The sequence below is a fragment of the Chenopodium album genome, chromosome 2, assembly GCF_948465745.1.
Source record: "Chenopodium album chromosome 2, dcCheAlbu1.1, whole genome shotgun sequence".
NCBI lineage: Eukaryota > Viridiplantae > Streptophyta > Magnoliopsida > Caryophyllales > Amaranthaceae > Chenopodium > Chenopodium album.
In genome coordinates this window covers 11023779-11095867 of record NC_137835.1, presented here as the reverse complement: position 1 = coordinate 11095867, position 72089 = coordinate 11023779, and the positions used below count along the sequence as shown (strand labels likewise).

The window sequence follows — 72089 nt, the reverse complement described above, 5'->3', positions numbered from 1 at the left end:
GACCGAAGGAGACGCCAAAAAATGCGTTACAATCGGGCTGGATCTTGATCCGAAAGTCCGCGTTGAACTCATCCAACTCCTTCGGGACAACCGAGATGTGTTTGCTTTCTCGGCAGCTGACATGCCCGGGATAAGTCCAGACCTCATCTCCCATAAGCTTAATGTCGACCTAACGTGTCGGCCAGTTAAGCAAAAGAAGCGGAATTACTCCGCAAATAAGAACCGAGACATCGCAGCCGAGGTCAAAAAGTTGCTGGATGCAGTCTTCATCGAACCCTGTCAGTATCCAGAATGGCTGGCTAATGTTGTGATGGTTCAGAAGACAAACGACACCTGGAGAATGTGCGTTGACTTCACGTACCTAAATAGGGCGTGTCCGAAGGATTTCTATCCCTTGCCGAGGATCGATCAACTAGTCGACTCGAAAAGTGGCCATGCCTTGCTTAGTTTCATGGACGCATTTTCTGGGTATCATCAGATCTTCATGCATCCCGACGACCGAACAAAGACGGCATTCGTCACGAACGCCGGGGTGTACAACTACAAGATGATTCCCTTCGGATTGAAAAATGCGGGGGCAACATACCAAAGATTGGTGGACCAAGTTTTTGCCGAGCAAAAGGGCCGAAACATGAAAGTCTACGTTAACGATTCAATCGTCAAGAGTAAAATAGATGAAGACCATGTTAAGGACCTGGCAGAAACTTTCGCCACCCTAAGAAAGCACCAAATGAAGCTGAATCCGAAGAAGTGTGTCTTCGGCGTGAAGTCAGGGAAATTCCTTGGCTTCATGGTCAACAAAAGAGGGATTGATGCCAATCCCGCCAAGGTGCAGGCAGCACTCGATCTTCCCGAGCCGAAGACAAAGAGGGACGTTCAACGGCTCACCGGAAGAATGGCGGCGCTCTCGAGGTTCATCTCCAGAGCCTCGGATAAGGGGTTACCTTTCTTCAAAGCCCTGAAACTCCCAAAAACAAAAGAACTCGTTTGGGAAGACGAGCAAAGAGAAGCCTTCAAGCAGCTTCGGGAGCACCTTGCTCAACTTACAACACTGGCTAGCCCAGTAGAGGGAGAGTCTCTATACTTATATGTGGCTGTTAGCCCGGCCACCATCAGTGCAGTGATGCTGAGGGAAGAAAATAAAATTCAGCAACCGATCTACTTCGTCAGTCACACTCTGACGGATGCCGAGACCCGCTACCCCTTACTCGAAAAAGTTGCTTATGCAGTGGTGGTAGCTGCTAGGAAGTTAAGACCCTATTTTGATTGTCATCAGATAGTGGTTCTGACTGATCAGCCGCTGGAAAAGGTTCTCGGCAAAGTCGAAAAATCTAGTAGGCTGGCCAAGTGGGCTTTCGAGCTCACAGAGTTCAGCATCAGCTACCAGCCGAGAGCAGCCATAAAGGCTCAAGCTCTGGCGGACTTCCTGGCCGAATGCTCGTACCAGGAGACGCTAGATGATGAAAAGAAAACCTGGACGGTGTTCACGGATAGTTCTTCCACTGTGAACGGTTCGGGGCAGGGGTGGTCATAACCTCTCCTGAAGGCAAGTCCTTCGAGTACGCACTAAAATTTTCATTCAAAGCTTCGAATAACGAAGCAGAATATGAGGCGGCCATTGCCGGCCTAGTATTATGCATCTCGCTGGAAGCCGAGCACGTTTGTCTGAAGACAGACTCTCAGCTAGTTGCATATCAGATTGGTGGCAGTTTTGAGGCCAAAGAGCCCTCAATGATATCTTACCTTGCCAAGATCAAATCAGTTATTGCGAAGCTGAGAACTTTTGAAGTTCAGCTGATCCCAAGGGGTCAGAATGCTCAAGCCGATGCACTCTCCAAACTTGCTAGTTCAACTCTCACTGAGCTGAACCGATCTGTTTATGTGGAGGTGCGCCGAGAAAGAAGTGTCGACGAAGCACCTGAAGTGTGCTGCGTTAACCAAGAACCAAGCTGGATGGACCCCATCCTAGCTTTCAAGCTTCGGGGAGAAATTCCCGAAGACAGAATTTTGGCCTCCAAGTTGAAGCGAACCGGTTCAAGGTTCATTATCTTCAACGGGGAGCTGCTAAAAAAATCCTTCTCAGCCCCATTACTGAAATGCGTGGGGCCAACAGATGCAGATTATATCCTTCAGGAGATCCACCTCGGCATCTGTGGGAACCACATCGGGGGAAGGACTCTGGCCCACAAAGCATTAAGGGCAGGGTACTATTGGCCCACCATGATCTCAGACGCTAAGGAATTGGTCAGAAAATGCGAAAAATGCCAAAAATTCGCACCAGTCATCCATCGGCCAGCCCAAGAGCTTCAGCCTGTGCTGAGTCCGCTCCCATTTGCTCAATGGGGGTTGGATATCCTTGGCCCACTTTCGGATGCCGCATACCAGAAAAAATGGCTGATAGTCGGGGTTGACTATTTCAGTAAATGGATTGAGGCCGAAGCAGCCTCGAACATAACAGAGCAAACTGTCAGGAAGTTTATCTGGCAGAATATCATCACTCGTTTTAGCATCCCGAAAGTATTTGTCTTCGATCATGGAAGGCAATTCAATAATCTGCCGCTGAAGCGGTATACAGATCAGTTCGGCATCAAATTGGCATATTCAGCGGTATGCCACCCGCAAAGTAATGGACAAGCCGAAGCTGCAAATAAGCAGATTCTGAATGCCCTCAAAAAGAGGGTGGAGGATCAAAAGTCCAAGTGGCTGGAGGAGCTCCCAGGAACTCTCTGGTCCCTTCGGACAACCGAAAAAAAGGCAACGGGCCATTCACCCTTTGAGTTGGTGTACGGTGTCGAAGTCGTTCTCCTAGTAGATATTGGCACTGAAAGCCTGCGAGTGCACCACTTCTCGGCCGAGAATGAGCAACTTATGAAGGAATCTCTCGATTTCCTTGACGAAGTAAGAGACTCGGCCCGGGTCAGAATGGCCGCATATAAGCAGAGAGTCAGTAAATTTTACAACCGAAGGGTCCAGACGAGGCCTCTCAAAGTTGGAGACCTCGTCCTTCGGAATGCTGCTGCAGTGCAGAAGGGCTGAATTCATGGGAAACTCTCAGCCACTTGGGAGGGACCCTATGAAGTTTATGATGAACTCCAGCCGGGAACATACCGACTTCGGCAGTTGGATGGAACTGAGCTGAAAAATCACTGGAACACCGATGTACTTAAAAAATATCATGTGTAAACCCTTCGGGGCAGAACAATCTTTGTAAGTACATTTCGAATTATTAATGAAAGGCCTTAGAGCCGCTATTTTCTACAAACATTTGCAACCTTTACTCTTCCACTTTTTCTTTATGTTATCTACTCTTTAAGGGTTTCCTTCGGCCCTGTTCGAAACCTTCGCCCTCAGAGCACCAGGTTTCGGATTGCCGATAAACTCGCCTTTTTAAAGGACTCTGGTCTTTTAGCTGGGGTGAAAACCTCGGTAAGACTTGTTCTACAAGGTAATGAGTCCATGGACAAATCTAGGATATTGCCTTAACTGAGCCTTGTATCCCAGATAGCCATTATCTGAAACACTGCCTTCAGTTGGCCCTGTGTTTGAGATATCCATTTTCAAGATAGGCAGAAAATCAAGAGCAAAAGCATAAACTGGCAGAAAATAGACAAGGAAAATAATAATGATCTCAAAAATCTGAAGAGCAAGTCTTCAAATCTCTGGGGAGGCAAGAAGCACAGCAAGTGCAGGCCGCCTCAGTTGAGACCTCTAAGCTGAAGCTTTGTACTTGGCAAAAAAAAAAATGCAAGTTCAAAGCAAAGCAGTATGAGGGAAATATCAAATTCATAAATACGAAATCATGCTCGGATTACGAGCTACAAAGCATAAATATTCAAGCAAACTAAAAGATAATATCGGCAGCCGCCCACAAGCGGAAAATAACAGCTGCCGAAATGCGTACAAGGCAAAAAAAATTAAACAGTTTGTACAGTGAGGCAAGCTGAAGCAAAAACAGAGGCAAAAACAGTCAGAAGCGGCGTCTTCCATTTTAAGAGCACGTTGATCCGCAAGATTCTAAAGACGACTGCCCGAGTCCCTAGGCTTCAGCTGGAGGGTCAGGCATCCCAACGAGGGTGGAGCCCAGCACGGCATCGGCCCCAGCTGCAGAAGAGGCGGGTTGAACTGAAGCCTGGACTTCAGCTTCTTTCATCTCAGCTTCTTTCAGCTCAGCCTCCTTCATCTCAGCTTCTTTCAGCTCAGCCTCCTTCATCTCAGCATCCTCGGCTTGGAGGCGAGCCAGCAAATCAACCTCAGCCTGACTGGCTTGTTGCATATGAGGATCCTTGGGGTCCTCAGCCCAGATTTCGCACTGGTACCAGTCCATATCGGGCGCAGCGTGAAGAGCCAGTCTCCGAGCAACCCCATAGCCGCTGAGGTAGGCAGTCGAGTACTCCTCCTGGGTGTAAACCCTGTGGGCTAGCTGAGTCTCAGCATCGGCCAGCTTCTTCTGCACCTCCTCCAAGGCTTTCTGGGAGGACTCTCGCTGCTCCTTCAACTGAGCCTCGGTATCAGCAAGCCTCTCCTCAGTCTGCTCGGCCTTGTCACGAGCCTGGGAAAGATCTTCCTCCTGGTTCTTCAGCTGAACCTCCAGGCTGGTGATACTCTGCCGCTGAGACTCCAGCTGAATCTCGGCCTCGGCCAACTCCTTCTCCCTCACTTCACAGGCTTCGCGGTGTTGTTTGACGTTAGCCTCCAAGATCTTGAGCTTCTGCCGAGATATCTCATCTCGGGCCAGCACTTGAGATTTAACCTCAGCGTCAATTTTTTGCTGGATCTTGGCTTTGAGGCTGGGAACGTCAACCGCGCCGAAGGCTTTGAGCAGGGCCTCACCCTCATCTATGTGAGGCAAGACATCCTTCTCCATTTCATCGCAGAAGGTGTTGAAGGAGTCGATCACGACCTTAGCCCTGTGCTCGGCCTTCTCCTGCTTCAGCTGGGCGAGCTTCGCCTCTGTTTCAGCAATGTCCACCCTTCCCTGGAGCGTGTCAATCATCTCACAGGTCAGGGTGTGGTTATAGATAACCTGCGGAGCCAGAATGGAATTTAAGTTAATAAAAAATTACAAGTGGAATGAACTGGAAATGCTGAAGGTGCAGGATCTTATTACAAACCTGCATCAGCAGCCTCTGGTTGTCTCTAGCTGGATCTGGTACTGAAGGACCGGGTTCGACAATTCCAGCGGTTGCCCGAACAGACCACTCTCGGACTTGCTCCATTTCAGATAATTCGGAGCAACCACCGAAGTAAGCTTCAGCACTTTCCTCGTGTCTCCCCCAGATCTCGGCCCTAACGCCATCTGGGATAGAGCACTTCTTGGCTGAGAACCCCATGTCCCCAGACTAGAAAGACTTGAAGGATGGGAACGAAGTCGATGGAACTTCGTCCGCTTTCTTGGGTTCAGTCGTTGCCCCTTCAGCCTCGCTGAGAGGTTGACTTGTCAAGGCGTCAACCTCTCGCTGAATCTCAGCAGTGAAGCCCCTAGGGGCCTCGTCTTCAGCAGTAGCCGCCTCTTCGGCTACTTCAATAACTTCAACCTCAGGGAGCTCAGCAGCACTCCCCTTGTTGGAAACCACTTCAGGAACCCCCTCCTTCAGATCAGGAGTTCGCTGGTCCACCTCCATGTCAGCAGTAGGAGATGGTGGAGGGGTCTTCGGTGGCGACGGAATCGGCGGTGGAGGCTGAGTCGGGGGCGGAGGACCCCCCTGTCCTTCTTGGTACCCTGCCTCGGCCAGCAGCAGGTTCCCTTATTACAACACCGGGCATTTTCCTCAACGTGAACTCTCCCGGACCCATAACAGTTGGGCTCGTCCTTCTCCTCTTCCTCTGCTCCAGAGGCTGATTGTCTATATCGTCAGAGTCTGAAGATTCAAGCTCTGAAAGGTCGTCTGACGATGCCGAACCCTTCCCTTCTCTCCTTCTGCCCTCTTCCTCAGACTGTAGAAGTGGGGGAGCAAGAAGGGATCAGTAAAAAAAAGTAAAAAAAAAAAAAAAAAGAAAAGAAGAAGAAAAAAGAAAAGCAAGCGCTGAAAGACTTACCAAAGTCTTCGGCCGAACCTCAGCAGCTCTAGAAGTCCCTTCACCCCTTTCTAGGGAGTTGATGGCCCTAGTCACCTCTTCAGCAGCCTGAGCGGCGAGTACTTCCTCGGCTAGCAAAGGCCTCAGAGGATCCCGCTTCTCCCACCAAGGCTTCTGCTTCAGATAATCTGCAGCAGCCTCGATCTAAAGGCCCGTCGAGTGTAGGTGCAGAGGACGATCCTTCGGAGCAGTGATAGCTGGAGCTCGGTCTAAGATGACCCTTTCAGCATTCACTCCCAGCCGATCGTAGTCAATGTCGGAGGTAGCCTCGCTCAACTCTGAAAGGAGAAGTTGAAGGTTAGCTCTAAGATATGGACAAAGCAAACAAAGCAATAACAAAGTAAAGACCTCGGCCCCAGCCGAAGGAACTTACCGCCTCTGTGCTTTCTGCTGAGGCCGACAACTGCTAACATCTTCTCTTGGAAGACGTAGTGGTTATCCGGAAGCCATCGGGTGGGGATGAACTTCATTCGGCCAGTCCCTGTAGACACCCATTTGTGTCTCCCCAAAACCAAACCCAGTGATGAGTACCTTTCACGTCGAATCATAATCGAATGAAGTGAAAGTGTGGAAAGTCTAGTGTTGCGATGAATATTGAGGAAAGTTTTAATTTCTTTTCTCTTCTCTCTGTTTTTGAAAACTTATTTTGAGAAAACAGCCAATCCAGTTTGGTTGGTCCATGATATGGGTCCAATAGTAGTGTAGTTGGATGGGGCTTGCAAAGACCTTTTCAACGATATATTATAAGCCCAATTCCGATGAATATTGAGGAAGTTATGGCCAATTTACTAAACTGGGCCCGGTTTGAGCTTTATATACGGCCCAATGATCTAGGGGAGGGCCTAATATGATTTATCATTCCTAATGCAATTAGGAATGGTTTTAGTCTTCTAGATTCTTCTAGAAGGTTCTTTTCATTCCTAATTCAATTAGCATTGATAAATTGACTTTTGTTGACTTTTCAGAGTTTTAATCAAAATCAAATAGCATTTTCGGGGAAATTATATGATTTTATACTCCAGTACGGCAAACTTATCTGATTTTCGAAAACGCGTTAAAATTAGGCTTGGCGCCTGACCCCAGGCCTTGGCGCCTGGAACCAGGCCTGGCGCCTGACGCTAGCCATTGGCGCCTGGCGCTAGTGTTGGTGCCTGGCGCCAGCTAGCCAGGGTTGGCGCCAGCTCTGTTTTTTGTGCGTCAGACTCTGTTTTGTTTAATTTATCTTTTTGGATGATTTTCTCTATAAATATCGTATTAAAACTCCGTTTTCATTCACCTACAATCAGTTTTCATTCGCAATCATTAATTCTCTAATTCTCTCTTTAATTATTCATCATCAATTCTCATCTACATTCATCTACAATCAGTTTTAATTAGCATTCATCAATTCTTTCTTTCTTTCTTTTAATTCTAACTTAGCTTTTCACATACAAAATTCCGCATTCGCAAGATCTAGAAACACCTAGCCATATTCGAAGTTGCCTTCGCCCTAGACGTGAAAGGTTTTAATTTCTGAGGGTTTGGTCCCAAATCTCTCTTTCAATTATTTAATTTAATTGTTTGTTTATTATTTTCCTTGAAGTTACTAACGTGTGTATTTTGTTATTAGAAAGAGGTACGAGGCATCAAAGTAAGTACTTTAATGGTTTTTATTGATGTTATGATGTAGAAATCATGCTTATATTGTTATTATGATATTCCTAGTATCATGTCTAGGGTATTTTTAATATTAAATATGATTGTTACGATGCTTCCTATGTTCTTCCTAATATTTATGATTGTTAGTATCATGTTAGGGCTAAAGATTTGATTTTTATTGCTTAGTGACATGCTAGGGTTTGTTATTAATCTTGTTAGTATCATGCCTAGGATCTTGCTATTATTATTATGCCTTAATATTAACATGAACATGATTATGATTATAATTGTTATAATTTATGATGATTATTATTATGATTATAACTTTATCATGATATTGATTATTATGTTGCTTGATGATATTTATTGTTATTGTTTGATCACACTTTTATGCATGTTTAAAGGGAATCTATACTTATAATCACGCTTAATAAGATGATTAATAATATTGTTAGGTTTAATTTGATTATAATTTCAAGTGATCGCCAATAATAGTTTATTTGTGCATTAAATTCAACCAACATAGATAAACAGGTTTAGGGTTAACCTATTGATTGCATGTTAATTAAAAAGCGCACATGAATACGATCAGAATAAAGTAGAGGCCTATTATTAGGGCAGGTTCAATCTCTTTTAGGTTGGATTTGTACCTTCATCCCCGAACCCTTATTTGGTTCTAGACCTTATGGAATTGACGATCTCTTGGATCGTTAAGGGGTGTAACCTTCATCCTATGAACGGTTTACAAGTTCCTAAAAAACTTGTTGGCGACTCTTTTGCTCTATCTTCTTCTCTTTTGGACGCCACCGTACTTTAGTGTATGATCACAGTGGGGTTCAAGCTAGTGGGATTAAAAGCTTGAATTTATTCCCTACACTCCCCCCAGGATTTTTCTACTTCCCGAAGAAGCTCATCTGCTCATAACTTGGGTGGCTGGCGGCATCAGGGTCTTCAGGACCCAAATCTTGCATGTTCGGATCGGGCCTGGAGAGATAGCGAGGGCCCCGAAAAAGTAGGGATGCTCCGGATCAGCAGGGGCCCTCACCCAGATCCACTGGCCTCTCCAGTCCTTATCCGAAGAGTCGTTCGGCAACATGGTCAAATATTGTGGATGACTCTCAATTCGCCACCAGCCAGCCCCATGGTGACCATATATACTTTGGGTGTTCTGCACCAGCTGATGCATCCTTCGGAAGCAGTGCAGATTCGGTTCAACAGCAAAGAACCTGCATACCTAGAGATAAGTCATTACCCGCCGAATACTGACGGGTGTCAACTGGCACAGGGAGATCCTGTATTTTATCAAAATGTCCCTGACAAAGGGATCCAAGGGGAACCGAAGCCCGTACTGCAATTGCCGAGTGTATACTCCCACATACCCAGGGGGAGGGCGATAAATTCTGTCAGTAGGCGAGGGCATTCGGCACCAATACCCATCTTCTTCAAGGATGCCGTAGTGTAACTCGATCTGTTCGGCAAACCGATAAGATTTGGCGTGCCTAACCCACCAATAATAAGGGGTATTGTCCCTCTTAGCTCTTTGGGCTTCGGCATTCTGCCATTCAACATGCCCAGGTAGCAAATCCCAGAGCACAGGAGGCAGATCTTCCTCCTGTTCAACAACCCCAGCCTCGGCACCCTGCTGAGGGGCAGCCCCAGCCTCGACCCCTTGCTGAGGGGCAGCTGCGTTCAAGGGTACCGCCGGAATCCCCCTTTCCGGGTCTTCCTCGACGCGTTCCCCATTCCATACGTCGGCGCGGTCCCTGGGGTCCCGGGCCTGACCTCATCTCCCAGTTCGGCGACCTCTTAAGCGAGCCATTGATGAATTCGCGAGAAAGGAAGTCGAGAAAAGAGGAATTCTTTGAAAAAACTAAGAAAATCAAGGGAAATTCGAAGAAAATTACCTTTATGAGAATCGAGACTCGCCGATTCAGTGGATTGGAGCAACGGGTTGAGCGTCAAGCTTTGATTTCGGGTGTGGAACGAAGTTTCGAAGCGGAAGCACTGGGTTTTAGAGAGTTCGAAAGTGAGTTGGCGAAGAAATGAGGAGAGAAATGGCGAATTTGGTTTATATTTCCAGAAAATGGGAATTTAGAAAGCCAAAATGCTTAATTCCTCTTAAAACCTCCTTAAGTAACCGTTAAACACTCTCTCTCTTAACTAACCGCCCATTATCCATTCAACTTCCCCACTAATTATCTTAATTACAGTTATTTAGTTAATGACTGTTTAAAATTTAAATCTTTTGATTTAATTAAATCATTTACTTCCCTCCATTTTTATTGGATTCAAACCCGTCATCCTTCCAAATCGGGTCTGGGGGGGGCAAGTTGTTTGGGTCCAATTAAGCCAATTGGGCCTAGTCATTAAATGATCCAATAATCCAAGGTCAAGGCCCAAGCCTCCATTTAAGCCAAGTCAGCATAAAGTCAAGTGGTCCAAATTGTCATGGTCAGCCCATGATCATTTCCGGCCCAAGCATCCTCTTTCCTTGTATGCTAAGGTATAAAAGCCTTCAATTACATCATTTGTCATGAATTCACAAAAAAAACCTCAAGCATTAAATCTCTTGCATAGTTTTCTCTCTCAAAACACTGTTTGACTTCGGCATCAGAGGGGTCTTTCTCGAATCCACCCCCGAGGCCAGTTTACGTGTATTTGCTGTGCAGGAAACCTTCGGCCCAGCATCACTTGGACCGGACCAGTCTTCATCCACTTCATTGGACCTTCGGCAAGGTCCCATTGTTTTCACCCGAAACACTTAGTAAATGGGATGTGTCGTTGGTTACAAATTATAATCAAGTATCGCACTATGTAGGAATGCAATGCACTAGCCCGTTATTCTGGCCAGGTTGACTTGTAAAAGATAGTTTTGGCTCAATAGGGTTCTCCTTTTTACCAAAACAAAACAAAAAAAAATATTTAAAAAAAAATGCATTGACAAGCTTGAACTGTGAAGCGTTACGATTTATAATAGAGATATAAGAAAATGAAACTATGGATTGGCAAACACAATATGAGACACGTTACAATAAATAAATAAATAAATAAATAACGTGTTAGTTTTGATTTATTTGCCTTTGTTATAAATAATTCCCTAATTGATCTGATGTCAAAACATTATTATTCTTTATAAAACCACTAGTTGGGTTCGTTTGGCATTGTTGCAACTTTCTGTTTTTTTTTTTTTTTTTTTTTTCAAAATCATATGATATATATCATAATATGAATAAAAAATTAGTCAAACTTATTAAGATCTTGATAATTTTAAAAACTGACAATAAAAAAAGTATAAACACCTTTTTTTTGTTTCCTATTTTTGGTTTTTTGTTTTCAAAAAAACTGAAAACCGAGAAAATAAAAAACGATGTCAAACAAAGCCTCAATTAGTGGTTATGTGGAACCAATTAAAAATATATTGATTGACAAAAAAATGATGACATGGACAATTTGGAAGAATTTTATTTTTAAATGGAATAGTAATTAACGAATTTTGGTATACAAAGTCTTGAAAGTCTTATATGTGGCTGGCAACATAAAGGGGTTACTTCATTAGTGTTATAGGGGTTATTTAGTCAGTGTTACATGGGTTAGCCAAGCAACGTTAAATGGGTTACTTGGTCATTATTACAAGGGTTATCCGGTCAGTATTAAAAGGGTTGTTCATCAATATTAAAATGGCTACTCAGTCAGTGTTATAAAGGCTACTTTGTTCTCTTACAAGAGACCACACGTTGTGGCCAGTTGCATACAAATGGACTAATATTAGTATCTTCAAACAATTTCTACGAAAATTATGTCGAAAATATAATTGGAAAAAAAAAAAAAGAAAAAAAAAAAGAAAGCATAGTTCGCCCAATTGCAAAAGATTATTTTCCCTATAGACTAAACCAAAAACTGTCAGGAACTTTACTAAGGCAAAAATACTGTAAACAAGAACAAAGAATACACAAAAAGGTCCCGCATTCATTATTAAAAGGCTGTTGCTGGCTTGCTGCAAATTGTATTGGACATTCCTGGCTCATTAGACCATTCATGTGTTGTTGGCCCATTTTGTAACTTTACATTCATGGCCCAACGCTTTTTCCATATTATCATTTTATGATGTTCACTATCTTCACATTATCACAATGTACATCAAATATACTTTCTAAGTTTTTTACTACAATTAACTTCAGATACAATGTACATATATAATTTGCTTAAGTTACATCTTATAATTTACTCGTTTTGGCCCCGTGCGATGCCCAAGTAGTTTATTTAATTTTTAGATATTTTTATACGTAGTAGTTATAATTAATTTATAGATATAAAACCTTAGAATTCCCGTTAAAAGTTTAACTCTAAAATATATTTTATTCTAAACAAATCTACTGGATTCAAGTATCTACAATCATATGTGGCAAAATAATCCTTATACTGCCTACGTGACGTTACATTTAGTGAAAAGTTGAAACGCCAAGTGTTGTAATCTCGTGCTTTGGCTAAAATATTAGTTTTATTGAATCTTATTTATGAGGTAAATAACACAATAATAAGATTTTTTAAAGTTATAATTTATTTTATACATATGAAGTATGAAATATTAGAAGTCTTATAAAAATAAAACTCAAAACAAATTTTTTTATCTTAAACAAATCTATCCAATTCGATTACATACCATCATACGTGTCAATATAATCTTTATACATCGCAAACATGGCGCTACACTGGACGAAAAGTTGAAACACTAAGGGCATGTTCTAATTGACTGAGCTGAACTGAACTAAACTAAACTGAATTGAACAGAACTGAACTGAATTGAACAGAACTGAACTGAATTGATCTAAACTAAACTGATTAGAGCTGAGCTGAAATGAACTGAACTAAACTGAATATTTTATAAGCGAAGGAAATTAGGAGCTGAACTGAAATGAACTTATTAGAGTTGAACTGAACTGAACTGAACTAAAAATAAACGTATCAGAACAGGGCCTAAGGGCTTGTTCTCATTTACTGAACTCAGCTGAACTGAACTGAACTGAACTTATTAATTAGTGATTTTTAACAACGGATTAGTGATCTTTGATTATTTATTGATTATTTATTATTATACATATGTGTATATACAAATATACATATTAAAATATTTAAGAAAAATATACTATTATTATTATTATTATTATTATTATTATTATTATTATTATTATTATTATTATTATTTTTATTATTATTATTATTATTATTATTATTATTATTTAATTATCATTATTATTATTATTATTATTATTATTATTATCGTCGTTGTAATAAGAGCTTAAAAGAATGAAATTTGGCTTTATATCATTAGCAATATCATTACACATGAACTGAGCTGAGCTGAACTGAGCTGAACTGAACTGAAATGAACTGAACTGAACTGAATTTCAACGTATGAGAACAGGCCCTAAGTGTCGTTGTCTCATACTCTGGCTAAAAGTTTAGCTTTATATATAAGTTATATGATAATTGTAAAATTCTCAATCGTAACATTTAATTTTTGCTATATTATAATGGTGATCCTCTTTTTTTTTTTTTAAGCAAAATGACCCCAATAAAGATTTCATTCTCACTTCTTTTTTTTTTCACTAAAGCGAACTATGCCTACGCTCGAGATTTATCTAATTTTTAATTAAGATAATCTTGACATATGTCTAAGAAAATAAAAATATAAGCTATAGGAATAATTTCTTTTATTTAAAGAGTTGTCATTATAATTTTCTCTAAACAAAATGACAGAAGAACTATTATTATAGACGTTGTAGATTTTTTTATTTGGAGCTCCGCTTAATGAGAAAATGATTAAAAAGCATTCTTGATTGTACTTTAATTTGCATCCATAACAATTATTTTAATTTGCCAAAAATAAATATATATACATATTAAAAAATAATAATAATAATTAAAAAAAATAATAAAAAAATAAAATAAAAAAAAAAAAAAAAAAAACTTGACTACTGTATGAATGGATTTGAAAAATGTATTAGCAATGAAATGTTTCTAAATATATTGTGTTCTTAACTTAACTACAGACAGCAGAGTTGCATGCAGGAGCACTGGAGCAGGACTTTGGTCCGCGCCGTTTGGTTCCCCCTTTAGCTTGTGCGCTAAACTAAAACTCTCGACAGTCTATCTTAAATTCTCGATCATCCTTATTTTTGTCATACTTTTATTTACATCATCATCATTACTTTATGTATGCGTATTTAACTTCTTCCATTTATTAATTAACTAGCCTTTTGGCCCGTTCGATGCACGGGTTCTTATCTAGGTTATTTCATATGTAGGTATATTTTTTAATAGTTGAAACTTTTGATATGAAATACGAAGTAATTGTTTCATTGCTAAAACCTAAAAGGAAAAAAAGAATGAGGGTGGAACTGTAGAAAAAGATAAAGGAATTTAGATACGCGTATATATACATGAAGATTGTAGGATATGAAATGACATATTGGTTTAAGTTATATTTTAAGTTTATTAGTTGAAAAGACAATTTTTAAATAATTAAATTCATATGTTTTTTTGATGTATATTAATTGGTTCAACTTTATTTTATTACGATGGAAATGAAACACTTCATTTTCTTAATTGAATTTGCAAGTTATAGAATGTATAAAGACTTAAACAAAAAGATCAAAAGGGGTGACATGTGTCATATGTGGTTGTGAGTGACTTGTGATGACATGTGTCATATGAAAAATTATGGTTTGTGTTTTTAAATACTAAGTATAGATTTATAAGCTTACCAATAACACACAAATTACTACCTTATTACCTTCACATAAATTAAGCTAAATATGATCTTAATTATTTGATTTGGTCGCATGCATTCTAAATACAATCAAAATTAAAGTTGATCTAATTGGACATTAGCTTAATTAATTAATTTGAATCTAGCAATCTAATATACAACATGAGTAATATATTAAAGAATTGATGCAAGCTCGAACCAAAGCTAAACTCATTCTCAGAAGAAATTTACTTGCTTTACTACCGCTTTCATCCCAAAATCCAACACAATCTGCTTGAAATTGCCTACACCACGCCGAAACCACCCTCCAACCCGTAAAGCACCACCTCTAACCCCAAAATCACCATTAACCCGAAGCACAAACTTATCCTCACCAACTCAGAATATCCTTCAACCACCCTGAATATAACCTTAACACCTTAAAAACCAACCCTTGCAGTGGTAGTGGTTTTGGGGGTGTTTTGAGATGGGTTAATGTCGTAAAATTAGATCAACGGTGGAAATTCGGCTAAAATTAGTATCTTATTTTACCTTTTATTAGGTAATTTCTTACAACAATTTTTTTTACTAAGTAGTTTCTCGTAAAATTTAGGTTTTATTAAGTAGTTTATGGTAAAAAATCATTTTTTTATTTTATATTTTTTAGTTAATAGAAGTTTTACTAGCTAATTAATCAGTTATTTATATCTTAATATCTTATACAAAGCCTTTGCTAAACAATTTGAATTTGACCCAATAACTATTTGTCTCTTATCCATCCAAACAATGAGACAATGCCCCACTCTCTCATTGATTGCACATGTAGTATATTGAAAACATACTATCACAAATGCAAAATTATCAAATTTAGATAATCCAAAATCGTGTGAATATCAACTAACTTAGTTTAAATAATTAATGCATTATTGAGGAATGAAAAGTGATATGTTAGAGATATCGGAAAATATATGTGTGATATATTTTCCGTATATATCATTTAAGAGAATAATATATTTAGGATATTTATGTTAAGATATTATTTTGAGAATATATCATTAGGATATATGGTATATCTTTTAGGAATATTGTTTCCTATCTTATGAGCGTATGTTTTGTATAAATACTCAACCTATTGATGAATAATAATCAAGCAATACAAAAGCTATTCTATTCTCTTCTCCCTAATTTGTCATGGTATCAAGAGCAGGTTAAATCTTGGGACCGCTCACAAAAATTTCCCCCCTGCCGGTGGGTTTAAAAGTTAAACCCACCGGTGGGATTCAAAATTTTGCTTCCGCTATGCAATATTAATACTCTTTAAATTTTTTTTTTTTTGGGTTGGTACACGTTAATCATATGTGTATGTGAATTTTTTTTTTGGGAGAATTTTTTTTGTGGGAGTATGTGAGTGGACTTCCTCCACTATAACACATATTTGGAGATGAGACATTAAATAGCGTTATGCTTGACGCAATATTTAAAAATAATAAAAAAAAAAAAAATCGGCTCTCTTGTGTCGTGAGACAAGATATATTTGGTTCTCCTTGTGCCGTGAGACTAGGTTTGTGAGTTGATTCGAGCATAATTTTGCTTCTTTGGATTTGAGTGTGGTTTACTCTGAAAGACCAATAAGAAATTTGAGTGTGGTTTACACTGAAAGACCAATAAGAAATTTGAGTGTGGTTTACTCTGAAAGACCAATAAGAAATTTGAGTGTGGTTTACTCTGACAAACTAATATTTGATTGGAGCTCGGTTTTGCTCTGGAAAAACCAAAAATGGTTATATTTGCAGGTTCGAAAAGAATGACGTTCTTGTTTGATTGATGACTAATGAATTCGAAAAGATGAACGTTCTCATCGTTGAAAAAGAAGAGACAAAAATTGAAGGCGACATCACAAGAGTGTGCATCTCGGCTTCAACAAAGTGAAGAATTTCCAATCGCAACGTTCGTGTTACTGTCGTTACGATTGCGGGAGGGTGTTAGAGATATCGGAAAATATATGTGTGATATATTTTCCGTATATATCATTTAAGAGAATAATATATTTAGGATATTTATGTTAAGATATTATTTATGAGCGTAGGTTTTGTATAGATACTCAACCTATTGATGAATAATAATCATGCAATACAAAAGCTATTCTATTCTCTTCTCCCTAATTTGTCATGATATGACCTGAAATAAAATCGTGTGTGGATATCAACTAATTTAGTGCAACATACATCCAAAATTAATGACATAAGAAATTGGAGGTGTATATACCCCAAATTGTTAGTGGCAAAGGGGTGGAAACCTTTTATCGTAAAACTACAACGGTACTACCCCGGCGTTTAGTGATACTAACCCCAATTTCATCGACATTCATCAAAATCCACGCTCCATTTCGCAACATTCTTCCCTTAATTCTGCAAAATTGCATTTTAGTAACTAAACATAAAATTTGCATAAGATATAAAGTGGAGAATTAACCCGTTGAGTTGTAACAAATATACTATATACATCGTAATTTGTTTGTATTGTTGGAACAAACATACTATTATTATTTTATCATAAAACAAAAATTAAAGCACAATCTTATATTCTTTTGAATGTTTTTCTTTTGAATTCTTGCACTTTTAAATAATTTATCGTAGTAGTTGTTGATTTCCAATATGAATTTTGGATGGGACATTTTTTTTATTGTTACTTTATGTTGGTGTTGACTTTAGCATTTTCAAATTGTTTCACAAATTCCTACCTCAACCTTTTGCCCCAATATAATATGGTTTGAATAATAACGAAAATCAATGCACGAAAGTGCATAAACGCATTTGCATATGATAAACTTTGTACTAGTAATTTGTTTTAGGTTTTGTTTGGGAAAGAGATGTTTAGAAAATTTTTAGCTTATTGAGTTCTATTAGATATATAACCATTCTAAAACAAGTACACAACTAACTTTAGACTTTAAAACTAAGGACTTTGATATAGCAATGTGGACATTTTTTTTTTTTTTTTTTTTTTTTTTTTTATTATTATTACATACATTGAAATAGCTAATAATTAAGGGTCTGTTCTCATTGACTGAACTGAAATGAATATTTTATAAGAGAAGAAAATTAGGAGCTGAACTGAACTAAACTGAGCTGAACTGAATTGAACTAAACTGAATTGAACTAAACTGGATTTCAATGTAAGAGAACAGGCCCTAACAATAACTTATCAAATAATTTTACACAATCAGTTATTTATATAATTATTTAGTCAAATCATTTAATACAACCAACAAGTAGTTAAACCTGTTAACATGAACATCTATCGGCTAACTCCCAAACAAGACTTAGTATCTTCTCTTTAAACTTGATCATCCTTTGATGTTGATGAATACGGTGATGATAACACTAGTATTAGCGGTTATAGATGATGTCAAGTCATAAATATATATATATATATATATATATATATATATATATATATATATATATATATATATATATAGAGAGAGAGAGAGAGAGAGAGAGAGAGAGAGAGAGAGAGAGAGAGAGAGAGAGAGAGAGAGAGAGAGAGAGAGAGAGAGAGTATTTGGGACGGTGATTTTTGCTTTGATTTGCTTATTGGGAATAAGAATGATTCAAAGCCAAAGAGGTAAAGTAAATTGTCATTAATATGAAAATTTTGTTAATTAAAAATAGGAAAATGCTATACATAGCCCTTAGGGCTACATATAAGCATTAAATTTACACTTGAAAATCGTAAAAAGTTAAGAAATCATGAAAATATAAACACTTATTACACTGATTTACGTGTGTTTTTGTCATGAATTCATAATTTTATACCATTTTCAAGAGTATATTTAATGCTTATATATACCCCTTAGGGCTACATATAGCATTACCCTTAAAGGAAGGAATTTTTTTTGGGCTACAAAATTTTCATATTTTCTTTGGACCATAAAACACTTAGCATTTTGATTATGATATTCTAAGCATTTTTTTTATGTACCTTTTTATTTTACCTAAGTGTTGAACTAATTTGCTCTATGACTTTATGAGTATATATTCTTTTGTTATGTTTATAATTCCTAATCATTGCAAATAATATGTAACGGGAGTAGAATTAGTATTTGTCATCACAAACGTCATTTTCCTGATTTAAATGGTAACAAACTAAAAAATTGAATATTTTTGTAAAATGTCAATCAAAGTATCCCCAAGTCCCCAACTATACCCTAGAAAAATTAGTTTAACTTCAAAATATTTTTTTAAAAAATTATATAGGGATTGACGATGTGACGCTAGGCACCTATTCCACTCACATTTGAGCCCATAAAAAAAACAACTCCCCACCTCTTACGTCCCACCCACATCTCACTTCTCAACCCAAAAATACTACGCAAAAAATAAAAGCCCAACCTTAATTTCCAATTTTACCCTTGGACCCACCATTACCTATTTCCTCAGTTTCTCTCCTCCAATTAAAAAACTCCTTCCTCCCCCAAAAAAATATTCAATCTTTTTTTTTTTCCTGTCTCATTTATTTGGTCTATCACTCAAAACTCCCTCTCCTTCAATATTTTCACCCACTCCTCTGCTCAAATTTATTAGCCCATTGTCCCGTACCAGGTAATAATACTCCTACTCTTTACTGTACCCTCATCCCCCGTCCAAATTTAGTTACCACATTGTTCGTTTTTAATTTACGTTATTACTCATTTTTGTCGGAATATTATTATTTATCTATCTGCTCAGATGGAATGAATAATAAATTCAATTGATTCTTGTGTGTTATGTTATGTTAGTGGGATTTATCTTCACATTTTGCTCGTGAATGGCATCGATGGTTCATACTTTCTTCCACTCCCTTCTTTCGTTTTCCAATTGAAATTTTCTCTCTCCTACCCTTCGGAATTACTATTTCATTACTCATCTCTGATTCAGGTGTGTTTTCATTCCTTCTTCTTCAATTTTTTTTTTTTTCTAATTTCTGAATTTTCTTTTTATGTAATGGGGTCCAATTTTTTTTTTTTTTTATTTTGGTACAAATGAAATGATCTTTTTGGAATATTTCAATGATTTTTGTTTAAAGTTATTTCTCTTTATTATGAATTTATGATTTCATTTTTAAAAGGTAATCAGGTGAAAGCAAAAGTAAGTTGAGTACTATATGAAATGAGTCGCGCATTTATTCGCAAATATGGAATTTCTAAGTCGGATTTTAAGTCCTAATTACCAATTTGATATAGTTTGAAATAGTTATGATTTTGACTATATGAGTGATTATAATGGAATATGATTTATTACTTCTAATTATTTGTTGTTATGAGGTACTTAATTGGTAGGTAATACTAGTATTACATGGACTAATGTGAATATGTGAGTGTGCACGGGCCGCACGGCATCATTATCGTTTATTACTACATATGATTACGGAGTGTTAATTAGACTAGTAACTAATAAAGTAATAGTTGCAATTTTCTCCTCAAAAAAAAAAAAAAAGTAATAGTTGCAATTTCACATATTTTTTGGAAGATCGTTTATGATTACTTTTATAATGTACTACCTCCGTCTCTTAATTAGATGTCTATTTTTTTTATTATTATTATTATGTGAGTAATAAATGCTAAAAGAAAACATCTAATAAAGGAACGGATGGAGTATTATTAATGAAATTATATGATAAAAGAAAATTTAAGTGATTACTATAAAAAGGTTCAGTAATTTCTTGTAATTGTGTCATATTTCTTACTTTGTATTTATTACCATGATTAATGATCTCTTACCAAAAAAATAAATATCTTAAATACTCCGTATCTAATATAATTAGAATAATTAACACATGTAATTTGTGTATATAAGATTAATTAATGGGTGAATATTTATTTATGTATAGTGGTGGACTGGTGGGCACACAACCAAAATTAAACATGAGGATGGGGATGAAGAAGAGTTTGGCTTGCTGTACGAGAGACAGTAGAGAAATTAGCATTGATTTTGATGAGAATGAACATAACAACAGTAAGCTTCTTCTTTCTCTCTCTTCTTCCTATACATTTCATTTTCTTCCGTTACATTTCACCATCATATTTTTATTATGTTTGATATTATATAGCCATCATGTTATTATTGCTGAAATAGTATCTGGTTGCCCCCTCTTAAATGCTTAATGAGTTTACTTTGATTACACGGATTTACACGGGGTGTACGGTACAACTGGTTGTATGATGAAAATTACGAGTACACAATTAAAATGACAAGTTTATTTATATCTACGATAAGTTACTTGTGAATGAATTGGAAAAGGCTACACATACAATGGTTGTATGTGGGCTATCCACATATAACCATTGTTGGCAGCATTTAATTGGTTTGTATTTTGGGGCCCACCTTTTTCCCTCTATTTTTCCCTTTTATTTTTTTACTTCCTTTTGACGTGGCATACATACAATGGTATTGTATGTGGTTGCCCACATACAACCATTGTATGTGTAGCATCACTCAAATTTGGTAGAGTATTTTTATCTAATTTGGGAATGGCAAAGTAAGTGTGACATAAACTAAGGTTGTATTACTTCAATAAGGTACTGAGGCACATGGCTATCAACGTGCGTCATTGGCTTTAGATGCTGCGGAGTAGACATATTTTATGGTCCAAAGAAACAAACCATGAATAAAACAAAACGTTACCCAAACATTAACAAAAAAAACCTACATTATTCTTTATACTCATTAATCGAGATCTGGTTAGAGGCTAATCTATTACTCCGTACTATGTAATATGTATGTAGATCTTGACATCTTGTGTGCCTCTTCTTGTATTTCGTATTAAAAAGAAGGGAGTAGTCCACATGTTCGGAAATACGAGTTCTACTACTCCGTACTACGTCACATTTGTTTTTGTTTGTTCTACTCATATAGGAAGTATATACATGTGAGACATTATATATTTTTAAAAAATGCAATAGTTGAATCAAAAAGTTATTACGGAGTATAATGTTACTATAGCTCAATTCGGTAATTTGGCACTTTCAATGGGCGTAAATCAGGGAGCATAATAAAATCTGCTAATGAAATTGTCAATTCGGAATCTCGGGATAAAGCAAGATAGATGCAATTGTAAACAACTAAACATATATAATTGGACTTTTTTGTTGAAATGAATGTACTGATGTACAAGCTGGATTTAGTTGTATACTAATCTGTCATATAATTGTTTCTAAAAACGTGTAAGAAAGACCTACTAGTAATCCAACAATGTCACAAAGATATAAAACATGTTAGTAATTTAGATTGCATGGAAACGGATATAAATATAAATACAAGTGTAATTGGATAAAACAACACGTTAAATGAAAAAAAAAAAAGAGAACTAGATCGTACATGACCATGAACGAAGATTTTGATGTACAAGCACTCTCCTAGAATATCATACATATAATTTCTGGTGTAAACAATAAGCCAGGTCATAGGATACAGTAAATATGCATAAAAGATTTTTGGGTCGTCAATTTTCAAAAAAAGCACCAACATTATTTGGCTCAAGGTAGGGGAGTCTTTTTGCTACTCTAGTTTGACTTTGGCATAACATACACACATTTTTAAATGTTATAAAATGAGTTGTTGGATATTGTCTAATGCTACTTTTCATGAGTTTTAAAACTAATTAATTGCACTATTTCCCATGAAATGTATGGATTAATTAGACTTTTTTGGAGTAAAAGGTCCTTTTCAATTTTCCATTGGTTCCTTTGCTTGTGTGCAACTGTGCAGTACTAAATTATAGTTCGAATTTTTAAATTTGTGAGTTCATTCTTTTTATCTATGTAGTACTGTTATTCCATGCTTTAAGAACCATATTACGAAGTATAATAAATTGATCTTTAGATAAAATAATTATTTGATGTTTAAACTCTAAATATTACAAAGTACTCCGTATTATTTATTTATCGAAGGGGATTATTCTATTGATAAAGTTTAAATTGTTATAAATGTTGGATTGATTCATCTTCACAACTAAGGGGGCGTTTGGTATAAATTCCGTAAACGGAATGGAAAGGATTTATACAAGTAAGGAAAAGGGTAATGATACACGTTACCTTTGATATATGTTTGGTATCTTTATAAAATGGAAACAAATTGAGGAGTTTATGATTGAGGAGGGAAACACATTTTTGTTTCCACTAGTTGGATAAGGCCAGGGTAACAATTTGGGGGATTTTGTTACCGTTTGGAAACGGTATTTGTTACTTATAGCTCATACCAAACTAATAGAAATGGAAACACTTATTTGTTTACGTTTCCTATGTTACAAATTTTCATACCAAACACCCCCTAAGTGTATCTCCGATAATTTTGAGAATTAAAATTGAAAAGACTTGCTCATAATTTTAAAATTAAAATGTGAGATTGACAAAAGAATACGACAAAAGTTGAATATATTCTTGTAATTTTCCCCCCTAAAAAGAAGGTGAGGTAGAATATGTAACACTTATTGCATAGTCCAAGCACATGAAATTGTGTCATAAGAAGTATATGGAAACAGAAAAGGATGGAGGTAATGTTGTGTCGAAAAAAAATGTTGTAATAGGGGAAGGAGAGTTTGTTGTATTCTGAAGTCTTATTCTCTTATGAAAAAGAGGTATGAGGAAAATACATTGTAGAAGAGTAAAGTGTTTTTATTAAAAAAAAGAGGTCCACGGAAATTTCCTATGGTTGAATGCTTCCCTAATCCCTCTTGTTTACGTGTTATCAATGTATGAGTTGCGCACTTATCACATTTTTTGTATTTTTCTTAATGGTTTTGAAAATAACATTCCCAAGTTATTTTAAAACAAATTAATTCTTCCAATATTAAACAATTGGACCCATATAACTTTTCTTATACAACTAAAGTAGGTTCTAAGTAATTAATTTTGTTCGAATTTGTATTTTCTTCGTCTTTTATCTTTAAGAGCAACTCCAATAGTTGAAAAAAGGGACTAGCTTGTAAATATTAAAACTTATAAACCAATAGTTATACCATTGTTGCACATCTTGCTGATTAGCTTTGGCAAGCAAATTAGCTTTGTAGAGCTAATTAGCTTGGTAAATTTTTATTAGATAAAAAAATTTTAAATTTAAAAATAAATTAAATTATAACTAGCTTAACCATTGGAGCAACAAATAGCTAATATTGTTGTAGCTTAAAAAGATGATGTGGCACAACAAGCTATTATATGAATTTTAGCCAACCATTGTAGTTGCTCTAAGAAATTAGAACATTTTTTCTGAAGTAAATCAAAATACATGCCACAATTTTTTGCATAAGAAAGTAAATCCGTATTGTCTAAGATATTTGTAGGCATTATATTATAGCAACACAATTTTTGACATATTAATTGAATCTCTGTTATAGTTTAAGTAGATTATAATTTTTCCTAAAAAAAAAAAAAAAAAGAAAAAAGTAGATTATAATTTCTATAATTTCCTCACCAAATAAAAAAGACTACGAAAATTTGTTGATTCTTGGTGGTAATAAACTCATAATTGCACACCCACTGGATCATCCATTTTTAAGGCCTGACAAGTGACAACCTTGCTGGGTCATAGGCCCAATTGAGGGAATCTTTGACTAATGATGTTTTAGGCAGTAGTTATTCTGTTGGGCCCATTCTTTTTCTTCCCTTTTTGAGGTATGTACTCTGTGAATAATTACTTTGCCAAATACGTAGTATAATACTTATTTCCTCTGTTTTTTATTAGTTGCAAGATATGTCACACACTATGTATGATACAAACCAGGACTATTAGTCTATTATTGATTCTTATAGACTTATACTATTCCTTTTGAGTAAGATATGCATATCTTAAGGATATGTTAATATTGCCTAGAAAAGGAAAATATCCTAGTAATTATTATTGTTGTTATGATTCCATTTTATTTATTTTTTTACTCTAGTATTAAAATGTTGAGACTTAGGGTATAAACTAGACTCTTTTTCTTTTCTTTCTTCCCCATCTTTGCACTTCTATGATGTAAATGTATCTTATATTCTTATATATGCAATAGAATTGTGTTCCTTATGTCCCTGTGCTAAGGGTTAACGAGAAATAGCTGTATATCAAAATGCAAGCACAGGCAGACTTGTAATCGCCCAGTCAGGTGTATTTGGGTTTGGTTACTTTGGTATAGGTTGGTTTGGGTGACTTAGGGCAGTAATAAACTAATTTTTTCTTATTTTATTATTTCGGGTTTTGGACCTTAAATTTTCGAAAAAAATTAGATCAGTTTTTACATCAGGTAAATGTTGTCAAATATTTCAACTATCTGCTTTACAATGTGATTCCTGATATTTTCATTACAAAGTGAACTACCATATGCTGATAACACTTTAATTCGTTTGTTATTGTTTATTTACTTGAAGACCGTCTATGATCAAACTAGATTTGACTATAAAGGATCACTTTCTGTAGTGTAAGGTCAAGTTAACCAGTTGATATGTGCATGTTTCATGCTTAATCTCTTGCTGAATTAGCAAAATCACTCTAAAATTTGAATGTGTCACTTTTGAAACTGAAGATGAAAATTATATCTTTTACTTTCAATGGGAGTATGCCTTCTGAATTTGTCATCATTTTTTGTATGTTAGATATAGTAGCAATAATTTATACAAACATCTTTCAGGAATCATGACATATGATGGTCTTGAGAGTTGCATTTTCAACAGTCGATTGTACACAAATGAGAATTCAATCTGTGGGGAGAATGATTGTCCAGCAGATTCTTTTAATGGAGGAGAAACCAGCTGCTCATCAAGCAAAGATGCTTTCGGATCTTTCTTTTCTGATAGGACTATGAAGAGGAACCATGAAGAAACAGATGAGTGGAGTGTCCCAGAAAGCCCAGAACATATTTATGTCAAAGACAGAGCTGCTTATACTACTCAGTTCTCTGATGTGGAGGCTATGAAAGAGAAATTCGCGAAACTTTTGTTAGGTGAGGATGTGACTGGAGGACGCAAAGGCATATGCAGTGCACTAGCAATATCAAACTCAATAACAAACCTTGCAGGTATCGATTTTGTTTAACTGTTAGTTCACTATTCTTTTCATTCTTACCAGTTGTTAACTTTGTTAATTAACAACTACAGCATCTGTTTTCGGGGAGTTGTGGAAGTTGGAACCTTTATCTGAAGAAAATAGCGCTAAGTGGCAAAAGGAGATGGATTGGTTACTTTCGCCTGCCAATTATATGGTTGAATTGGTTCCTGCTAAGCAAAGTGATACTAATGGTCAGAACTTTGAGGTGCCTCCTATTCCTCTACAATCTTTGAACTACTTTTATTAAGATAATCTTGTTCTAACTTCAGTTTTTTTGGATGTTGGACCAGATAATGACACCCAAAGCTCGTGCAGATGTGCATATCAACCTTCCAGCACTTCAGAAGATTGACTCTATGCTAATTGTAGGTGATCTCTTCATTCCATTGAATGTATAAATTGTTATATTATGAACGGAGGAGCCTTTTTATTGTAAGAGAGAAAATAAAAGCCATTTTTTCCCAATCTAACATAACCTATGGAATTTAAATTCATCAGGAATTTCTGAACTCGATGGTGGAGACAGAATTTTGGTATGCAGAAGGCAATAGCCGAAAAGATGGAAGAGGGGGGAGTGAAAGGCAGAGCAGAAGGTGGTGGCTTCCGTCTCCACGAGTCCCAGCTGGTGGTCTCTCAGAAACTGCCCGAAAGAAGTTGCTTTCTCAGGGTAATATGGTCCATCAGGTTTTCAAGGCTGCCAAATCCATCAACGAAAATATCTTGCTTGAAATGCCAGTTCCTAAAGGCATTCAAGATGCACTCCCCAAGGCAAGCCCATTTTTATTTCTTTCTAAGCATTAGACATTGCTGTTTATTGTAACTCATTGCAGTTATTGAGTAAAATTACCTCGTGTTTCAATTCATGAAAATATCTTACTTAATGCAGTCTGGAAGGGCTTGTCTGGGAGAGGAATTGTATAAAGTCATAGCCTCGGGATCAAGCTCAGCATCTGAAATCATTGATTTCCTGAAACTGAGATCTGAACATGATGCTCTTGACATTATCAATAAGCTGGAGGCTGCAGCACTAGCGTGGAGAGAAAAAATCAAAGAGCAAGTCAGTGGTATCAAGACTCCTGTCAGAAAATCCTGGTGCTTTATGAAGGAGCCCATACCTGAGGTGGAAAAGTCTGAGTCACTATTGCTCTCTGTAGATGCAATTCTGTGTCGGTTGAAGATGAGGTATCCATGCCTTCCTCACACATTCCTCGATGTCACGAAAATACAGTATGGCAAGGTTAGTATAACTGGATACAGTATGACCTCTATTGAGGGTTCTCCAAGGATGTTCTTTTTTCAAGCTCTAGTCCAAGAATAACCTTTTAAGTAGCAAATCTTTTTTGTTTCTGGCTAATTGCTACATAGTCATTAAAATAAAGTCATTCAGAACATGTATACGTTGTATTTGATTTTTTTTGCTGGACTTCTAATATGTTTTTCTTTTTCAATAGGATATTGGACATTCCATTATTGAAGCATATTCCAGAGTTCTTGGAAACCTGGCTTACAGCATAATAACAAGGATCGGAGATATCCTACAAGAAGATCACTCGAGCAATCCCAATTCCCCAATGCCAACGCCCTATATTTCATCAGTATCTTTCATCAACGGAATACTGGATAGCCCCATAGGCAACCCACATATAAGGCACTCCCTAGTTGAACGAATGAACAAGGTGGATGGGTATTTTAGTGACTCAAACCCTAGCAGATGTTCTGATTCAGAGATTTCTTCTAGTACCGATGCAAAATCTAGCTCAGTCACTGCAACACCTAGTTCCAGCCGCGTCTGGTGCATTGGCAAAGATGGCTGCAGCAATGCTTCGCCAGATAGTTCATTCACATAAGTTATCTACTTTGCTAGCTTCCCTGTATATAAGTATGACTTTCTAATCAAGAACTTTTCCTTATATTTCTTTCATCAGAAAGTGGACATATTCATGATTGGTATCTCATATTTATACAGATATATGTGAAGTATATATAGAGTACTATTTGGACACATCCAAAACAAGAGTTTTAGATCGATCACTCTATTTAGGACACAGTATTGATAATAGCAAAGCTTCTTTACCATGAAGTAGTGCCAAAAGCTGTTGCAGTTGCTTCAATAAGGATTCCTTTGGCCGGTCTGATGACTGAAGTTAACAAAAGTTGAACATCACACTATCAGTAGTTTATCTACTAACTACCTACTAACTACATGTCTATTGTTAGAATCAATGAGGTCTTGGTTTAGTGGCAAAACTGAGTGTGTTAGGTCTTGATTTATTAAGACAATAAAATTGCTTGATCCATTGATTTGTTAACTATGAATATAATTGGAGATCATTTTTTGTTACACTCCTGTGATCAAAGTGGGAGGTTTTCATATGCTTAGACTTTCACAAAAATCACCTGGAAGATATTTTATAAAGATATCTTGAATTTGATAACGAGGCTGAACATGAAGAACCCATATTTCATCATGGCAGACTACAGACTTTTTTTTCTCAATAAAATTGGTGTCTATTCATACCAACAATAAGCATATTTCTTTTAAGGATTTCACATACAGTACTAAGTTTTGCACAAACCCATGGAGGCTCCTCAATGTAATGGAAGTCGAGGATCATGTGCATACGACAAAGACACGTTCAACAAGAAATCACTTAAGGCCGGTTCACTTCAGCTTAATTTCAGTTCAGTTCAGCTTTAATCAGTTCAGTTCAGTTCAGCTCAGCTCCTAATTTCCTTCTTTTATAAAATATTCATTTCAGTTCAGTTCAGCTCAGCTCCTAATTTCCTTCTTTTATAAAATATTCATTTCAGTTCAATTGAGTTCAGTTTATTTCAGCTCCAATCACTTCAGTTATGTTCAGTTCAGTGAATGTGAAGAGGCCCTTAATCGGTATTAAGAAAAGAGGTTGATTTTTTTTTTATTTTATTTTTTGGGACTTACAAAGTTACAAGGCATAGTGTGTTTTTGTGAATTGGTGGTGGTTAAAATAAGAAAAATACTATAAGCCCTTATGGCTATCTAGCTAAAAATGGAAAAAAAAAAAAAAAAACAAAAAAAACAAAAAACAAAAAACAAATAAAAATATAAAAATAAATACACTTATTTGCGTGTTATTTTGTCATAAATTCCTAAATTAATGTTCGTATCAAATCAAGAAAGATCTTAAGTGTCTATTAACAGTGTTAAGGGTTACATATAGCATTACTGTTAAAACAAAAATAAATAAATAATACTAAAGTGACTAAAATAGAAAGTGGTATATAAAAAAAAGTGGTAAAGTAAACGTCGTCCTCGAATATCTAACTAACGACCGCAAAATAAACAAAAATTACAAATTTACCCTTTTTCACTCACTCCTTATTCACTCTCTAAACAACAATAACCACCACCATCTCTTCATACTATCCACCACTACAACCATCACCACCACCTCCTCCTCCTCTTTTAAACACCAACTCCTTACCTCTGGTTTCATGATCTACACAGCCGCGGTAATGACGAGTAAGGACAAAGGGAAATCGGTCGCAGGCGGAGAAAAAGTTTTATTATTATTATTATTTTCTGAATTCGCGGCAAGCGCCTAGATTTTTCGCACATCTAGGCTCAAACGCCTAGTTCGAACAATCGTGTGGTTGTATGAAAAATCTGGGCATTTGAGGTGAAACGCCTAGTTTTTTAGAATACCCGAGGCTATTCAAAAAACTAGGCGTTTCAGCCTAAGGTATTCTAAAAAACTAGGCGTTTTCTGGGTTTCGAATTTTTTTTAAAAAATTATCGCGACGTACCGATTTCGTGCGATTCGACAAGCCTTTGGCGAGCGTCTAAGGTTGTGTTTCTGGTATTTCGTCGTTGTCCATAAGATCTAACGAATTTGATTTTGCAAAATTTAAAAATTTTGTTTGATTTTGAAACTCACGGTGATTGAGGTGGTTGACCGATGAGCGTTGGTGGCCGTTGACCACTAGAGAGAACGGTAAAAAGTTTTGTGTACAGTAAAAGTGTGAAATTGAGGTAAAATTAATTATTTTTATAATCGTTATTATAAGGATAAATACGTAATTTTATTTTGCGGGCGTTAGTTAGATATTCGAGGGCGATATTTAACAAGAAAAAATTGACATTTGCTACCAGCGAAAGCACCCTATTTCACATTTGCTACCCGTTTAAAATAAAATTTTATTTTGCTACCACCCAAATCTCCAAAATATTTATTTCACTACCAAGTGACTTACGCCGAACTATTTCCGTTAGTTGGGTATAGCCACCGTTCAACCACCTTGCAGCCACCCCTCCACTTCACTGCCACCCCTCCACCACCCTCCCCGCAACTGCCACCCCTCCCCTCCACCTCACTACCACCCTCCCCTCAACTGCCACCCCCTCCCCCCTTCCGGCGTCGGCGTCGGCGCGAACCCACCCCCCTCCCTTTCCCCCACCCCTACGCAGCCAACGAACCCCCATTCCCTTTCCCCGTTCTCGCTAACCACCATCAATCTCCACCACCATCACCGTTGTTGCCTCCAATTACCAACATCTAAAACCAACAACAGCTCCATCAACCACATCAAACCACCACCACAACTTGCAACCAAATCAGCCACCACGCGCAGCTCCTCTCCAAACACCAGCTCACAATCGCAACCCCTGCAGTCGTGCCGCACCTCTGCCCCAACCTCACACAGCAGCAACCGTGCAATTCCAAATCGCCAAAGTCGCAACAAACAACCCCGAAATCAGAGCAAATCGCAAATCGCAAATCCTCAAGGTTCGAGCAAACGGTGTAGACATTTGATCGAACCTCGTCTAGAAATCAATTTAAGTTTGCCACTAACTTTCTTTCAAATTCGACCAAACATACCCATGGTTCGAGGCATTTCACGGTTGAGGCTTGTACGGAATTAATGAAATGCTTCATAGGGGTGGGGGTCGGGGCAGCGAGAACGGGGAAAGGGAAGGGGGGTTCGTTAGCTGCGTAGGGGTGGGGGGAAAGGGAGGGGGTGGGTTCGCGCCAGCCGAAGCTCTGGGCATCGGCTGCCGACAGGGGGGAGGGAAGAGGTGGCAGTTGAGGGGATGGGTGGCTGGGTTACTTTTTTTTTGAAAGATTTTATTTATTTATTTTTTTTTTAATAAACTTGAACCTTAGCGCATTCCGTGGTAGTGAAATTTTAACGCAAGTACTAAATGCAGTACAAAATAACCTAAATGCAGAAATTAATTAATGATATGAAAATAATAAAATGACTGAAATATCCTTTTCCAAAATGAAAAAACTGATTTGCCATTTCATCAGGATTTTTGTTTTTACATTTTTTATTTTGCTATTCATTATACTCACCAATTTTTTTCATTTCATTCACAATTTCAGTCACCATTTATTTTTTATTTTTTTTTGCAATTCATTTCATTCCACCATTTCCCTTAAAATTCTTCAATCTGAGCCCTAGAGACGAAGAAGTCGTTCACCGCTCATAAACCATCCGGTCTTAGGTTTTTTTCGTTTAATTTTTTTGTTGAATTGTTATAATTTTTCATTATAAGTACCCCAACTTTATTTTTCGGGGGTACTAGAGACCCCCGAAAATCTTAGCCGGGGGGTACTGAAGACCCCCGAAAAGCTTAGCCGAGGGGTATTGGAGACCCCTGGAAATCATAGCCGGGGTGGTATTGGAGACCCCCGGAAATCCTAGCCGGGGGGTTCTTGAGACCCCCGGAAATTGTATAAGGGGGAATGGGGGATGCTAGAGACCTTAAAAAATCTTAGCCCTATAAGATGGAAATTTTTTGTTGTTTGATTGTTCATCTATTACATCACATAATTTTCATACCTCAAAAAAAATGTCGTAGTGCACTTCATTATTGTTTAGGAATTTGTATAGTATTGAATACTCCGTATTAAATAGGATACAAGATTGAATACGTTAGAATATGATTGTAAATTAAATAGTTGGGATGATTATATAGTTAGGAGTGTACATGATTTAATTTTAATCATTTAAAAAAAGTGTAAAGGATTAAGTTAAGAGGAAGCCCCAGTTAATCTCTGGGATAAACAAAATTTGTTTATCACATGACATTTTGGTAAATAAATCAACAACTTTATCCAGTCATCATTACTGTAGGACCCACTTTTATGTAAAAAGTTGTTGATTTATTTACAAAATTGCCATGTGATAAACAAATTCTGTGAATCTCAGAAATTAACTTGGTAAAATTATCCTGCATTTAGTACTCCCCAATTTTAATTATGTGATTTTGGATGGTAGTAATATAAAATATTTTTTTAAATGGATAGTAAATGTGATGCATGTTGCTTTGATTGTGGTAGTAAATGTCAATTTTTCCCTTTAACAACCCAAAAAAAATTACTCAAAAAAAAAAAAAAAAAAAAAAATCAAATCTCATGCGTACAAAGTTACAAACACCCATCAAAAAATTTAAAAAATCTGTGTAATTGATCTTGCAACTGCCAAATTTCAGCTTTGCGGCTTCTGGATATCTATTAATCACCGCCATGGATGCAACCTCGAGCTCCACTGTGGTTTCGCAGATGAGATTATCATCTCCCTCCCTTCGTAATTTCAAACCTAGATTCCTTAAGTGAGTTTTCGGACTTGCCATTTTTATTTCATTTTCTTACGAAATGATTCCATTTTGTCATTCTTGCATGCTTGGATCAATTTTAACATACTCATATTTTGATCTTTGAATTTGATTTGAAATTGTTCATGGGTATGATCATACCCTTTGATTGGAAAATTATGATGTTTATTCCAGCTTGTTTGATTGATTTGTTGTTTTTGGTTGCATTTTTTTTTTTTTTTTTTTCTGGGATTTGATTCAAATTAATAATGCCCATTTGAATCTCTCAATTATTGAATTGGGGATAACTTACATGTTCAATTTACAATTAATGACAAATTTTCGTTGGAGTTGCACCGTAAATTGTACTCTTGTTTTCTCCATAATTCATTTCTGTAATTATTTCTTTCCTGCCTTTGCAATGTCCATACTATAATCCTCTGGCCGCTTGGAATTAGTTGTCACGTCGATAGTGTAATTTAAAGTAAAAATGCGGCAATGGAACCTTTGAAGTTTGAACTAGAGATGTAGCAATGAAGTCTTTATACTAGAAATGTAGCAACCAAGTCTAAAAACATGAAATATAGGAATGAAACCCGGATGGATGTAGGACATGCTAGTATTGTCAAATCGGGTTGATTGGCTTCGAGTGAATGTCGCTCCTGCTTCTTACACCTTGATGTTGCATCATGGCAGGTCAAGTCCACAAATCAGAAATTACATCCCTCCTTGTAGATATACATGTAAGAATTCTTCATATGGCTCTTCTGACTCAGTTGACAGTAAAAGCAGCAACATCAGTGGATTGTCTTATTTTCAACCAGAGAAGAGAAGTAATGTAGTTGTGGGAAAAACATTTTGTTCTGCTGCTTTATACACAAGCGCATACGATGAAAACATGGCAAAAGATCCCTCTTATGTTGCAGAGGAAAAGATTGGGGTGCTTCTACTGAATCTTGGAGGACCTGATACTCTTAACGATGTTCAGCCGTTCTTGTTTAATCTATTTGCTGACCCAGTATGCTCCCTGGACAAGTTTGTTTGCTTTTGTTAAGGTAGTTAAAGCTATAATGTATACGAAGTATCTAAATTGTGTCTCTTAACCATTGGACAGGACATCATTCGCCTTCCATCATTGTTTCGTTTTCTGCAAAGACCCCTTGCTAGGTTAATTTCTATGCTTAGAGCCTCTAAAAGCAAGGAAGGATACGCTTCGATAGGAGGGGGTTCACCTTTGAGAAAGATAACTGATGAGCAGGTGAGACAATTTTTCTTCGTGGACTTTCCAAATTTCTTCTTTAGCATATCTTGTGATTTGGTGAACAAGGCATTCATTAGTTAATATGCTTCATGGTTTATAGCCATTACAATCTAACTTGTAAATGTCCTACCAATAACTAGGGGGTAGGGGGTTCCTAGTCACATTTACATCTACATAGGGACTTCTACCCCTCTTTGCCATTCTATCCACAAATCGAATTTCTTCTCTTCTTACGTAGGCAAGCTTGACGTCATTGGGACTCCAGCCACTCCACTACAACTCCCTGCACAAGGTGAAAAATATTGTAAAAACAATCAGCCCCCAAACTTTCCTCCTTCAGCTTTCTTGTTGCCTCTAGGCTCAGAGAGGACCACCACATTTTGGATTTATTTATTTATCATTATTATTTTAAAATTTTTTTTTTTATTGGTTTTGCAATGTGTAGTGCTTCAACAATGCTTAGGAATTCTGCATGAAGTAGGCTATTTGCATAGATCAATTTGTTAAAACCATTGATCCAAATCATTGTTGTCCCAGAATGTGCCTGATATTCGACGGGAGATTAATGTTAACAAAGGAAGCATCCACATTTACATAAGTCCGGTGAGGTAAGGTGAGGTTGAGTACACACCCACCATAGGCATGGCAGCGGTGTGTGTGAAATGGCAATGTTTGAGATGCTTTGCATTCCCAGAGAGATGGCTTTTCTTGCAGTTTCATGTGGTGGGTCATGGGTTTTTTTGATAGAAAATGAACCTATTCCTTATAATTCAAAGCAAAAGAAAGGGAATAGAAAACACCATTACAGCCCGTGAACATCATTCTTATCTCTGATGTTCACTTCCAACCATTATTTGTTATCTCCCATGAAATTCCACCCCACGGCATTGTGCCAAACTTCACTAATCATGCAAAGCATGGATAGAGTTTTCCTCTGTACTATGACAGAGAACACATATGGAACCTGACAATCTCTCTTCGTGCAAGGGGCTGTGTATGAGGTAACCTATCCCACCAAGTGATCCACATGGAAAAGGAGTATTTTGGAGGGGCTTTGGACTTTCAAACCCATTGAACATGACGTTGATTTATTTCAGGCAGTTTGGTGATGGCAGAGTAGGCTAGGGCTCCATCATATCATTAATAAATTATTTGTGTTTGGATTGTGTAATTCCATTATTGCATAGTCTTATTTGTATTGAACTCTTTTTTGAAGGCAAATGCACTTAAGTTGGCACTAGAAGCAAAGAATAAGAATGTATCTGTCTATGTTGGTATGAGGTACTGGTACCCATTTACAGAAGAGGCGGTTCAACAGGTTCGTTTTCATTATTGTTCTCTTTAGTTATTGCTGTGCCAAAATCACTTGTTTGAAAAAACATGTCTTTGTTTTGGAACTCCCTTTTGTGATATTCTCTTAGCCGTCTCTAGAAACTGAACTGTATGTTGATTCATCAATTATCACCATATATGTATGCGTACCCGTAAACTGTGTAATATACTTATTCTACATTTATAACCCACTACTGTGCTGCTCAGATTTGGGAAACAAACCAAGTTCTACCTATATAGTGTAACAATTAGAATCATGAGGTACAATGTTCTGATGTGCCATCCTGTGTTGTATAAAGTGATGTTAATTATGTAAACTTGTGTTTGTCTGCCGTTGTTATGAGGAAGGTTTGTTCATTACCTTTCTGCTAAGAGGGTGTCATGGACCCAAGTCAACCGTGGGTGGTGTACTCGAGGTGCAAGAGAGGACAGCAACAACCAGCAGCCTAGGGAAGGCATTTCCTTGCTAAGGGCCAAAAACAATTAAGAAGAAGGAGGGAAAGAAAAGCAACCATCTTTTGTTATGTTCATTTATGGTTTTTCTTAATTAGTAAAGTAGTCACAAGCATTTCCCTAAGGTCAGCTTTGATCAATAGTTTAAATATGCTAATTCAACCTTGTAGTAGTTTCATCCAGAAAATTGTAAGACAATCCTTAGAGAGTGGCTACCTCAAGTGGCTTAGAGACTTGTAGCCTCAAGCTACTAATTATCCTCTGTAATCTTGATTAATCATCTAAGAAATCTGCCCTTCTTCCATTAATTGAATTAATTAGTACAATTACATTACAACAAAATCCAGTCTATAACAAAATCCATTAATCATGGCGGGGGGACCTTCATTGACCCAGCGCGCCGACGCGGTGGATGAGAAGTTGGAGGGAGTCGAGTCAAGGCTGAAATCAATTGAGGAGAAGCTGACGGACCACGGCAACTCCGTTGGTCGTGCAGTAGCGGAAGTCGTAACCAGGGCCATGGCCGACACTCAGAAGGCAATTACCGACAACTTCACCGCCCTCTTCGAAGCCGAGCAAAAGAGACAGGGGGAAAACAGAGTGAGAATTGAAGGACGGTTTGACCGTCTTTGTTCCGACCAGGAATTGCAAGTAGCAATGGCAGCCAAGGAACGGGAGAAGTTTCAAGAAGAGGTGCGCGCAACCCTGGCCACGGCGGCGCAAACCAGACAACCACCACCTCCGCCGCTAATACACTTAAATGGTGAAAAAATCCAGAACCACGGGGAGAATGAAGTGAGGACTCCTCGCCATGGGGGGTTTGGAATGCCGGAATGGAGGACACACGACCCAAGAAGGTGGCGGGACGAGGATGGTGGCGACGCCGTGAAGTGGAAAAACAAGAAATTAGATTTGTCGGTGTTTGAGGGAAAAGACCCCGATAACTGGGTCATGAGAGCCAAGATGTATTTTGATTTTTACCGGCTGACGGAGGAGGACAAAGTGATGGCGGCCGTGGTGGCAATGGACGACGCGGCACTTCAATGGTTTCACTGGGAGAACAAAAGAAGGTCGTTCGGAGGGTGGATTGACTTGAAGGACTGCCTGCTACGAGAATTCCGGCCCTCTAACGCCGACAGCCTCCACGAACAGTGGCTTGCTGTTACTGAGGTGTCCACCGTGGAAGAGTATCGACGTAAGTTTATCGAACTCGCTTTTCCTTTAGAAGATATACCTGAAAGTTTAATGCTTGGCCAATTTGTGAACGGGCTGAATGAGAAAATTAAAGCGGAGTTGAGGTTGTTGAATCCAGTGACATTGGAGAGAGCCATGGATTTGGCTGGGCGGGCGGATTGAGGAAAGGAACAGGGTGAATGGAGAGGGCAAGGGTAACTCAGGGTCTTGGAAGGGTGGACCAAGTCACATGGGCCTGGCCAAACTCAGAACGTGGGCCGGAGTGGAGGGGGATTGATCCAATCCTACGGCCTACCCTCTTCCACACCAAGAAGTCGGGCCTGGCCACGGGCTCCCGAGTCACAGGGCTCCGTTAACGTGGGCCAGCCAGCTCATCCCAACAAGTATCGAAAATTAGCAGTGGGCCGAGAAGACTTACGGAGAGTGAACTCCAAGAGAAGAGAGCCAAAGGGCTTTGCTTTCGTTGTGATGAGAGGTGGGGCATTGGACACCGTTGTAAGAGGAAAGAGATGAGTGTCTTGATTGGCGGAGTAGGGGGCGAAGAGGAAGAAATGAATGCGAATTACTCGGACGGTGCCGAGGAGTGGGAGGAACCCGAGCCCAATGTGGGGGTCTCCCTTTGTTCGGTTGTTGGAATTTCCAACCCGAAGACAATGAAACTCAAAGGGGTGGTCAAGGGTAGACAAGTCGTTGTAATGATCGACCCGGGGGCGACTCATAACTTTATTGCCACCAAGTTGGTGGAGGAGCTTCAAATTCCTCTCACGGAGGGGGGAGAATTCGGAGTTTCCCTTGGGAACGGGGATACCGTTCGAGGAAAAGGGGTGTGCCAAGGAGTTCGAGTCAAATTGAGTGGAGGGGTGACCGTGGTAGAAGATTTCTTGCCGCTTGGCCTTGGTGGTTCCGACATCATCTTAGGGGTGCAATGGTTGGAGAAACTAGGCACGGTCACGACAAATTGGAAGACGCACGAGATGAGCTTCACGGTGGCCGGAACACCGGTTAAACTAATCGGGGATCCGTCCTTGGAAGCCACACTCATTTCCCTCAAGGCTATGTTTCGAACCATCACAAAACAAAGAAATGGGCTATGGGTGGAGATAAATCAGATTGAGCAGGCCCAAGAGAAAGGAGAAGTCACTGATGGGCCTTGTGAAGGTGTTGGGCTGCCAGAATACTTGGGGCCTATTTTAAGGAAATTTGACAAGGTTTTTCACTTACCACAGGGGCTACCCCCTTCGAGAGGCAGGGAGCATGCAATTGTTTTGAAAGAGGGTCGGGATCCGGTTAGTGTAAGACCGTATCGATACCCTCAAATTCAAAAAGATGAGATTGAAAGGTTGATACGAGAGATGCTAGAAGCCGGAATAATTAAACCTTCAACGAGCCCGTTTTCAAGTCCGGTCTTGCTAGTGAAGAAAAAAGTTGGGTCGTGGAGATTTTGCGTCGATTATCGGGCTCTCAATCGTGAAACCGTGCCGGACAAGTATCCCATCCCGGTAATTGATGAGCTCCTAGATGAGCTCCATGGCGCGGCCATTTTCTCGAAGTTGGATTTAAAATCCGGGTATCATCAAATTCGAGTGAGAGCCGAGGACACCCACAAAACGACTTTCCGAACTCATGAGGGACATTACGAGTTTCTCGTTACGCCTTTCGGGTTGACTAACGCCCCGGCCACCTTCCAATCCCTCATGAACGACATCTTTAGACCATTCCTAAGGAAATTTGTGTTAGTCTTCTTCGACGATATTCTTGTATATAGCAAAGATGAGGGTGAGCATCAAGATCATTTGCAACAAGTTCTTCACAAGTTAGCAGAGCATGAATTATATGCCAACTATAAAAAGTGTGAGTTTGGAAGTCAAAGGGTAGCCTACTTAGGACATACGGCTATTTCACCAAATGCCACTTAGCAATTTAAAAATTCACCAAATGCCATCGGACTTTTCAGAATTCACCAAATGCCACCCAGTTTTTAAAAAATTCACCCAGTGCCATTAATGACCAACGGTCGTTAACTCCGTTAGTAATTAGGGGTTAATCATGACACGTGTCATGATATAATTGGACCATTTATCTTAATTCATAAAAATTTAAAAAAAAAAAAAAAAAAAAAGTTAAAAAAAGATACAAAAAATTTTAAAAAAAAACAAAAAATAATAAAAAAAAAAACCCCAAAATTTTCCCAGCCACCCCCACCACCGCCAAACCCTAGCCCCTCCCCTCATCTCGCCGGAAAACGGCCAGTCACCAGCGGAACCACCTTCACCACCATTCCCTATCCCTCTCCCCCTCCCTTCACACAACTCACCTCTCCCCGCCCAGAAACCGACTTGCCGGAGTCGGGATCACCCGCTGTCGTCGACCCCCACCCATTGTTACTCTGACCTCCCCTACCTGACGCGCCACCCATCCAATCTAACCTTAACCCGCGAAAACCACAACCAACCTCCACCTTCGAGAGCAACGGTTCTGATTCAACCCCTTCCCGACCACCGTAGCCTCGAAACCACCCCCTCCCTTGTTTTCCGGCTCCTATAAACCCCATTCCCTCACCTTAAACCACCAAAAATCGACTTAACCCAGAAAACCCGAAACCTAGAAAATGGGATTTTTGGGTTGAACCCGAAACCCAAATGGGTTCTGTAGTGGTGGCGGTGAAGTGGCGGTGCATCGGGGTTGAGGATTTGGACCAATTGGTGCGCGTGGGAGCAGCGAAGGGAGCTGGGTGGCGCTAATCGTGGCTGATGTGGTGGTGCGTGTGGGTGTAGCAAAGGGGGCAGTGTGGTGCTTGGAGGTGGAGTTGCTGTGGTGGCAGTGAGGGAGCAGGGTTTTTGGGGTCGGGACGAGCAGCGTGGGTGGTTTTGGGGGTCGGCGGTGGGTCAAGTGGGGAGCTACATGGTCGGTCGGCCGATTGTTGGTGGTTCCGGTGGTGACTGGCCGTTTTCCGGCAAGATGAGGGGAGGGGTTAGGGTTTGGCGGTGGTCGGGGTGGCTGGGAAAATTTTGGGGTTTTTTTTAAAATTTTTTGTTTTTTTTTTTAATTTTTTGTTTTTTTTTTAAACTTTTTTTGTTTTTTTTTTTTAATTTTTATGAATTAAGATAAATGGTCCAATTATGTCATGACACGTGTCATGATTAACCCCTAATTACTAACGGAGTTAACGACCGTTGGTCATTAATGGCACTGGGTGAATTTTTTAAAACTGGGTGGCATTTGGTGAATTCTGAAAAGTCCGATGGCATTTGGTGAATTTTTAAATTGCTCAGTCGCATTTGGTGAAATTTCCATAGGACATATTATATCACGGCAAGGGGTGGCAATGGACAATGAAAAAATCAAGGCCATCCTTGATTGGGCCAGCCCACGAAATCTCAAGGAGTTGAGAGGGTTCTTGGGCTTGACGGGCTACTACCGCAAGTTCATAGCTCACTATGCTCAAGTGGCCGGGCCACTAACCGCACAACTCAAGAAGGAGGCGTATGGGTGGACCGAGGAGGCTACCGAGGCTTTCGAAAAACTCAAGAAGGCAATGACCACCGCGCCGGTACTCGCCATGCCCGATTTTAAGAAAGAGTTTGTCCTTGAAACCGATGCTTCCGGTTATGGACTTGGGGCGGTTTTGATGCAAGGTGGTCGTCCGATTGCGTATTATAGCAAGCTTTTAGGGGTGAGGGCTCAAGCTAAATCCATTTATGAGAAGGAGCTTATGGCAATTTGCCTAGCTATTGTTAAATGGAGGCATTATCTATTGGGTCGACACTTTGTAGTGCGAACGGATCAACAAAGTCTACGCTTCATAACGCAACAACATGAGGTGGGAAACGAATATCAACGTTGGATGAGGAAGTTAGTGGGGTTCGATTTTGAAGTTCAATATAAACCCGGAGCCTCTAACCGGGTGGCCGACGCTCTATCAAGGAAACCATGTGAGTTGAAGACGTTGTTGAGTACTCAAAGCATCAACTGGGACAAGATGAATCAAGAGATAGAGAAGGATGAGTGGATTGCTGAAATTAAGAAGGGGTTACGGCCTAATGAAGTTGGGCCCAATGGTTTCACTTTGATTAATGGGCAAGTCCAGTACAAGGGGAGAATTGTCCTCCCAAAGTCAGCCAGCATTATTCCTCAACTGTTACATGAGTATCATGATTCTCCGATGGGTGGTCACTATGGGGAGGTGAAAACCTACCTCCGAGCGGCGGCCGAGTGGTACTGGCCTGGGATGCGCAAGGCGGTGGGTGAGTACGTTGGATCGTGCGATGTTTGTCAAAGGAACAAGGTGTCACAGAAAAGTCCGGCGGGTCTCCTCCAACCACTTCCGGTACTGACGGCCGTTTGGGACGATGTGTCCATGGACTTTATCGAAGGCTTGCCGCCGTCAAAAGGGGTGGATGCGATTTTAGTGGTGGTGGACCGGTTCTCTAAGTACGCACATTTCTTGGGGTTGAAACACCCCTTCACCGCCCTTAAAGTGGCGGAGCTCTTCGTGAATGAGGTAGTCAGGCTGCACGGTTTCCATTCATCAATTGTTTCCGATAGAGATCGGGTGTTCTTGAGTATATTTTGGAACGAATTGTTCCGACTGCAGGGCACGCAATTACAGAGAAGCACTTCGTACCACCCTCAATCGGACGGTCAGACCGAAATTGTGAACAAGAGCCTTGAAGTGTACCTGAGATGTTACGCTTCCAGCCAAACAAAGAGGTGGGCTCAGTGGTTGTCGTGGGCGGAGTATGCATACAATACTTCCCCCCCATACGGCCACTAAAACCACACCCTTTAAGGTGGTCTATGGCCGCGACCCACCCAAATTGCTGAAGGTGGGAGTGGGGCAAACGGCGGTGGGACCCCTGGAGGAGCAACTTAGAGAACGGGATTGTATGTTAGATGAGCTGCGACTTAATTTGCTAAAAGGGCAGCATATCATGAAGAAGCACGCGGATAAGCACCGCCGCGAAGAGGTGTTCGAGGTGGGAGATGAGGTATTTTTAAAGATCCGTCCTTATCGGCAGCGTTCCTTGGCCAAGTGACCGTTCGAGAAGTTGGCCGCTCGTTTCTACGGCCCCTTTAAGATTCTTCAGCGGATAGGCAAGGTGGCATACAAACTCGATCTACCCAGTTCCTGCAAGCTACACCCCACTTTCCATGTGTCTCAATTGAAAAAGGCTACGGGGGCCAGCACAGGCAATCAGACCATTCCGGAGCAACTTACCGCCGATCTCGAATTGATTGTCGAGCCTGAGAAATTACTCGATGTCCGCAAGCGTAGGGGAGGTAGCACGATGGTCTTAGAGGTCCTCATTCAGTGGTCAGGGTTACCGGAGTTCGAAGCGACTTGGGAGGACTATCAAACAATTGTGGATCGTTTTCCGTCTTTCCACCTTGAGGACAAGGTGAAGCTTTGGGGGGGAAGTATTGTCATGGACCCAAGTCAACCGTGGGTGGTGTACTCGAGGCGCAAGAGAGGACAGCAACAACCAGCAGCCTAGGGAAGGCATTTCCTTGCTAAGGGCCAAAAACAATTAAGAAGAAGGAGGGAAAGAAAAGCAACCATCTTTTGTTATGTTCATTTATGGTTTTTCTTAATTAGTAAAGTAGTCACAAGCATTTCCCTAAGGTCAGCTTTGATCAATAGTTTAAATATGCTAATTCAACCTTGTAGTAGTTTCATCCAGAAAATTGTAAGACAATCCTTAGAGAGTGGCTACCTCAAGTGGCTTAGAGACTTGTAGCCTCAAGCTACTAATTATCCTCTGTAATCTTGATTAATCATCTAAGAAATCTGCCCTTCTTCCATTAATTGAATTAATTAGTACAATTACATTACAACAAAATCCAGTCTATAACAGAGGGAGGCTCTGTTTCTTTATATTCCTTCTAGGGCTTCTACTGTCTGCAGTTTCATTTCTATGAATATTATATGTTGGAGTTCGTGCTTGTGTTCATATGATCTCCGATCCAACTATCTTTTTCTGTATCCTGCTGTCCTATGAAAGATATGTTGGAGCTATATAGTTGAATTTTTCTTCTTATATTTTTCAGATTAAGAGGGACAAGGTTACAAGACTTGTTGTCCTTCCTCTGTATCCTCAGTTTTCTATATCTACAACAGGTTCCAGCCTCCGAGCTCTTCAAAACATTTTCAGGTATGTTATCTTTAGGACCTAATTGGGAAACTTCGTATATGTATCCACACTCTAAATTGGCTTACCAATTTTAAAACATTGTCAGGGAAGATGCATATCTGTCTCGCTTGCCTGTAGCTATCATTCGATCCTGGTACCAGCGAGAAGGTTATATCAAGTCCATGGCTGACTTGATTGAGAAAGAGCTTCAATCCTTTTCCATGCCAGATGAGGTAGGTTAGGCTCTGTGATAGACTATATAATATGATTTGTATATTCATATAAATAAGCAGAAATTTAAGGCTCAAAGCTTACATGGTTTAGCTTACAAATCTCTAAATAGTGACTTGAGGTCACAACTCTCAAAAGGATGCATTCCAATTTCTGCCTATCTTCTCCTTTCTCCATTCTCTCTATTTATACTAAGGCTAAAAACAACTAACCTAATAATACTAGACTTCCCAAATTGCCTATCTAGGTTAGTCTATTACAAGCTCTTTCATTTAAATGTACACCCTAGCTTTCTCATTGCACCTGGTGATTTGTTTTTGAAATTTTTGGCATTCTAACTGATAAATGGAGCTAATTGTCATTGCTGTCACCAATATATAGGTTATGATATTCTTCAGCGCTCACGGTGTGCCAGTTAGCTATGTCGAGGATGCTGGAGATCCATACAAAGATCAGATGGAGGATTGCATCTTCTTAATTATGAGAGAATTAAAAGCTAGAGGAATCAACAATGGTCATACACTTGCTTACCAGGTTTGCTATGAGCCTGCATGGTTTTCCATCTCAGCTAGTTCTTTCGTTGCTGCTTTTGTTTCCCATTTATATTCTTGTGTCTCCACCACCCAATAAATATACCATGGAGTTGTTTGTAGTGCTTTTTACGTGTTCACTTCGCTAATAATATTTCTCATATCCTCCCTGTTCAGAGTCGAGTTGGTCCTGTGCAATGGCTGAAACCTTACACTGATAAAGTTCTTGTTGAGCTTGGCCAAAGAGGAGTAAAGAGTCTGCTGGCTGTTCCTGTGAGGTAAGTCACAAATATTTAACAAGCTTTCTTTTGTGTATGCTCAACCTACTATTATAATGCTATCATTCTTTCATTACTGGATGCTGTTTCTCATTGATGAGTAGCAGTTCTCTGTTTTTGTACAAAATTGTTTATAAGGGAACTTGTAAGAAGTTGAAAGTACTCTGTAGTAGATTCTGTTTGGACTCCGCAATATTTTGGAGAAAGAAAAAAACCAGTAAGTAATACCTTATTCTATGATGATATTGAAATATACATGTAAATTCACTGATGTTGGTGTTTAAAAACTAATTTTGCTTTATTTATATCATCTGATTAACAATGTCTATTTGGATTGCTGACTGTCATGTTTTTGTAGTTTTGTGAGTGAGCACATTGAGACGCTTGAAGAGATTGATATGGAATACAAGGAACTGGCGCTTGAATCTGGCATTGAGAATTGGGGTCGTGTTCCTGCTCTCAACTGCACTTCTTCTTTCATCAACGATCTAGCTGATGCTGTCACTGAAGCGTTACCTTCAGCAACTGCAATCTCAACCAGCACATCTGAAGAAGTAAATGATCCGGCCAAGATTTTCATAAAATTGTTTTTTGGCTCTCTATTGGCCTTTCTCCTGCTTTTGTCCCCAAAGATATTCTTGGCATTTAGGAACAACCTTTTGTAGAAATTGATAGAAGACTTACCAGGTTTTTGAAGCCACACGGACACAGTATACACTAAACTGAATGCAGATGAGAATCATATACATGGACTTGAGAGGATACTTGTTTCCTTTTGATTTCTTGCTCAACTTCCAAATGATGACAAATGTATATAGTCTATTTTGTCTCCGGATGGTTATTGTTTAAAAATATACATCTGTAACAAGTATGCGTGCATAGAAATTGGAACGGAGATTTCTGTAAAAAAATTTATTGTTGAATAGTTTTCTACAATTCAATTGCTGCTATCCTGCTTGCAAGTCTCCCCACCATGCTAATAAGATGGAATTAGTCGTGCATTAATAGTATCATGAGATTTGGTATGAAACTCATGGCATACACATAACTCCACCATAATTGATTCTAGTTTTCTTTGGTTGGAGAAACTAAAACCAAGTTGATACAAACTAGATTAGTTGATTATGGTCTTGTGAGTGATACCAAACCACCAATGACATGAGATCAAAACTCGGCTACAAATTTGCTCTGTGTCACTTTATTTTTTTACTTCCGAGTAAATTCATCTCCTCATCGTAAAACTCCCAACTACATAACTGCTTGTCAACAGTGGTGATTTTGGTACAATAAGATTGTGGTAAAAAATGAAGGGAAGGAACAAGAATTTTGAACTTTCTACTGTGGGGGTATACTGGGGGATTATTCAACAGAGTCAACACACACTTCCCCTTCCTGGTACAATGGAGTATTAGATCCTGCTTATTTCTTTCAGTTGGCCTTTTTTTGAGTTTTGCATTAACCCACATACTCCGGTTTGGCGGTTTTATCACCTTGAAAATATTTATACATGAGAAAAACATAACTAGTTAACTACATGAGCCTTGTCGGATTTGTCTCCATATGTATTTTTCACAACACGCTTTTCACCAGACCTGAAGAAGATAGTTATTCATTCACTAATAAGCCATTTAATGTCAAATACATTGCATTTACCAGCAATCAGCAGCCAAATATCAGAAGTATAAAGTTTGCCTTTTATGTGTTATCTAAAAGGGAGGGAGGAAGAGAGACATGTTTCAAAGGGAATTGAGCTTCAGCCCTTTGATTCGATTACAAAAATCCTCATCATGTCTGGTTTTTCTCAAAAATCTTCAGCTCTACGCACTTGGGGGTAAAAGAGAATGGAAAGAAGGCAACTTGTCTAAAAGCAAGTCACATAATGTGGACGTTCAACTTAAACTTGGTAGCCAGTGAAGGTAAATCCCCGTCCTACGATTTCACCAGCACAATACCATGCAAAGCATTCCAGTCCAAACAAAGCTGCGACTCCAAGTTCTTCAACTTTCACGTCCTTCCGGTTCTGCCATGCCTGCTTTACTTGATCAACTTCTTTCCGGAGAGCCTCACGACGACCAGGTAAGCTGCATCAACATTAAGAGCCAGATACGTCAGTTTTCTGACATTTGAATGAGAGTATACACAGTACATGGCTTTTGTTGGTGAAGATCATCGATAGTCGAACAGTTTAAAGGTGATTGAAAACGCAAGTTGACACATATAATCCTATGTAACAATTCCATAAAATTAAGAAATACAAAATACCTTTTCATGGGGCAAGTCATAAACATACATAGCCCTTCTTAGACATGCACTACAAATCTACAACCATGTCTCAAGAGAAAATGACAGGATCAAAATGCCTTGGAACAAGCGACTTGTGCAAGGTCAAACATTGACCACTATTTGTGACACATAATATGCAACAAATACATAATAACACCTTAAGAATCCAAGCCAATAATTTCAGTATTTCTAAATGCAATCAGCAAATTAGACTTGTTTTTTTAAATTAATAAATACTAAAAGTATTAAAACCACAGACCCAATTGTAGAGGACAAGATAAAAAGCACCCAAAATATGACCACAACATAGCCGAGGCCCACACATTTATGATTTCACTTTTCCAGTCCAATTCAGTGGCTTGATAGTACTCAGAGCAAAATAATATAACTATTAAGAACAAATACTCTTTTGTAACCAGATCATTACTAACAGCAACTCTATTTACAGTTTTACACAGCAACAAAGCCTTTGTCCCAAAATGATTTGCGGACGGCTAACATGAATTTCAAATATAAATTCAAGGTCTATTTACACATATTGCAAACATACATTCAAGGTAATGTAAGCCTGCTTAAATGAAGAGATCAATGAATATCATGGAAGTACTTATCCCACCCAAACTCACAAGATAAAATTAATCTGCTTATATAAAACAGAATATAGCTTATGTATCCTATCCTATCCATGATGACAGATAAAAAAATAAAACATTAAAAAAAAAAAAAAAAAAAAAAAAAAACCATTATGGTTCTTCCGTGAAGACAACAAACAGCAGCAAAATTAAGGCACTATGAGTTTCTGTAACATCCATTTCTGTTTGTATACACACCTGGCAAGACGAGTGTAAAACAATTGCTTGGCCAACCGATTGCATGTCTCAACAGTGGGAGGTTCTTGAATGTGCTCCTTGTTTTGCTCTAGCATCTGCTTATAGTAGACTTCCCCATGTTTGGAGACAAATTGGGTAGCCTGACAAGCCTTGGACTGCAACTGACGAAGCTTTGATGCAATTGATGCCATTGAAATCAAAACTAAAGACATACACATTGATAGAAACATCTTAGCATCATAAAACATAGTAGATGACATGAACAATGTAGATATGGACAGTGTGAGAGGGGGGGGGGGGGGGGGGGGGGGGGAAGGGAGACAAGATGTGAGTAGAACACTGATAGGATTGAAAAAAATGAATCAATTTCATAACCAAGCAACATAATAGACTTTTCAAATATTTAGCGCAAGCCTTAAAGCACAGGTGCAATTAATAACATCTGCATAATGAAATTATTTAGTATAAGAAATATTTTCATGAGAGGATCTGGGAATTCCATTTTCATAAGAATCATATCCATATATGATATGATTGCCAACCTTGGAGTTCTCTTCAATCCTTAGATACCCAACCTTGGATAATCAAATATGATAGAATGGCCCAACTCAGATTAGCCCAAAAACCCACAAAACATCTTTTTCTCACCAATACTCTATGTCCCCATTGCAATCACAAATTCATAAGCACCACACAAGCATCCAAATGGAGAGGGTAACTAGCAGAACCAATACAAAGTGATCAAAAAATAGATAATACCAACAAAAGGCCCTTCCTATCTGTCTGATATAAACTGATTAAAAAGTATATACTCCAACAAATCTATAAACAACATGTTCAACATATGAAACGGAACAGTTGAACAACAATAATCTTCCGAATCCTTTCATTTGCTACCCCCGCCTCCCCTAAATCATTTTCTTCCACAGCAATTGAGGGGTAAGCCTTGCTAATTAACACAATTCCCATACTTGGGCTCAATAATGACGATAAACCCGATACATTGTATAGGCCATCCTTTTACTTTTTCTTTCATTTGCTGCTATTTTCAGCTCTAGACCATCCAAGATGATGCTAACCCCAAACCCACAAATGTAATCAGACAAAACCCTACATATGTATCGATACTTTGTCAAAGACCATAAACAAGCTTATATCATATCAATTTTCAAATGCAAACCCTAAAATCAGAAAATGTAAGCACAAAATCCCAAAATTTAACGAAATTCCCAAATGAAATTACCAATGCAAATCCCTCGAGCTAATCAATCCATCATCTAACAAAGCTAAGCAAATTTCCCAATTCAAGAGTCACATTTCTGAATCTACAACAACAAATCAAAAACCCCTCAATCATGAACACAAACAAATCCCTCAAACATCGGCCAAATCAGCCCACATTAATAAATCAATTCAACCAAATAAAACACAAAATCAACCCCACCAATCATCAATCAAGAATAAAGTCATATCAAATATCAAAGCACATAAGACAAATTCATCAAAGCAATCGACGAGCTAAAACTTGAAATTGATACGAAAATAAAAAACCCACAAATTTAAAAACCCAAAAAAATTAGAAAGAAAACTAACCCTCTGAGAAGATCGCGCGAGTGAGATCGACCAGGAGGAGAGAGAAAGTGAAGAAATGTGAGAGAAGATGAGGAAGGTGTGCTTGTTCTGCTTTAGAGTGGGTCTTATTTCTGATTTTTCAATTTTCTTTATTTATTATTAATGGTTTAACCCTAATACTTTAAAAATAACCCACCCAAAATTTCAAAATGGATCTTATTATTTGGAGTGGGTTGGTAGTTTTGGATCGGGTTAATGGGGAGTTTGTGGACATGTGGTGTTAATTATTCAAGTTGCCAACAAGTCTCATATGGGCAATTTCCCGTTTTTGTGTATTGATGCATAGATGTCATTGCGTGTTATTTCCTCGGTTGTGGTGACATTTTACGTGTGTTGCTTTGTTGGTCGCTCATATGGAGAAGGCTTACCTACAATAAGCCAAGGCGATTTAGGCGCCATATAGATGATTTGTGCTTATCACTTAACTGCAAAATCTTATTATTATTTAAAATACATTGACGAATATATGAATAAATAACCTATATTGTTCCCTTTTTATGTTCCTCTAAGAATACCTAAGGTTTGAGAGTAATTTGTCTCTTAAGTTTGCTTCATACCATAATGAGAAGGTATTGTGTCAGTCCGGACTGATAAAATGCGGCTTTTTGTTATCCTCAATTGGTTGGATGATATCATATATTGGCTAGATTATATCCTCTATTGGCTAGATGATATCCTTTACTAACTGGATTATATCCTTTATTAGCTATATGATATCCCTTATTAGCTGGATGATATTTCTACTACCTGGATGATATCCTCTATTGGCTGGATGATATAATCTACTAACTGGATGATATCATTTTATTAGCTGGATGATATTTCTACTACCTGGACGATATCCTCTATTGACCGGATGATATTCTCTAGTAACTGGATGATGTCCTTTATTAGCTATTTCGTATATGATATCCTTTATTGGCTGGATGATATTTCTATTACCTAAATGATATCCTCTATTTGATGGATGATATCATCCAGCACGGGATGATATCATATAGCCAATAGAGGATATCATCTAGCCAGTAGAGGATATGTATAAATTATAGGAGGATAAAAATTATTTGATGGAGGATATGTATAACTTGTTTGAGAATATGTATAATTTGTTTGATGATGACGATGTGCGTTAATTTTTGATGATGAAGATCCGCACCCAATACACACCCAATACTTTGTGTTCCACAGAAATTGATGATGACGATCTGCACCCAATACTTTGTGTACCATAATTAGGTATGAAAGACTTCAAATTTATAGTCACATACAATCATATATAGTACTTTCAGTCTCACTGAGTTTCTCTCTATCAAAACTTATAAAGAAAGTAACTTATAATGAAGTAACCGGGGGAAGGTAAGGAATTGAGAATAAAGTGTATCATAAAACAATAAATAATAGATTGTTTTAGGCTTTGTTCTATTTTAAAAAATAAAAATAAATAAAATCATGTTTATTTTGAGTTTATTAAGGTTTATTGTGATTTAACTAAATTTTTATGGTACTTACTCTTTATTTTATCAGAGGAACATTATGCTAAAAGAATTACTTTGCACAATTTTGAATTTGCAAACAACACTTTAATATATGTAGTAGTTACAATTGCACAAGAATTATATATATATATATATATATATATATATATATATATATATATATATATATATATATATATATATATATATATATATATATATATATATATATATATATATATATATTCTTTTTTTTATCACTTTTATATACAATTTTACTAAAAATGTTGGACACAAATTTTTGTGGAGACCATTGCTAAATTCCCAAGGTTTTTTTTTTATTTTTTTTTATTATTTTTTATTTTTTAATCTCCAACTATATAGCCTAAAGTAAAATCACAATTAAAAATAAGGATATTAGATAAGTAATATAAATTGGATATCAATGTAAGACCTAAGGGTTTTTGGAGCATTTTTATCTAAAGTATCTCCTAAATTAATATTTGTACATAGATAATTCATAGTATTTAAAATCCTTAAGAAATAGAATTGATGTGCGTTAAAAAAAAAAAAAACATACTCTCTTTGCCTAAGCATTTGCTTAACAAATTAGATATGGTAGTCATGCAAGAGACATGAGCTACCTAGGAATGAGTGAGTTGAGGAGAAGGACAAAAGAGCTAGTGGTTTTGATGAGTTGAAATGAGAAAGGAGAGGGGTGGAGGACATGCTAGGTTTAATTTGGGGAAGAGAATGAAATAAGGGAGGCAGGTGGTGTGGTAGGGGTAGTTACATAGAGAATGCTAATATGCAATCAGGAGCAAAGCCAGACTTGACTAAACAGAGGGTCGGTCTAATAAGCACGATTGAGGAGGAGGGCGGTCTAATATGCATTCATGCTACTTTAATATAAGTGCGAATAGGGCGAAACACCATGCAGGCTATGGCCCTGTTAGGCCTCAACTAAGCTTCGCCATGAATGCAAAGGGGTGATGTAGTTTGATAAATGTCATCTTTCTTTAATATGAATCATTCATAAACGATGTAGTGTGTTAACTCACCAACAAGTGCTAGGGTGATGTAGTTTGATAAATGTCATCTTTCTTTAATATGAATCATTCATAAACGATGTAGTGTGTTAACTCACCAACAAGTGCTAGGGTGATGTAGTTTGATAAATGTCATCTTTCTTTAATATGAATCATTCATAAACGATGTAGTGTGTTAACTCACCAACAAGTGTTTGGATCAACTAATAAAGGGTCTTTTATTTTAACCAAAATCTTGGATTCAAATCAAACCCTAGAAAAGCAGTATAACCCGACTCTAATCCGGATTAAGCTCATCAAACATGACATTGTGTAGCTTTGTCACATTACTCATTACACTCATTAGACCATTTAGACACTACTTTCTCTCAAACAGTCAAACCCCAGAAATAAAGAAGAATAAACCATTAACCCATCACATTTCTCTTTCAAACTCTCACCAACACCAAAATCACCAAACCCCGAAATGGGTCCACCCAAATTCATGCGCCCAAAACCACAAATCAATGGCGAAGAACCAGAAAAACCCATCAATTTGGTGAGCTCAAACCTTTACATAGCCAATTGTGGCCCAGCAGTGGGACTCTCATACGAAACCATATCAACGGCGTTCAGCCAATTCGGCGTCGTCCGAGGAGTTCACGCCGCCGACGACAGTGACACTCGTGTTATCGTCTCATTTTCCGACGAGGGTTCAGCTCAATCAGCTTTCATCGCTTTCAATGGCCGCCGTTGTTCGCAGCTTTCTGACCGGTTTTTGCATATCCGCTACTCTGTACCTCGCCCATCTTCGCCGGTAAATTATAATTTTTTACTTGGAATTTTGATTTCTGATTGTGGGTGTTGATTTATTTGAGCTTTTATTTGGTGGGTGTGATTTAATTTGCATGTTGTTTGTTGGAAAATTGAGATTTGATTGTATGGATATATAAAAATGGGTTATGTTCTGTTTATTGATGGGTAATTTCAGGGTTTAGTCTTATATAATGAAAATGATATAATGAGCTCTAAAGATTAATACTTTGTATGTAAGAAGTTCAAATAAGAAAGTTGAGCTTAAAGTGAACATTAATAACACTGATTTTCTGTATGTAAGAATTGCCACTAGATAAACGTTTTTTGTTCATCATGAAGATGAACCGGGGCTCCTTCCTAAACAAATATGGAGTACAAATTTAGGAAATATATTTAATGATTACGTTTTGGACTCTTTCAGAGTAACCTTGTAGTGCTGCATACAACAACTTTAAAAACTGTCATGATATTTATCTATGTAGATATATGTGAATGTGCTGGATTGGGAGGGCGAGTAGACTAGTGGAGGTTTGGTACTTTGGTAGGTTTGGTAATGTAGGAGTAATCTGTGCTCTTGAATGGAAACGAGTGATTGTGTGTGTCTTAGATGGATGGTGATATGCTGTGACATATTTATTTTTATTTTTTAAAACTTGAATTAAAGGCTGCTAAGGTGCACATGTTTTCAGGTACGAGATCGTGATATGGTGGATGTATCGTTGACTGCTGATGAGCTAAATATACCTGGCCTTCACTTGTTTATGGACTTCATTACTCCAAAAGAAGAGGAGGTTGGTAGTTTGTTAATTGAAGCTTTTCACACAAGACATTGCGTTATTGTCTTTTATATTTGCTAATCAATTTTCCTCCTAGGAACTACTTGCAGCAGTTGATTCGAGACCCTGGATAAGTCTTGCTAAAAGAAGAGTTCAGCATTATGGTTATGAGTTCTGCTATCAGGTTATCATTTATATTTGACTATGAACTTATGAAGAGCCTATCAGTGTTTCAGAACTTTACATTTTTTGCTGCTGTAATATTTGTGGTTATTATAGCTTAAGTTATTAATTCTCAACTTAAATAAAGTATATAACCTTCTTTTTTTTTTTTTTTTGACGGGAAATAAAGTGTATAACCTTGAATAGCTACTTGTCGTTCTAAAGCATGCTTCGGATGACTTAAAAAAGCTAATTAAGAATGGAGGTTGGAATGTACAAAGTTTATGCAAAGAAAACGCATTATATAACCTTAGGCTATGTATGATAAATATTTTTTTACCCTTTTGCACTTTTCACTATGAAGCGAATGGAGTATACATGGTTTATGCAATGAGAGTTGGATAAAATGTCATTATGTGCCACTTCCATGAAACATTGTGAAAATGTAGCGCTTAAATGATGCTGGTATACCTCCCACTTCCAGTTTGCCATCTCCACGTGTTTGTTTATTATCACCTAAGTTATGTTTATTGCAACTGGAACTCTAAAGCAATCTGAAAACTTTGGCCCATATTTGTAGTTAGAAATTGAACATACTCCCCTTCTGAAACTTAGTTTTATAATGTTAAAGCAACGGGCCATAGTGTTAGTCTCAGGTGCATTGCATTCAACAGAGAATGTTTGCTAATCCTATTAATTGAAAACTACCATGTGGCCGTGTCTCCCTTTCAACTGGGCCATTGATTATTTTTTGTTGACTTGTCAGTTGTCACTGTTTAGTTGTTTTTTGCATGAACGGTTACGGTAGCCCTTTGCTTTATTCATGTTTTTCTTGTTTTCCAATGCTTTGATCTCTTCAACCTATCAATTAGGCCAAAGTTTATTCTAATATATTCACGTTTTGGTTGACAGACTAGAAATGTTGACACAAAAAAGTTCTTGGGTGGACTTCCATCATTTGTTTCACCTGTGCTAGAAAGAATCTCAGCGTCTTCTCTTGATGATGCTGCAACTATAAACTTGGACCAGTTAACAGTATGCTTCAACATTTTACCATCCTCATTTCTGACTTACACTCACTTTCTGATTGCTTTACTTCATCTTTATGTTTTTTTTTATTTTTTATTTGTTTTGTTAACTGAAGCACCTGGGCGTATATCTCCAGGTTAATGAATACCCACCTGGAGTGGGATTGTCTCCTCATATTGATACTCATTCAGCATTTGAGGATAAGATTTTCAGTCTTTCGCTAGCAGGGCCTTGCATTATGGAATTCAGGAGGTATCAAGGAGGTATTTGGCAATCTGATCCTGCAATGAGCAAGACTGTGCACAAAGAGAATACCGAAAATTCCACAAACTTCTTAAAAAGAGCTATATATCTTCCCCCACGGTCAATCCTTCTATTATCAGGGGAGGCACGTTATGCTTGGCATCATTACATCCCACACCATAAGGTAATAATCAGGGGAGGCAAGTAATGCTGCATTTACTAATTTGCTGTCGACCAAGTATCGCAAAAATAATTATACATCATATGGAATTGAAAGGTCATTAACTCGTTATACCTGTATTCAACAATCTCTGTTCTGGAGAATAGTTTGGATAGTTGGATGTATTTTTCTGTGGCTCACTTTTTACTGTTTCATGAAAACCTCAAATGAGGTGACTTTCCTGGTCAATTGCTCTTGCTGACACCAGGGTGATATGGGGCTATTACCTGAACAGGTTAATACGTGTTGCTAAATTTTCTGTTTGAACTTTGAACAGAAGTAGAATTGCTTGAATAATCTTGTCAGTCTATTAAAATTCTACTATATTTTTCTAGTTTCCCCTATCTGTGTTGCTTCTCAGATATATTTAGTGTCAAGTGTTGGAAAGACTGATACCCTCTTCTGTATTCACTTTTTGAGCAATTCAAATTCCCTGTTGGGTTATAACATAAAAAGCAAATTGAGATGTTCATTTTGTGTTTTCTGAACAGTGAGTCAGTGATTACAAGTTTACAACCCCCCCCCCCCCCCCCCAACTAAATAACTAATGTTGCTACTATTGTTGATAACATTCTTGTTTGGGTTTTCCTTAGTTATGTCTTTGGTCAGGAACATTTATTTTTGCCTTAAAAGCCCAATCGAGTTGATGATTTTTTTGTTGGATGTAACATTTTAGAAATTATCATGTTGAGATCAGTCTTGTAGTTCCAAGTTTCTAAATAATCATCTTGTTTATAGTTAACTTATGGACCTGGTCCATCTGCTAACTGACCCAACTTATGCTATATACGTTTAAATCTATCTTTATCAAAAACACCCCTATTATCCTTGCTGTCTGTGCTGGTCTATCCTAGATGCTGCAGAAATAGCCTAATTGTTTGCTCAGCTTGTTTTATCAGTTCCTCATATTTTCCTTGATTTCTATAGATTGACAATGTGAAAGACAGCTTGATTCGAAGGGCCTCAAGAAGGGTATCTTTCACACTGCGCAAGGTATTTGTTTTTCCGTTTTCTCTCTTCTTGTAAAACTATCTTTTACTTCATTTTTTTTACTGTAATTTGGATGTTTGTTGCCTTCAAATCACTTAATATGTCCCTATTTTTATATGGCCTGAACTAAAAATTACGTCAGTTGACCTCATGAAACTTTTTTCTTGTGTAAGCTTGCAGGAAAAAACTTTTAGATTATTATCTGCTATTTAATTTATCCACCCCTTTGGTAATTGTCCTCTGCATATCTTAAGCATGGAACTATGTAGCTGATGAAGTTCATGTTCCTGTTAGCGATTCCTTGTACTAAAGAAGTTTGTTTGCCATAAAGTCTGTGTTGCTCTCCATCACTCCCTGCATTTAAAAAGAAATTTGTTTGCCATAAAGTCTGTTCCTGTTAGCGATTCCTTGTACTGCTGGTAGGTTTTGCATGGGTTTCAGGCCGTAATTTTGTTGGCTTTTATGGTGTAGGTCCGTACAAGACCTTGCTGCTGTGAATATGGTCAGTATTGTGACTCTCAGAGGTAGAGAGAGAGAGAAGAGAGATCTTGTGTCAGTAACGGTAACCTGTATGTAGTGACAGCTTAACAACCAGCTAATGGAATTGCAATGGATGATGGTGTTGCCAGATTCTTTTTCTCTTGGTTAAAAGGGTTGAAGCTCTCTGTTCGTTGCATTGAGATTCATGCATATGAAGAAATTTGCTAATTTTGAGAAAATTAATTTTCTCAATATTTTTGCCACACTCGCTGAAGGGTGTTGTTGCAGTTACATGAATGAAAAAGAAGACACACTTCTACTAATTTGCATCAAGATTTATGTTCGTGATACTTTGGAGATTGCTGTCTCAGGACACTTGGTGACTTGATTGAAACTTGGAAGCAATAGCCACAAAACATATTACAATGTCCAGGGATTAGATTGGAGAGTTGAACTGCTGATTATTAATGGAACACCCAGAACTAAGATCTTTTAAAGTGCTATTTATTGGCATCATACTATGTAATACTTGTATATTGTTTGATTTGATGCAATTTTTCCAAGGGTGTTACAAAATGCCACAAGGAAATTACTTAGGGCGCGGTATTAAAGGACTCATCTACCCTTATAAATTCTATGTTTGACATTATTCAATTTTTCTCACCAATTATACTCCTTCCACCACCATCACCCTAAACACCATCACCACCCCCACCCTAAGGTCACCAGAATCACCATCACCCTACACACCATCACCACCACCACCCTACACACCATCACCACCACCACCCTAAGGTCGCCGGAATCATACAATTTCTCACTATCTATTACACCAAATCGGAATCATACAATTTCTCACTATCTATCACACCAAATCAACCACTTATCATACCAAATCAACCGGAAAAAGGAAGGGGCTGACGACAATGGAATCGCGGCGTGGGAAGGGGGTTCGTTTGTCGGGAAAACGCCGGCCAATTCGTCGGTAATTTTTTTATTTATTTTCGCATAAAATCGCATAGTCGCGTGCTATATGCGACTCCACCACGGTACAGTCGCATATAGCATGCGATTACACCGTGGTGTAGTCGCATATAGCACGCGACTCTACCATGGTGTAGTCGCATGCTATATGCGACTGTATCATGGTATAATCGCATGCTATATGCGACTATGCCGTGGTGGAGTCGCATATAGCACGCGACTATGTTTTTTTTTTTTTTTTGAATTTAAATTTCGAATTATGGTTGTAATTGTTTTTTTAAAATTTCGAATTATCATCCGTAAATTAATTTTGAATTGGTGATAAAATTAGTAATGTAATTTGAATTATGGTAATCTTTTTTTTTTTTTTTTTTTTTTTTTTAAATTCGAATTAATAATTTTTTTTAATTCGAATTAATAATTTTTTTAATTCGAATTAATATATTTTTTTTTAATTATGGTTTTTTTTTTTTTTGAATTCGAATTAATATTTTATTTGATAATAAAATTTAAATATTAATCATATTTTACTTGATCCATGTTTATCTTAATTCCATGATCATCAATGTTTTTGTTTTGAATCAGTTTATCTTTATTCCTAAGATATACAAGGTAAGAAACACACACAATGCGTGTGTGTGAAATAGAGAAAATTAATTAAGTTATATTCTCATCTTTAACGATAAATATTTGTTGGGGGTAAATTTAAAAGCTGATGGGAAATATATATATATATATATATATAAATATATATATATATATATATATATATATATATATATATATATATATATATATATATATATATATATATATATAACCAATTCCTGTGTAAAAGTACAAAAATTAATCTAATCAAGAGTAGTTTCCCAACAAAAAAAAAAAAAAAAGAGCAATTTCAATTATTATAGGGAGTGTGAGCAGTTTTACTTTTTTTTTTTTTTTTTTTTTTTTTTTTTTTTTTTTTTAAAGGAAAAAAAAAAGATGACTGAGAGCAATTATGATAAGGTAGTTATTTTTAGTTTTTTTATAAAAAAATAATTTTTAATTTTTAATTGTGAATAAAAGAGGTAATATTGAAAATTAAAGAGGGCAATTTGGGGATAGTGAAATTTATCACCCAAAAAGCCCTTTCTCTTTATATATTACTATAGAAATGTATGATTTAAGAGAGTAGTTATTAAAAAAAAAAAAGTTATACTTGAAAGAGTCAAAGGCTACGTAGATAATTGTCAACAATTTTTATTTATTTTCTTTTTTTACAATTGTCAACAAAGTAAACATGGATAATTTTTTAAAAAAAATCCAAATAACTTGTTTTTTTTGGAGGTAACAACTAACTAACGTGAGTTGTGGGGTTATTTATTTATTTTTTTTAAATTTTTTTATAAATAAAAAACCAAATGTAATCATTGTTTAAATTTTTTTATAACAACTACTCCCTCCGTCCCTAAATTACATTCCTCTTTGGAAATTTACACGGGAATTAAGGAGGAAAGAATAAGACAAATAACAATAATTAGATAATGCAATGGGAAGTACAAAGATAGATTAGTTATTGCTCATGACATGTCATCAATCCTTTGCAAAAAAAAAAGGACCAATCACATGCTCCTAATTGAAAATTTTTAACCAATCATATTCATTGTAATTTGGCATAAGGATTATGAGTGAGATTAGGTAAGGATGAGTGAGAAAGCATTAAATATAAAACAGAAAAAGAGAGTTGATTTATTAAAAAAACTTACCAAAAATAGAACGGAGGATTATAATTTTGAAATACCAAAAATAGAAAGGAGGAATGTAATTTAGGGACGGAGTGAGTAACTAAAATTTTTTTTAAGATAAAACCAACTGAAAATATAACTTTTTTATTTAAAGTTAATTTCAAATTAGTCATAAAATTTTTATTTAGCAATAGTAATAAGTAGTTAATAATAATTAATAAATGTAATCATTGTTTTGTTATATGCAAATATAATTGTTGTTACTAATTAGGGAGTAGTATATTTGGTTTAGGCATTGGCTTTTAATTTGTAAATATTTAGAATTATGTTATTTTTTTTTTTCAAAAAAAAAGGATTATGTTATTTAAAAAAAATGATTTGAATAGTATATTGTTTAATAGTAAAATTATTAGTAATAATACTTGAAATAATAATAATTATTGTTAGAATTATGAATATAATAATTTGAAATTTTATTATTATATTAAATAGCGACAAGATGGAAAATCGATTGCGGTGAATGATGTGTTGACTAGCTCGGGGCCGCGACACACTCGAGCCCGAAACATCGATGCCTCTGTTAAGAGAGAAAGGGATGCTGCACGATTGGGAAAATCTGTTGTTGATGGTGCTTCTGATGATGTATCTGTTCCTTTTCACGACGAGCCTGATCACGGACGAGCTAGTGAGTCTGAGGAGATGGAGGAGTTTGAGGGTAATTTTGATCAGAGTGGTGGGCATGATGATACGTCAGGTGTAGTGGTTGGTAGAAGGGCTAGAGATGGTAGGTTTGTCGCTTCTGACACCGGTAGCACCACTATATAGCATGCGACTATACCGTGGTGTAGTCGCATGCTATATGCAACTATACACTATACCGTGGTATAGTCACATATAGCATGCGACCGGGCACATCGGAAATTGAAAAAAAAAATCTGACATATGCCTGACTCGACAGCGTCGACGATTCATCATCCCCGCCAAGTGCCTCCGATATGAACGCCGACTGTCGTCGACTCATTTTATATCTCGTGGGTGGTCAAGGTAAAGTCGTGGTGTATGATGGTCAAGGTGGAGTCGTGGTGGTGGACCAGTCTGTAGGAGTTTATAGGTACTACGCAGCGGAAATAACATGAATCATATTCAATAAAGTACCTAATCCCAAGAATCACATGCATAACACACAAGACACATAATCATACCTTTGAAGCGTGAATTTCACGAAGCTATTCGACAGGCAAATCAGGGAGAGAATAGAGCCCCAAGTGTTACTCCTCTACTTAGTCCACGAGATTCGAACGAGCCGTCCACCAATACTAGATTGGTCGAGTGATTGAGGAAAACCGCGATCACCACCTTTTCGGAAAACCGACCACCGCACGAATCACCACCACCACGAGACACCACCGTGCGTCGGGGAGGAGGAGAGAGCCGTGAGAGAGAGGACTTTGAGAGGGTTGAGTTTCGTGTTTGCTAATTAGGGTTTGATCACACTGATCAGCTAATTGCTTACCCTTCTTGCAAACCTAGGCACCTAGTCTATTTATAATCTCATTATAATTAGACTAGTGTACGAAGCCCAAAAGCCTCTTAATTCCCCTACATGGCCGGCCACCTAGAGTGATGAGGCCCAAGATGGGCCTCGTCCTCTAATGCTCGATCTAGCCTCTTTGTGTGACCTTATAGGATCCGTCCAATTGGGCTTTGGCCTATTTTACTAGTCCAAAGATCGTAAGTACCTCTAGCTATGGCAAAACGACGACCCAAATGTCCGGACTTAATTATCTCCATAATTTGATCCAATTATATATCTAGTAATTGCACACGACTGTAGGCGTCGCTCGAAGTGCGCCTACGTTAAAGCATGTGGTGAATATGCTTGGCACTTATAGGAAGTGGGAATTGACATTACGATTAGGGACAACGATTAGGGACAAAGAAAAGTATGGAGCCGCCAACAAGTTTTTAAGGAACTTGTAAACCGTTCACGGATCATAAAAGGCAACCACGATAAAGGGACAACGAAGGCAACAACGATTGACCCGTGAAGGTTACACCCCATTCATAATCCATGAGATTACTAACTCCATATGGTTCGGAACCACGAAAGGAGGATCGGGGATGATGGTACGAAGTGAGTCATGGAGTCACATTCGCCCGTATTGGCATCTACTCGATTCTTATATTGAAAAGCATTCCTGTGATCTCAAAGGCATACAAACAATAATTCAATTCACTCCAAACTATTATTTAACTAAATTGGTTTAAGATTAATGCACACATAGTTCTAAAATATTGGTGATCACTTCAATTAATAATAAGATTAAAAAGGATCCTAAACCGGTTATCCAAATTATCTTATTAGGCGTGATTTCAATTACATATTCCCTTTAAACATGCAATATGGTGATCATAAATAGAATAACATTAATATTAAAACCAATTTAATCACAATTCCAACAACATAAAATCGTTAGAAAAATAATAAAAACAAAAGGAGCATGATCCTTACTTTGAGTCTGTTTGTTTGCAACTACAAAATAATAAACGAGTTAGTAACTTCAAGGAAACAAATAAACAATAATGAAATTAAATTAAATAAAGTATAGTTGATTTTGGGGCCAAACCCTCAAACAGTTCTACCTTTCACGCCTTGGCTTAAGGATAGAACCACGAGTAAAGTATGGACTCCTTTGAGTACTTGAAAAAGGAATTTTGAAGTAGAAAAGGGTAGGCTAGTGTTTAGGCTAAAGCATAGAAGAGAGAAAATAAAATAAGAGAACTAGTCGGTGCCCCGTACATCAGAAATGAGGGGGTGTTTATAGGGAAAATGTGCTGAGGGAGCACACGGAACCCTAAAATGATAAAAACCCTAAAAAAGTATCCCGTGACACGGTCAGACTGTACCGTGACACGGGAAGCCCCACCGTCAGACGGTACACTTTCCCGTGACACGGTACACTTTTGGAGTGACGCGGGAAATTTTCAGAAAACGGGATGAAAAACGCGTTAAGGGTTTACGCGGAAAGGACACGGAACTTCCCGTGTCACGGCAGACCTCCTGTGTCACGGGAAGTCCCACCGTCAGACGGGAAGGATTCCCGTGACACGGTGGCAGTCTGCCGTGGCGCGGGAATTTCCAGTCCATTTTCCGTCTAAATTCATTTTTAACCCTAACTTCTTTCAGCTTTTTAAGTGCCGATTGATAATTTCGGGCTGGCTTTTATTATTTGGGCTAAAATAAGAAAATAATTAAATAAAAATAAATACAGAGTTTGGGCCAAAAATAAGTAATAAAACAATAAAATAAAAAAGGTTTGGGCTTAAAATAAGTTGGGCTGAAATTAAAACTATGCTTTTACCAAACATCAAGACTAATCCATGGACCGTTCAAAAGTATGAATTTAATAAAATACGTTTTTTTAAGCACTCTCGGGATTAAATACTAAACCCGACCAATAGTGGCGGTGAAAGGTTGTTCATCATCGGGTTTGGTTTTGGGGAGACATTTTTAGGTGTCTACAACGACGAAGACATAACTCCTTCAATCTCCCCCTTGTCTGAGACAAGGGTGCAATATTCAAATTCCTTAAGTCAATGTATATGTCGATTTGATAATATGTCGATTAATATGTCGAGATCATATTAATCTAAAAATCGTTTCTTGAAATCTGAGTTAGAATTACAAAACCAAATGATTACTGAGTAATGCATTTGAACGCGGCCACGTATTTTCTGAATTCTCCCTCTTCAAGCGGCCATGACACATTTCCTAATTTAATAGGTAGACTCTATCCAATCTTGTGGTAACAATCCTCCCACTCAACTTCTGAAATGACCGGGAAACACCCTTTATAATCTCCAGTTACGGGCAGACGTTTGAGTGTACCACAGCCATAACATCCATTGAATGAAATCATGTTCCACTCATGTCAAAGGAATCCACTAATATATACGGAAGCTCTATACTTGAACTTCAAAGTAGGTCAATAGTTCGATCATGCATCATTCATGCATATCCAAGTGATTGACCGAGCATCACCATGCCCCTATAGCCCATGAAACTGTGCTATCCAATCAATCTTACATGCTAGTCCATTTATTGAAACCATTTATGCCCACTTTAATGATTTCGAACTAGGAACTTAAATAATATATGAATTTTGTTCACCTGTGGGGTTTCATTCAAAAGGTCATCAACCTAGTGAGCCCATCAATTCATAATTATTTTGGACATTTTATTTAATTTCCAAAACCATAATTAAATAAGAGAAATCATAATTTCTATTTTAAACATAATTCTGCAAATTGATGTATTTCTTATGTAATATGTTTTCTCAAACATACACAACTTAAATTACATAATTTGCTTCAATCCAAGACTTTAATATGACTTTCATACCTTAGTCTATGGAAGGGGTTTAGTGATTTCTCACTCATAATAAAACTTTGCAGAACGTGACCTCTCGCTGGTCAATGATCTCATAACTGAGGCGATATCTCATATCCATTTGTTTGGATTTGTGATGTGACCTTGGCTCCTTTGTTCTTGGGAAAAGGTGACTCTTTAGTCATATGACATTTTAATCCGAACTTCCTCTAAAACTATCCGACTATAGCTTAATACACATATTCTGACATTGAGCATGCAATAGTGCTCTGCTTTGAACTCTTCAAGCTCACTGCACTTCTCCATACTGACAAAATATGCATCTAGATCAACTTCTAGAATCATCTTGCCTGTTTGGAAAAACTTGCATCCGTAAAACCTTTTGACAACTTGTTTACCTCTAACACCATAAACTAGAAAAATTCCTTTAGTGCTTCTCAAGTACTCAAGGATTTGTTCTTGGTAACTTTTCGTATGCTTATTCTGTATTTGCTTGAAACTTGCTACACATGCACAAGTCATATGTAACAACTTACTTTGTACATTTCATGACACATGTAATGGACCCTTTTGCAGAAGCATAAGGTACACTACCTTTTCAACTCAACTCTACTAGCTTTTAAGGCAATGAGTTTTACTGAGTGTAAAACCATGAGGCATGGGAAGAGATCCTCTCTTAGAGTCTTGCATCTTGAATTTGTCAAGAACCTTATCAACATAAGTCTCTTGATTAGGTCCAGTCATCCTTCAAGATTCACTTTGTGGATTTTGATTCCTAATATGTACTCAACATCTCCTAAGTCTCCCATATAGAAACAATCTTTCTAACCATTGCTTGACTCATTCAAGCATTGATATATCATTTCATATGAACTGTATGTCAACTACACACTAGACTAAGAAGACCAATTGCTCCCACTAAACTTCTTGTTTCTACAAGATTCCTTTTCATTCTTCCAAGGTAATCAAACTGTTTGATTTCCTAATGAATGTTCCAACTCCCTGATGCTTACTTTAATCCATAAAGGAATTTCTAAAGTTTGCAAAACTCTCTAGAATTTCTGGATTTCAAAACTCTAAGGTTGTATCATATACATTGCCATCCATCAAGAACATTTCATGAAGGTGATTTTGATTTCCTTAACTAGAAATAATCCGAATAGGCTTACATGACTAATAGGTTTGACCCTATTTGTAAGACTATCATGGACTAGCACATCTTTACAGACATGGAGTCAATTATGGATTTCTTGGCTTTAAGCCACTTCCTGAGTTGGCACTTGTCCAAAGCTTGCTTGTAGGTATGGATTCCAACCATTCCAATAGGAAAATTTTAGAATCCACCTTTTAATAGAATTCCAACAAACTGTTTGTTTCGATCCTAAGTAACCTACGATAGGTATGAGCGACAATAGAATTATTCTCTTCAACTCTTTGAAGCCTTTCATTCTAGTAGGACGATAGAAGTCTCGCTACTTGAATTAGCTTGCTTCGACACATGTTTTATCAAATTAGCTGATTTCATGCGCCTTCGTCTCTGATGTAGTGTTATCCACATCCTTTTGTTGCTCGTCTCGAATCTCATCGAACTTTACTCCCACTTGGCTTTGTAGGAAGACATTTCTTTCTATAAAGACACTATCGCGAGCAACAAACATTTTGTTTCTACGCGATTGTAGGAATTACACCTTTGATTTAGGGTTTATTATGTCATCATTGTAAACATTTTACATAGATTTCATACTCCCTCAATCCTGTTTAGAAAAGATAACTTTGGAACATTTCCAATCCATAACATTTATGACATTTTTTTCTACTGCTTTGGTTAAGTTTCTGTTTAGTATATTCGCAATTGTTGTTGTTCTAATGCATATCCTCAAAATGATATTTGTAAATCATTAAATCTTGGATCGAACCATGGCAAGCAAAGTTTGATTCCTGCTTTATACATACATTTTAATTGTAATGTTCCTGGATTGTGAATTAATTCAACAATTCCTTTAGATGATCATTTGTTTTGAGTTAAATATTTATCACAACAATCATATTGTAGTGCTAAATTGTTTATCTCAAATTGATTTTACATTTCATTTTGGAATTTTGAACATTTCAATGATTCCAGCTTTTATTTCATTAAGTAACTATCGACATATTTACTTAAATCGTTAATAAGAGCAATGAAATAGTTAAATCTCTTGCTAATTTTGAATTTATGGTACACTCACATCATATGTTTGTGTTCCAAAAGGTCATTTTAGCTCTTTTACCCTTTCAACTAAAAGGTAACTTGGTCATTTTACCTTATCAAGCATGACTTCTAATTCTTAAGTAATTCATAATCATATAAGAGTAAGAGTCTAAACATAACTTTGGATGTGCAAATGGTTTATGTGACCTAACCTTACTTTATTTATAAGTAAGTTTACTTTGAATCATCTAATTTTACTTTTGTGATCTACTTATATCAATGTCATAAAATAAAATTAACTCATGTCTAGCAAAATAAAAACAATTTATTACCTTGGTCATGGATCAACATTTGTCCAAGTTAAGTAAACCAAATCAGTATTCAAAACAAGAAAACCGAAATATTGTCTCATCAAAAACCGGAAATTGTTCTAAATGTCATGATAAACTAATCAGAAATTAAAACTATGAAGCTATTTCTGGCCACTCAAAAACACTTCTAGTGCACCTTCTAGCTCCATTTCCTTGCTAGCTTCACTTGTTTGCAGTTCCTGCGCAACATCACAATGTTAAGTGTTTTGGGTGTTTTTGTCCCTCGGGAGAGTTACGACACGAAGACTGATCCGGGATGAGCTGTACCTGCAAAACAAACGGAGACACCGGTTGGGTGGTGCTCCGCCTCCGACGGTCAAGTTAGTAACTTGAAAAGGAATAAAGAGTACGGAAATTTAGGTGGGTATCTGCTCGGATTCCAAGCTCAGGTGTTTCTCTGATGTAAGAGAATGTAGGTATGTTAAATGGTAAAACGTTGCCCTCAAAATGAGGGATATCTCCCCATTTATAGGGTCTTTAGGAGTTGTGCCCCTGATTAGGTCATTGAACCCTAAACATTGGTGGGCTGCGCCGTTTTGCGGCATTCTCGGGATTTGGGCCTGAAGGCCGCCTTTTCCCTTGTTTTCTGGAATGACACGTGTCGAGCAGGGATTGGTCCATTTTAGACCAATCTGGGGGCTGACACGTGTCACCTTATGATTGGGCCACGTGGTAGGGTAAAATTACCCTAAACATTTGCCCCTCACAGATGTGACGTGGCACGCCACGTGGCATCTGTGACACATGTCACGCTCCGGTTGGCGGTAATTTTACCGTTACAGAGTAACTGTTCACCTTCTGGGTAAATTACGGAAATGCCCCCAAATTTACCCTCTATATATAGTCGTTTTACCCTCATAATTTTGTACGTTTACAAAAATTTCCTAGAGAGAAAAACTTTGAGAGAGCAGAAGTCACTTGTTTGAGTCAGACGTGAGCAAAAAAAGTTTGTTCTTCAGCAATACAGCCGGTCCCGCCTACATTCAGATACCAAATCGAAAGGTACCGTCTCTGTCTCTCTCAGCTCTTTTCTTTTTTCACCGCTTGTACATATTTCTTGCAATAAATGGATGCATCACCAACACACACGGCACAGCCTAGGTTAGAGTCCAGCCGGTCACCAAGGTCGGCTGAGTCTAGGACTGGGAGTGCCGGCTCGGGGTGTTGGGACCACCCTTTGCCATGGATTCCGACCAGTTATGTGTCTGTGCAGGACACCATGGCTCGGACAATGCAGACGGCCACGGACCCGAATTACAAGAGCGAAGGCTCAGGCGGCCAAACGCCTGAGGGAGAAACGTCTGGTCAGGGAAACCAGACGGCTCTGGAGAGATCCCCTCCGCGCGCCCCTTTAACCCCTGCAGACTCTTTTTTGGAAGAGTGCGACCAAGGCGGCGACGAGGCCGCCTCTGCCCCCATGGACCAAAGCGAGGGGGAGACGGAGAGTGACAGCTCCGCCTCTACCTCCGAGAGCAGCGATGACTTGCCCCCTCTTCCGGATAGCGAGGAGGAAGAAAGGAAAAAGTGGAGTGAGAAGGACGATCCCTTCAGCATCCACGTCTCCTCCAAGGACTGAATTCAGATGGGGGAGAACTTAGAGAACTTTAAGAAAATGCACCCGCTAGGAGACGAGTATAAGATTCGGGTGCCGCCTGAGCTGGGCACCATCGCTTGGGAGGATGATCAAGAGAACGCCAACAGCTATTTTGGCTGTTATGAGGCGGCGTTCAAAGCCGGCCTTCGCTTCCCCCTTCACCAGGCGGTGAAGGCAATTTTGAGAGGCTACGGCCTTGGGGTCTGGCAACTTACCCCCAACTCCTAGACCAACATTCTGGGGTATGTTGCCGCCTGCGAGTTCCAAGGGCTTAACCCCGGCTGGGAGGCCTTTGCAAGCATGCATTACCTCAGCAGAAGCCTTGGCGGCTGGAGAGCGTGGTATACCCTAACCACACAGCCGCAATACATGATGACCTTGGACAAGGTCTCAAAGTTCGATGGCTGGAAGCACAGGTTCTACCTGATGTCAGCCCCAACCAGACGGGAAAATTATGAATTCCGTCTGTTCAATAAAAAGCCTGACTTGTTGGGCAGGAAGTGCGCCCTTCCCCGGATCCCAGAGGAGGACTTTGACAAAATAATCGAGGCAGACTTTTTCAGCCTCACGGACGCAACTCTGTCAACCGGGGAAACAATAAAAGTCCCTAAGAATTGGATTCCCAAGAGCGCCTGGTTCAGGGATGAATGTTTCCTAGCCGCCTGCGGGCTAGGGCACATGTTTAATAAACGTATGCGCCTGAGTTCACACCGTCTGTAGTATTTTCCTATCGGGATTGATTTATGATTTTGACCAATTTCTTTCTTTTTGCAGAAGAAGCACTAAACATGTTGCAGTCGGAGAAAAATCCCAAGCGGTCTTCTGCGACCATCCGCAAAGATCTTGCGGAGAAAGCTGCGGCCGAGCTCAGGGCCAAGGTATTGAGCGCCTGACCCTTTCTGAAGTTTATTTTATAAACTATCTTGCCCGGATACTAACCTTGACTTGTTTATTTTCACAGGGGCGAGAAGTTGGGAAATCGTTTGAGAAGAACCTCAAACGGGCTAGAGAGGAGGCCCCAGCCGTTCTTAACAAGATAAAAAAATCCGCCTCTACGTCAACTCCTGGCGCCTCAGCCGGGGCTAAGACGATGCGAATATCGGGGCGACTCGAGAAGGTAGGCGGCAGCGTGTGCCTTGATCTTGTCAACCCCTTAGCAGCCGCGGGGTTCACCACGCCTGCAAGCGGTTCCCGCTTGGCCTGCTCTGAAGGTAAGAACCCTTTTGAATCCCCGCTTGAGCTGGGGTGGCCTTTACGGGTGAAATCCCACTCCCAACAGACGTCATCCTCAGACGGTCGGCAACAGATAGGTGCTGCCTTAGTTTCGCACTCATCACGTATTGATTGTGGTGTAGATCAATCTCCCCGCTGGCCAGACGTCCAGAAGCACGCCAAGGCCATGCTGGAAGCCGTCCGGAAGAGGGATAAGGACAATATCCCTGGGATAGAGACGTTCAATCTTGAACGCATTCTATCCCTTTTGGCTAAGGTAAGAAACTTGTCAATTCAATTTTATTTTTTCCAAGTAATTATCCCGCCTGCAATAATTATCCCGCCTGTAATTCTTATACCGCCTGCTTTTTGCAGGCCATGCTGCGGGTGGACGGGCTCAAACGTCCTTATTCCCGCAAACGGGAAGAGGTAAAAAGGGCCAAGAAGTCCGCCATAGACGCTGATAATATTGCTTTCCACTCAACTATCGTAAATGAACTTGAAACTAAAGCAATAATTATGACACAGGCGTCTAAAATCCAGCAGCTGGAGCTAGATCTGAAGGCGGCCGACCAGCGGGTAACGGATGCTGAGACGGCCAAGAAGGGGGCGGAGGAGGCCCAGAAGAAAGAAGACGAGAGTGCCAAACAGGCTGATGAGGCGCTAAAGAAGGCCCAGGCGGACCTTGGCAAACTGAAATCCAAGGTTGAGAGACTGGAGAAGGATGCTGCTCAAGCTCAGAAAAACTTTGCAGCAACCCTGGAGGCGGAGCAAAACCGCCTTGTTGCTGAGAGTGATGCTGACAACGACGCCCGTATGAAGATTGCTTGGGCTGCCTTGTATCCAGACGCTGATTATAGCATCTGGACAATGGCACACAGCTATGCCGAGTACGTGGTGTACTTGAGAGAGCAAGGCGAGCCAGAGCCTGCCTCCTATGAAGCTTGGCTCAGCAACAATGAGCCGACCGCGCCTGAGCTTCCTGGTCCCGGCGAAGCGCACCAAATTCCCTCAGATGATGAGGAGAAGGGGGAGAACCAGGAGGCTCCGTCTACAGGCCAGAAGTGACCCCTCAGCGGCAGTATGCCAGTTTTTGCTTTCTAATTCTTTTTATTTAGCGGCTGTATGCCAAAACTTGCTTTTTTCGGCCTGCGTGCCGAGTATCCTTGTATTTACCGGTTGTGGAGCCGTGTTAATTAACAATTTCTTTCTCCCGGACGGGGTCCGGTTAACATTTGATCCATTACAACCGTTTGGTTGGATGGACTTTTATGAATTGCACCGACTAAGTCGGTTTTGATCATTTTGCATTTGAATTTTTAATTTTTGCCTATCTTATGAAAAGCATGCGGCGATTTTTTGCCTAACTAGTCAATAGTCTGGCTGTCCTTGCCCCTGGACGGCTGTGTGATTGGTTTCAATTGGAGCTGGTTGATTGACTTGAAAACGTCTGATGCTGCAAAGAGCATGATATGTTTGTAGGTCAATCAATCACAGTAGTGATTGCCCCAAACCAAGTGCACAGCCGTACACCAACAGGCGTTTCGGTCACTACCCAGACGGCTTATGCCCGTCTTGGTAGAGATTTCATAGCCATTGAACTCTTGCCCCAATTGGGGTGAGGTGCAATTTTTGAAATAAATAACTTAAGTGAGAACTTCAGCCGGTGACCGACTGAGACCGACTGATGCCTATGGGCATCCGGTATCTAGGAACTTATTCGTTCTTCGTAGGTTATTTTGGTCAGACGGCTATGAGTTGACCAATTTGGTCGTTCAATTTTTGCCGTCTGCATGAATACATAGAACCGACAGATAATCTGTTCTCTGCGACGATTGCACCCGGAGGGGTGTCGCCGGACGCCTTTGTCCATGTTGGGACAGGCGATTTTATAAAAAGAGCAACCATCCGGCCATTTTAGCCTCTGGTCTTGTTTGAGACCGGTTGTGTAGCCACTAAACGTTTTTGTGCTTAGTTTCTTAATCAGTGTTGAATTTACACTAAGTATTGAACTTAGTTTTTTAAACAAACGATTTTGTCTAGGTATTACCCAGGCGGATAGTCAAGCAGTTGAATAAACAAAGTATCCAACTTAAATAAACAAGGGATCCGAGCATTACCCAGGCGGATAAACAAATGTAACCTTCACTAAGTATCGAACTTAGTTAGGTAGATGGGGAATCCGCCTGGATATTACCCGGATGGATAATCAAACGATAACTCAATTTTGCAAACAGAGACTGAATCTTCAATAATTGACTCATTGTTTACAAAAGGTTACATTCTCAGAAGTAGTACTTTTTTAGATTGTCTACATTCCAAGTTCTAGGCAGGCGCCTTCCGTCTGGGGTTTCCAGGCGGAAGGTGCCGTCCCTTACTTATTCATAGATCTGGTAGGGGCCTTCCCAATTTGGTGTTAGCTTTCCCAACTCATTGGCCCTACCGGTTGCCTCCATTTTTCGTAACACTAAGTCGTCAGCTTTCAAAGGACGCTTGTGTACTTTTTTGTTGTAGGATCTAGTCATTCTCAGACGGTAAATCTCATGACGCAAGGCGGCATTGCCTCGGCGTTCTGGGAGTGAATCCAATGCCAGGCGCATTGCTTCCCAGTTTGCCTCTTCATCATACAACATGACTCTGAGAGTCGGCTCGTAATGTTCGATGGGCAAGACGGCTTCAGCACCGTAAACCATGAGAAATGGGGTTTCACCGGTTGCCCCTTTCGCTGTTGTCCGGATGGCCCATAGGACATGGATTAATTCTTCTGCCCATAAGCCACCGGCTCTTTCTATTTTCTTTTTAATGCCGTCGGAGATGAGTTTGTTGAAAGCTTCAACTTGGCCGTTTGCTTGGGGCCGGCCAACAGATGCAAAATAACTTGAGATCCCCTGATCTCCCAACCAAGTTTTTAGCTGAGGCGTCTCAAACTGAGGACCATTATCAAATACCATAGACATGGGTACCCCGTACCGGGTGATAACATTCTTCCAGATGAAGGAAATGACGTCTGAGGTCTTGATGTTTTTAACCGCCTCAGCCTCAACCCACTTGGTGAAATAATCCACAGCCACTAAGATATAGCGCTTTCCGCCTGGGGCAGGCGTGTAAGGACCTAGAATGTCCATCCCCCACTTTGCAAACGGGATTGGGCTGTGGATGGCCGTCAGATCAGTAGCCGAACGATGAATAAGTTTTCCAAACTTTGGCACTTGTCACATTTTTTCACCAATTCCTTGGCGTCTGCCTCAAGAGTGGGCCAAAAGTAATGTCGTCTGGCTCTGACGGCTAGGGACCTGCCGCCTATGTGAGAGGCGCAGAATCCCGAGAACTTCCCTCCCCTTTTCTGGGGTGACACACTTCAACAGAGGTTTAAGAAACCCCGCCTTGAAGAGTTCTCCATTTCTCAACTCGAAGCGAGCTGCCTGAAAGGTGCCGCCTGAAAGGGCGGCAGCCTCCTGTGGCGAATCAGGAAGGGTGCCGCCTGAAAGATAAGCCCGGATGCCATCCATCCAGGTAGAGCTTCGGTCCAGGACTCCAATGGGATCTTCATAGATGCTTCTCTTTTCCAGGACTTCCCAAAAGACAGACCGAGGCGTGTCATGGCAGGCAGAAGATGCCAGTTTTGACAATGCATCCGCCTGACTGTTTTCAGACCTAGGCACTTGATTTAGTCGGAATTCCTCAAGTGCCCCGGCCTCTTCTTTGACTGCCTGAAGATATTTGATCATAGCCGGGTGGGTAGCCTCATAACTTCCCTCGTACTGGCTAACAACCAATTGAGAATCAGAGTAGGCGTCAATTTTCATGGCCCCTGCCGCCTTACACATACGAATGCCGGCTAGCAGGGCTTCGTATTCCGCCTCATTGTTAGAGGCCTGAAACTTGAAGCGTAGTGCATATTCAAATCTGTCTCCTTCAGGAGACTCATAAATTACGCCTGCACCACAGCCGGTCTTTGTAGAGCTCCCGTCTACATACACTTTCCAAACCTGATCAAGATTATCCAGAGCCACCGGACGAGTCATTTCTACAATGAAGTCGGCAAACGCCTGACCTTTCACTGCCTTTCTTGGTTCGTAAGTGATTTCAAGACTTTGCATTTCAATAGCCCATTTCAACATTCTCCCGGATGAGTCCAAGGTAGACATCGA

General features: G+C 38.6%; 4 protein-coding genes across 4 annotated transcripts; 3 read left to right on the top strand and 1 right to left on the bottom strand.

Moving 5' to 3' along the window:
- Window positions 1-18935: 18935 nt before the first annotated feature.
- On the top strand, window positions 18936-27682 carry LOC145582993 (rop guanine nucleotide exchange factor 14-like). The gene is made up of 9 exons (XM_081640088.1): window positions 18936-19065; window positions 19242-19380; window positions 20333-20457; window positions 25103-25489; window positions 25569-25723; window positions 25809-25883; window positions 26017-26286; window positions 26405-26755; window positions 26970-27682. Exons 3-9 carry the CDS (start codon window positions 20367-20369, stop codon window positions 27363-27365), a joined length of 1725 nt encoding a protein of 574 aa, XP_081496214.1. The 5' UTR covers window positions 18936-19065; window positions 19242-19380; window positions 20333-20366; the 3' UTR covers window positions 27366-27682.
- Window positions 27683-31952: 4270 nt separating this feature from the next.
- LOC145582988 (ferrochelatase-1, chloroplastic-like) lies at window positions 31953-44458 on the top strand. Its single transcript, XM_081640075.1, has 9 exons — window positions 31953-32116; window positions 32795-33116; window positions 33213-33356; window positions 34576-34677; window positions 42387-42490; window positions 42576-42702; window positions 43082-43234; window positions 43408-43508; window positions 43867-44458. Exons 1-9 carry the CDS (start codon window positions 32031-32033, stop codon window positions 44171-44173), a joined length of 1446 nt encoding a protein of 481 aa, XP_081496201.1. The 5' UTR covers window positions 31953-32030; the 3' UTR covers window positions 44174-44458.
- A 643-nt stretch (window positions 44459-45101) lies between these two features.
- LOC145582979 (uncharacterized) lies at window positions 45102-48366 on the bottom strand. Its single transcript, XM_081640061.1, has 3 exons — window positions 48215-48366; window positions 46622-46823; window positions 45102-45589 (listed from the first exon to the last, which is right to left on the bottom strand). The coding sequence occupies exons 2-3, from the start codon at window positions 46810-46812 to the stop codon at window positions 45403-45405; spliced, it is 378 nt and encodes a 125-aa protein (XP_081496187.1). The 5' UTR covers window positions 46813-46823; window positions 48215-48366; the 3' UTR covers window positions 45102-45402.
- Window positions 48367-51183: 2817 nt separating this feature from the next.
- On the top strand, window positions 51184-56064 carry LOC145582970 (alkylated DNA repair protein ALKBH8 homolog). Its single transcript, XM_081640049.1, has 7 exons — window positions 51184-51573; window positions 52262-52363; window positions 52446-52532; window positions 53423-53545; window positions 53676-53966; window positions 54930-54995; window positions 55464-56064. The coding sequence occupies exons 1-7, from the start codon at window positions 51244-51246 to the stop codon at window positions 55518-55520; spliced, it is 1056 nt and encodes a 351-aa protein (XP_081496175.1). The 5' UTR covers window positions 51184-51243; the 3' UTR covers window positions 55521-56064.
- Window positions 56065-72089: the final 16025 nt, after the last annotated feature.

Bases quoted from the DNA above. Each gene is read 5' to 3' on its own strand.
- LOC145582993 (XM_081640088.1), top strand. From the start codon at position 20,367: ATGAGGATGGGGATGAAGAAGAGTTTGGCTTGCTGTACGAGAGACAGT. The intron at 26,287-26,404 runs GCAAGCCCATTT...TACTTAATGCAG, and splicing joins TTCAAGATGCACTCCCCAAG to TCTGGAAGGGCTTGTCTGGG. The intron at 26,756-26,969 runs GTTAGTATAACT...CTTTTTCAATAG, and splicing joins CGAAAATACAGTATGGCAAG to GATATTGGACATTCCATTAT.
- LOC145582988 (XM_081640075.1), top strand. From the start codon at position 32,031: ATGGATGCAACCTCGAGCTCCACTGTGGTTTCGCAGATGAGATTATCA. The intron at 33,357-34,575 runs GTGAGACAATTT...TCTTTTTTGAAG, and splicing joins GAAAGATAACTGATGAGCAG to GCAAATGCACTTAAGTTGGC. The intron at 43,235-43,407 runs GTTTGCTATGAG...CTCCCTGTTCAG, and splicing joins GTCATACACTTGCTTACCAG to AGTCGAGTTGGTCCTGTGCA.
- LOC145582979 (XM_081640061.1), bottom strand. From the start codon at position 46,812: ATGGCATCAATTGCATCAAAGCTTCGTCAGTTGCAGTCCAAGGCTTGT. The intron at 45,590-46,621 runs GTGTGTATACAA...ATGTTGATGCAG, and splicing joins TTTTACACTCGTCTTGCCAG to CTTACCTGGTCGTCGTGAGG.
- LOC145582970 (XM_081640049.1), top strand. From the start codon at position 51,244: ATGGGTCCACCCAAATTCATGCGCCCAAAACCACAAATCAATGGCGAA. The intron at 52,364-52,445 runs GTTGGTAGTTTG...TTTTCCTCCTAG, and splicing joins TTACTCCAAAAGAAGAGGAG to GAACTACTTGCAGCAGTTGA. The intron at 53,546-53,675 runs GTATGCTTCAAC...GTATATCTCCAG, and splicing joins TAAACTTGGACCAGTTAACA to GTTAATGAATACCCACCTGG.